General features: G+C 37.3%; 1 protein-coding gene and 1 pseudogene across 2 annotated transcripts; one reads left to right on the top strand and one right to left on the bottom strand.

The window, feature by feature from the left end:
• Positions 1-44,307: 44,307 nt before the first annotated feature.
• LOC149844814 (phytoene synthase 2, chloroplastic-like) lies at positions 44,308-60,081 on the bottom strand. Of its 2 annotated transcripts, XM_089995294.1 has the most exons (6): positions 59,407-60,081; positions 58,484-58,534; positions 56,793-56,965; positions 46,075-46,310; positions 44,704-44,896; positions 44,308-44,580 (listed from the first exon to the last, which is right to left on the bottom strand). In XM_089995294.1, exons 1-6 carry the CDS (start codon positions 59,759-59,761, stop codon positions 44,404-44,406), a joined length of 1,185 nt encoding a protein of 394 aa, XP_089851420.1. In that variant the 5' UTR covers positions 59,762-60,081; the 3' UTR covers positions 44,308-44,403. The 2 variants fall into 2 exon arrangements, with proteins under 2 accessions (XP_089851420.1, XP_089851421.1); XM_089995295.1 differs by lacking the exon at positions 44,704-44,896 and having other exon boundaries at positions 59,407-60,080.
• A 304-nt stretch (positions 60,082-60,385) lies between these two features.
• LOC149844813 (cyclase-like protein 3 pseudogene) lies at positions 60,386-61,109 on the top strand (annotated as a pseudogene).
• The last annotated feature ends 10,980 nt before the right edge of the window (positions 61,110-72,089 follow it).

The raw sequence follows: 72,089 nt of genomic DNA, 5'->3' as shown, positions 1-72,089 counted from the left end.
TTTATCTTTCGATCTTGACATTGACTTTGACCTTGATCTTCACTCTTGACCCTTGACCTTTGACTTTAGATTTGGATTTGAACCTTGGGCTTGGGCTTAATCTTATCTTTTTAGTACTTGGGACAGATCTAATTTCCTAGTCTAAAACCAATTATTGACCGGATCATTATTGACTTTGACCCAACATTAAACCTCTTTGGATCTTCATGGATCTTATTCGAATTCATTTGGACCTTGCCCTAATGTTTAAACGGTCCAGTAGCCGCTCCTTTGTTTGACCATTGACTTATTGACTCGATCAAACTCTATCTAGACACATCTTAACGTAACGGTTGAGCCTTTTAGGGTCATTTTGGCACCCATCTTCACATAACGGTTTGGGTCTTGATTTCTGGCTGTTTGGGCCTCTTAATGTCTCACAAAAATGAAAAGAAAGTTCCACTATGATGAACAAAGAGAAGATAAGAAAGCCAAATACACTCAAATCTTTCATAATCCTCTCCAAGTAGAAAAAGATTTCCAAATTACACGAGGAACTCCCACTTGCTAATTAAGGATAAATTGCAAAATTAGAAAAAGGTCCTGTCTCAGGATCCCTCTACTACACCACAAACCTTTTTTTCTCTCAAGTCATTTCGAAATGGGTCAAGGAGATCCAGTATTCAAGGCACATGTAACAATAGATTTCACTAATAATCGTAAAAGTGCAGAATCCCTAGTATAAAGGTACTTGTCTTTTATTATAGAATTCATGAATAATGAAAAAAAAATAGAATAACACAAAACTAGAAAATCTATTATACAATCACACTTGGTAGCACAAAATTACTAAGCCATTATGCTCTGTCAAATCATTTTCCTTTCTAAATTCTAAGTTAGTGTAGACATACAAAATCAGTGGTACATAATAGATTCGTTGTGTGCCCTGTATTGCTTGTTGGCAGTTCCTGACCATTATGTATCCATGGAATGGCAATCCATAGAAAATAAAATTTAAATGTGTTAATAAAGAAATCAACTTGTCCTAGGTCTATACCTGCAACAAAGACGCCCATAGTAGGAGTGTTCACTTGATGTGACACAAGAGAATTGAATTAGGGCAACTACTTCATATAATTGTATAAATAATGATTAGGGCCATTGGTCTCTTGCCCCACCATCCCTTCTTAATAAACGGTGCCCTTAACTCTCTCACATGTGCCTCTTGAGCTTCTTCAATTTTGGTTAGGTCAAATGTCTCCTTAGCCTGGAAATATTTTGGGTGTTCAACATGTCTCTACTTAATTGAGTTTTTTTTTTTATATTCACAACTAGTTGAATGATACAGTGTCTATGTTGTGGTATGACCTTGTACACATGTCAAGAGGAAAACATGGCCCTCAACTATATTTATTACTATAATTAATCAGCCATTTTTCAAGAAAACTGATGGATGTTAATTATTATTTTGCATAAGAGTCAAACGTGTCACTATAGACCTTTGTTTCATTTAATTAGGAATAAAAAAGTGTATGATATTTTTCTTTGTGCTAATCCACGTGATATCAACTCTAAGGGGGCGTTTGCTTGTAACGGAATGAGGTGCCGCTGCACCCCTTTTGTGGATTCCACTGTCGTGGAAACAGAATCAGACCCCCACGGGAACCGTTTTAGCAAAAAAGGAGAGTTCATAGTGTAAAATGGCACACCAGTTATGCAAATCAGCAATGCCATGTTTGTATTGTCATTTTGGGCTCTGCAGAAACGCATGCCCGTCTATGCATTTCCATGGAAAACCTGGATTTTCTGTGACAGGCAAACAATTGAATGTAATCCACAAATCATGCCTCTTTTTCAATCATGGTAATTATTGGTACATGTGAAAAGTGAAAAAAAATGAGAGAAATGATTGCTGAGGAGGTGCGAATCTGTTTATTCAGTGGTTAAGATTCCCATGCATTAATAAGAAGTTGTTCTAAGAAAATGGAGGTTCAGAACTTATCACTGCATCACTATTACTAGTTTAAAACGATTTACTTTTTTTTTTAACTAGGTGGGACCCACTGGAGGAGTATCAGGTCCTCATGAAAAAATGAGGATTGTTAAAAACAATTATTGGAATTACTTATGGTAATAGTGCAGGTAAATGTTTTGTTGTCTTTTTGTAGAATTTTCCTAGAACATGTGCCAAAGGGTAATTTACTCACCCTTGTACTTTATCTAAATACTCTTATCTCGGTTGCAAGACTTTGGATCAAGATTGATGCAGGCCTGCAGAAAGACCATTCCTGAAACCCACAGATTTGAGACATAAACCAAAACTATGAACTACGATTATCTAGAAACAACTTGAAATAAATGAAATTAAATTATAAAAATAACATAAAGTAGAAATGTCTCTAAACCAACTGTGAACTGTCTCATCTCCTAGACCTCTTACCAATTTATAGGTGAGCTATTCTAATCTGATAATCTTTTTTCTGATAAGCTTTTGAAATTTAATTAATTTTTTAATTGAATCAACTTTTGTATATCCAACATCTGAATGCCAAGAAAAGATTCAACTAAGAGACTAAATATAAAAATGAATTCGAAGAAATCCAATGGACCCAGATTGTGTCCAGCTCTCAATCTCTATCATTGAGCAACTCTGCTTATATTCCAGTGTCTAATGTCATAACAAAAGTCTAAGCAAGTTAAGTCTTCATTTTCCAGTGGGCAATATATGGCTTTAATTTTAAATTATTACAGCAACCAAGAAGAATCCCCTTTGTTTACCAACAGAAAATTAATTCAATCCATTTTGGCTAAGAATATCTTGTTCTTGATGCAGATCATTTTAAAATTTCAAAGAATTGTAGCACACTTTTGAGACCACATTTGGTTTAGAAAATATTTGGTCATTCAAAGATGAGTAAATACGTCATTAGGATGGCAGTCCCATGTCAAAGCTACTGTGTTCTTTTTCTTCTTTTTCCGAGCAGACAGTTGTAGGTTTGACAATTCCTTTAATTCATTCATATAGAAAAAAGAATGTTAACGTGAAATTGATCCGTTCAGGGATAGCAAGTCCACCGGATTGTCCTTGAACACAAGAAATTCTCAGCATGAAACATTTGAAAGTCAGTTAACCTATGAGATATTCTTCTGCTTTATTTAGTTTTTTTAAAGGAAAATATTCATTGATTAATATCAGATCTGAAGAACTACATCCAAGAGTGACGAGGTGTCACTCGCAACAGTCGAGGGGACCGTAGGTCCTGTAAAAAAGAAGCAACCGAATCAAGCCCATTTAAATCTGCACCTTATAAGAAGTTACCCATCGAAGGGCTGCCTTCGCGATAGAAGAGTGGTGATGGTTGCCGTCCATCTGAACTCGATGATTTCGCTGCAGCCACCTTAAGATGAACACGAAGCACCTCCAAGCGAATGTGAATTTTGACCCCAGAAATTGATGATGTGAAGCTATGAGGACGTCTCTTGGGGTGGTTGGCGACTATCATTGTAAACTTGGTCTGGCTATTATTGTAATGAGGCCATTTTTTATACAGCAGTGCTGCATGCACTGCATGATGCATCACCACTGTTGCCGCTGACAACCACCCATCTCAACATTTCTCCAGATAGAGACTACGCCTGTCTCAAGAAATGCCAAGATGGGTGGATGTCAGCTATGCAGCGCCATTGCATATAATGTGAACACTATTGTATTTGTGAGGTGTTGTTCTTTTATTTATTTATTGTAGGAATACGAATACATACCTTTCAGGTTGTTGCGGAAGCGGAAAAACAGCGGATCGATGATGCTTGCTTTTGCTCAACGAGTTCGTGCTCTCACTTGGAAAGAACGATTATCCACAGACCAAATGCTACTCACGTTGATTCACCACAAAACACACTTCCTTCTTCTTACTGTTTCTTTTCTTGTGCACAAATCTCTCTTTTGAGATTTCTCAAATCTCTCTTTTGAGATTTCTCTAACTCACTGTGTATTTTAGTGTGTTTTTTTTTTTCAGGCCTTTCTCCCCACTATACGCCCAAATGAGAGAGCCCCAATAAATGGGGAGTGGGTGGTTTCCAAAACCGTCTGTCCCCTCCTCAAATGGTGGGCCGAGTCCGGATCTCGCCCATCATGGGCGGACCCGGTACCCAACCTAACATTCTCCCACTCGCACATGATGGGAAGAGATCTTAGAAGAAGGAACATCAAATGTGCTCATATGGTGAATAACATCGTGTATTCATACTGGCAAATGGACCGTGCAACCCGTGAGCTTAGGGAGAGGAGGCATATTATGTATCGGTTAGTGTAACATAATAGCCTAAACCTGCAAACAATAAGATAACACAAAGTATACCTGCATAAGCCAAGTAAGAAACTCACTGTGTCCTAGATCAAATACATTTTTCATATTCTAGCATACTGAATCCCTCTGCACATATTATAATGCTAAGCTATGTTAGACAAGGCCTTTCATTATGCCACATGTTTCATCATAAACTCAAAACATCCCCAGGATGCGAAAAAATAAGCTAGCTTTTAACATGTGCATAATCTGAAAATGTCAAATGATCTTCCTTTCCAACTCTTATTCTTTGAATCAAGATAAGTTGCTTTCCCAGACATGTTCTTTTAGACCGGATCATACATGGCCTTAAGCAACATGCTAAAGTAGCAACACTCATCTTTCTCCTTAAAATAAGGTTAAAAGTCAATAAAGACATCAAAATATATATATATATATCTATATATATATATTAAGGACTGACACAATGAAGAAGCATAGACCATTCTTCATTTCCTTTTATGGTCGACTTATAGTCATGGTGTGACATACATGGTATGACTCATGTATTACGGCAAGACTTTCTCACTCCAGTGAGTGTATGCATACACCATAAATTCTTTGCCGTACAGATTTTTATTAGTTCAGTTCCTCCCCGAGAAACTAACTTGAGTTCTTCAGGATGCACATTCCCATGCAATGTATATCCAAGTCCTCAGATCTGGTCAACCAGGTTACCCTTGATATTTAGAAATCAAGGTCGGTCTCTCCATATAGTTAAATATACACAAGACCTCATCCTAACCCGGTTAGGGCGATGCATCCCATATACGTATATATGGCGGATATCATAACTCATTGTACTCCCACTCTTTTGAGTTATAATCACATGATATCCCCAAAATCCGACATGCTTCTTAATTCAGCAATCCTGGATTTTGTTACATCTCATCTCAGCCCGCCCACAAGCAGCGTCTGAGGCGATAAATCCGTGTGAGAAGATTTATCTCAAACCTGGTAGCATACTCATATAGATGTGCAACATGCTATACAATGATCATAGAAAGAAAATATGAATAACATTAGCATATCAAATTTTACAAATACTCATAGATTTTACATGTTTAACATAAGAATCCCTATTGATTGGCTTAGTAAAGGGATCTGCCAACATATCTTGGGTATTAACATATGCCAAGGCAATCTTGCCTTTAGATACAATATCGCGCATATACTTGCATCTCGTATCAATATGTTTGGTTCTATTGTGAAACTTGGGATCCTTAGCAAACGCAATTGCCGCTTGATTATCACAAAATAAAGTCACTGGCAGTTTTGCTTCAGAAGAGAGTCCCAAATGTTTGATGAATCTCCTTAACCAAACACATTCCTGCACTGCGAACGATCTTGCAACAAATTCAGCTTCCATTGTGGACAAGGCTACACACGTCTGCTTCTTGCTACACCAAGATATAGCTCCATTGTTCATCAAGAACACATAGCCAGACGTAGACTTACGCTCATCAGGGTCCCCACCCCAATCTGCGCCAGTATAGCCTACCACACGCATGTTACCACCATGGTAACAAAGAACTGAATCTGATGTGCCTTTAAGATATCTCATAATCCTCTTGACAGCCTTCCAATGGTCTTGTCCTGGATTAACTTGATATCTACTCACCAACCCTACTGCATAACATATGTCAGGTCGGGTGCACATCATAAGGTACATAAGGCTGCCTACTGCACTGGAGTAAGGGACTTTGGACATAGCTTCTATTTCTTTAGATTCCTTTGGACACATCTTAAGACTTAAATCATTCTCTTTTGCAACAGGAGTATCTATGGGTTTACTATCTTGCATATGAAATCGTTCTAAGACCTTCTTTATATATGACTCTTGTGAAAGAGAAAGAAGTCTTTTTGAACGGTCTTTTTTTATCTCTATGCCCAGCATAAAGCATGCTTCACCCATGTCTTTCATTTCAAAATGAATGGACAACCATTCTTTAATGGTTTTTAGAAACTCCAAATGATTACTAGCCAATAAAATATCATCCACATATAGAGTTAGAATCACAAATTTTGGACCTTGACGCTTAAGATAAACACAGTGGTCCTCATCAATCATAGCAAAGTTATTGCTCATGATAGTTTCATGAAACCTTAAATACCACTGTCTAGATGACTGCTTTAATTCATAAATGGATCGTTTGAGCTTGCACACTTTGCGCTCAAAACCAGCAGTAACAAACCCCTCGGGTTGTTCCATATATATTTCTTCATCCAGTTTTCCATTAAGGAATGCAGTTTTAACGTCCATCTGATGTAATTCTAAATCCATATGTGACACTATGGCTAACAAAAGGCGAATAGAGGTCAATTTGACCACAGGTGAGAATGTTTCATCATAGTCTATCCCTGCCATCTGTGTGTATCCTTTAGCAACCAAACAAGCTTTATATCGCTCGATAGATCCATCAGCATTTCTTTTAATATTGAGAACCCATTTGCTCCCAATAGGTTTTCTTCCTTTTGGAAGATTAACAAGATCCCAGACCTCGTTGGATGTCATAGATTTCATTTTCTCTTCCATTGCCTTGTGCCATTCATTTCTTTTAGGACAAGATAGAGCATCTCTAACACTCTTAGGTATATTATCATCTTGGGGCAAAACCACAAAGGCTTCCCCTTCGATTTGGAATCTCCGACGAGGAATTCTCTTCCTCAGACTCTTTCGAGTTGTCAGATCATCATCAAAATCAATATCCACTTGAGTGTTACTCCCACTATCCAATAGTGGTATAAACACATCCTCTTGTGTCTCTAAAACATGATGATCAATCTCTTTAGATTGATCTTCATCATCCAATTCATAGAACTGGAAGTGATGCTCTATCTCTCCCCTTTTAGGAAATTCACTTTCAATAAATGTGGCATCTCTAGAATCTATTTCAGAAATACTCCCATCAGTATTCTCTCCTAAGAATACATATCCTTTTGAATGTTCACAGTATCTTATAAAGATACACTTCTTTCCCCTAGGACCCAATTTTCCATATTGATGGGAAAGATTATGGACATATGCAGCAGACCCCCAGGGTCTGAGATAAGCCAATTCTGGCTTTCTGCCTTTCCACAATTCATAAGAAGTTGAAGAAATAGATTTAGATGGTACACGATTTAATACATGAGCGGCAGTTAATAAGCAATCACCCCAAAAGGAAATAGGTAAATTTGCCTGCGCCATCATGGACCTGACCATCTTTAAGAGGGTCCTATTCCTCCTTTCTGCAACACCATTTTGTTGTGGAGTTCGAGGAGTAGTTAATTGTTTATCTATCCCTTTATCAACACACAATCCCTTGAATTGTTCGGATAGATATTCACGTCCACGACCTGTTCTCAAAGCCTTGATCCTACGATCAAGTTGATTCTCTACCATGTTCATAAAAGATCTAAAGCAATCCAATGCTTCAGATTTATGCGTAATTAAATACACATGGCTGAATCGTGTATAATCATCAATAAAAGTGATGAAATATGAAGCTCCATGCCTCGTTGCCACATTCATTGGCCCACATATATCTGAATGAATTAATTGAAGAGGATAGGTTGCTCTAATTGCCTTTCCAAAAGGTAATCGAGTTGCTTTTCCAGCAAGACAATGCTCACATATAGGCATTTCAATCTTCGCATGGGATCCCAAAAGACCCTCTCGTGCGAGCCTATCCATTATCTTTTGCCCTATATGTCCAAGCCGAGCATGCCATACAGATACATCTATATCCATATTATTAGCAGTTGAAACAAGTGAAAAACATTCATCATTAACATTCAAATTAATAAGTTCTGTGTCCAACACATAGAAACCATTCATCAAGAAACCAGAAGCAACTGAAGTTTGTCCACAAATGATGTCAACATTGACATCCCCAAACACAAGTTTATAGTTTAACATAGACAAAGCAGAAACTGAAATTAAATTTCGTCGAATCTCTGGAACATGCAGAACATCATATAATAATAGAGATTGTCTTCCTCGCAAATCCAATTTGCAAGTCTCGATTCCTTTGACTTCTGCTCTAGTGTTATTCCCCAGGAACAACCACTTCGAACCAGATGGCATCTTCCTATATTCGACGAAGTTTGTGCGGTCTTTGGTCACATGGTCAGTGGCTCCTGAGTCTACAATCCACATAGGATTAGATTCAATAATTAGTGCACAACTACAAACATTTGTACAAAAAACAGGAGTCATAAGAGAATGTACCTTCTCCTGCTCATGACATTCACGAGCATAGTGACCCAAATTGCCACACTTAAAGCATTTTGCATTTGCCTTATTTTTCTTACTTCCACGCTTCCCAGAGCGCTGATAAGGCTTCTTTTCTTGCTCTTTGTCTTGTCCCTTCTTATTACCCTTCTTGAACCTTCTTGGTCCATAGAATTTCTTCTTAAAAGATTTTTGCTTTTTCGAACTTTCTGCCACATATGCCCTCATGCCAGATTGTTGAGTCGCTTCAAGGCGATCATTTTCCAGTTCTACATGACGGGCGATATCATCGAAAGTCTTAATACTTTCGTTATGAGTCATATTAATTTTCATATGTTCCCAACTGTGTGGCAGAGAACGAATCACAGCCTGGACCTGTTGTTCATCTGTAAGGGTATGCCCTGCACTATTGAGCTATCTAATCATGTTTGTCATCTCCCTGAGATGCTGGCTCATGGTGTGCTGAGGAGACTTTCTGTATGAATCGAACCTGATGGTCAGCCTCCTTAGTTTTGTGGTTGATATTCCCCCAAACTTATCTTTAAGGGTCATCCACATCTGTTGAGCAGTCTTATAATGCTCAAATTGGCACATGATGTCATCCTGCATAGAACATAGCATGGTGACACGCGCAACCGTATTCATGCACTTCCATTTCTCATAGGTTTCCATATCCTTACGAGATTGTGCCCCAGTACCAATTTCAGGTCGTTCCACAGTATGGTTGAGAGCCTCCAAGGCCTCAGCCTCCTCTAGTGTAAACTGAATCTTTCTATGCCATATATCATAATTATCACCATTCAGTTTTTCAATACGTGCCAAGTCCATTATTGATTTACTTGGTGCAGCCATGTCCTTTTAGATAAGAATAAAACAATGCGCAAAAAATGTTATTCAAGCATGTTATGATCTAATCATTAGCACATCTATATGCAGTTATAATCACACGATTAGATAACATATAATTTTTTATAGGGTGTGGAATCGAAAGATCACTACGTTCACAATCATCTCCCACTTTCCCTAAGATAATTATATTCATCTAAACTGTATTATGACTGTTTGAATAAGATATTAATTCATAGAATAAGTACTTCCAAAGTACTTAAAAATTCATCGTATAATCAATATGATTATATCATATTCATTCACATACATGAATAAAATATATAATAAATAATAAAAAAATGGATTCATGAATGCCCGACTCATTCGTGGCTCCAACCATTAGCTAAAATGCCTCGACCCACAAGGACCTTGGCCCTACCATGGTTCAGCCAAAAAAAATTTCTCAGCCTGTGCCGCAGTTCTATGAACTCGGCCCACGGCCTGTGTTGCAGGGCCAAGAGCTAAGCCTGCAGCCTATGCCGTAGGGCTGGGTCAGGCTGAGCTAAGCCTGCAGCCTATGCTGCAGGAACGGGTTATGGTCGGGCTTTGCCCGCGGCCTATGCCGTAGGGCTGGGTCTCGGCCTGCGGCCTGTACCGCAGGACCGGTCAGGCCGGGCTAAGTCGGCGGCCTATGCCGCAGGGCCAGAAGCAAACAATCCTGCGGCGGCCTGTGCCACAGGGCCGGGTCAGGCCGGACTGAGCCTGCGGCATATGCCGCAGGCTGGGAGCAAAAAAATTCCGGCCATTGCTGCCACAGGTCCTGGGCAGGCCTGTGGCTTGTGCTGCAGGGCCAAGGCATGAGTTTTAGCAGCCCTTCTGGCTGCAGGTCAGACCCATCATGTTGGGTTGGCTCATGCCCAGCCCATGCCTCTTTTGTTCCGGCCATGAATCAACAAAAAAAATATATTCGCAAGCAAAAACGAGCATCTAAAACCCGTTGCTCTGATACCAATGTAGGAATACGAATACATACCTTTCAGGTTGTTGCGGAAGCAGAAAAACAGCGGATCGATGATGCTTGCTTTTGCTCAACGAGTTCGTGCTCTCACTTGGAGAGAACGATTATCCACAAACCAAATGCTAATCACGTTGATTCACCACAAAACACACTTCCTTCTTCTTCTTACTGTTTCTTTTCTTGTGCACAAATCTCTCTTTTGAGATTTCTCTTTCTTAAAAAAAAATATGCATTGTAACTCACTGTGTATTTTAGTGTGTGTTTTTTTTTTTCAGGCCTTTCTCCCCACTATACGCCCAAATGAGAGAGCCCCAGTAAATGGGGAGTGGGTGGTTTCCAAAACCGTCCGTCCCCTCCTCAAATGGTGGGCCGGGTCCGGATCTCGCCCATCATGGGCGGACCCGGTACCCAACCCAACATTTATTTATTATTTATTGTAGTTTGCAATTTCTTTATACATTGGTAGAAGCCAATTTGGTGTATTCTGCCATCCATTTAAAAAATATTTATGTACCCCATTAGGATGTTTTTTTTCCTTCGCATATGTGTCTTACGTTGTAAGAAGTTTGCAACCTTTCAATAAAAAGAAGATTCTACGAACAATTGCAAATATAGTACGACATTCGCAAATATAATACGACTTTTGTGAATATAACCTACCACTTAAGTAAATACTCCTCAAGGAGCTCGGCAAATGTGTATGGCATTCACAAATACCTGTTGTGAATGTCCCTGACATTCATACTCTGATGAGACCTACACAAATACAATACGATCATCACAAATATAACTTGTGAACCTCCTTTAACTAAATACTTTCAAGGAGGTCTGCAAATGTCCGCTGACATTCGCAAATACCTATTGTAAATGTTTGTAATATCACATGCTTGTTGATTTCTATATAAAGTCATTATAGTGTTTTTTTTCTCGTTAGAACCCTAACCCTTTTTCCTATATAACCCTAACATTTTTCCTTCTCTTCTTTATCGTGATTCCTATAAAATCATCTTCCAGCATTTCGACAAGGTTGCATCATCCTTTTGGGCAACTTTTTCATCTTCCGATTAGTTCTTAAAATAAGTTTCATATTGTAATATTTGTGTTTGGTTGTTGTCGTAGAAGATTTATATATGGTTGCATGTGTTTTATTTAATATTTGGCATCAAAATTTTCATTTAGGGTTTACTATTTTTAAGACCTTTTTATAGATATAAATATTTTGGTCTTATAGATGATTTATGTTTATTTTCTTATCCTTTATTTTAATATTTGATAGTTTTGTTTTGGGGTAATGGGGTTAGGGTTGATTGTGCATAAGCATTCAATTAGTAAGATGGGCTGAAATCCACTATGCATAATCATTCAATAGGAGTTAGGTTTTTGTAGGTAGTTGGTTTCAGTGTGATTTTTGTAGGTTGATTTGTTAATTAATTGTATGAAGGATATATGGATGGCCTTTACGTCACATGCTATTTTCATAGATCAATATTTAATGATGGTCTCTAAAAGTGTTAAAGTACACTATTATAACACTAATCACACTAATTGGAGATCTATAGTGGTCTCTACAAATATTAGCTTTAATAAATTTGTATCTTTGATGTCTGGTAAAACTGAATATGCCAAAGAGTTATTAAGTCGCCAATATAGTTATTCTTCAAATGTGGATAGCCAACAAATACAGATAAATGTTTTGAATGATAATGATGTAAAATTAATGTTATTTAGTGGTGATGTTTACTTGGAGGCTCGCAAAGTTAAACAAAGAGCAATTGCTTTCGTATCTAAACAAGAAGCAGTTGATGATGAGAATGATGGAAATCCTGTGGAGAATATGCATATATCTGAGACACTATCTATTGAGATCAGTCTATTAGAGAACATTCAACTATCACAAATAGTGGGCGATATTGATGTTCTTAACATGCATGCAAAGGGCATGTGGTTACTCAAACCAATTAGTTATATAAATGTTCAACGTGTAGGCAATAAAGAACTTTCATCAATAATTGATATTGTATATAAGCATAGCATCACTGCAGAGGATGTGAAACTACGTCAACAAACCAGTGTTATTGTTCTTCAATGCAGTAATTTTGATAACATCCAGTGTTCCAATGCAGATAACATAACTAAGTATAAGTTATTGAATTTTGTAATTTATGCTTGATATGTAGGTGTGATGATGAATGTGTTATTTTTATCGTTAATCATGAAATTTAAAAATGCATGAATGTTGCATGCATGAAAGTAAATGAAGTAATAAATACAATGACTTTGGATTTAGTTTATGCATCTAAAAAGTTAATTAGTCATAGCAATGATCACGTTAACACCAAAGAATCGGATGATGACGACTATACCATATCAGGTGAGGATAACTCAGAAGTAATAGAAGAGAAATAAGACAATAATGACATGGGACAATTAATAGCAGATGCAAATGATGCACAAATGACAATTGAAAAGTCGAAATCTTTGTATGTTGTACAAGCTATATGAAAATTTATCGGGCAATAGAATTGTTCTCTATTTTTATACTAATGAGACATGATTGAATAGGTTCTCGTTTAATAGATTCTCATATAATAAAGAGCAATTGAGAATCATTGAAGTGAAGGCTTCTCAGTTGATTAACGAATTATGTAACAAAAAACTTAATGATTAAAACTTTTTCTAGTGGCTAACAACAAGCTCAAATGATAGAGACATTGTTGTCGACTGAGGGTTTAATGATCTAAAGCATTGTCATGAATTTTTGAAAGATCATGTAATAAAGAATAACTATAACTCAAAATTTATAAGAAGCGATAGTAATAGAGTGATTGTCGTATGCACGAGAAAGAACCCATAGAATATGGATGAATTCTGAAAAGTTGTATTAGTGTCTACTATGCACTAAAATAAAAGCTAAAATAATGCTTATACAAATATTTGACTCGAGTTTGAGCCGTAATTCTGAAAAGTTGTATTAGTGTCTATTGTGCACTAAGTTGAGAAATGTGCATACACTTGATCACCCTGAGTGTGGGTTTGAGATTTTGGAAATCCCTTGTGGTGCAATGACTTGCCCAAAAGAAATAAACAAGATTTAATATATGCACATAAAACCTAACTGCAGGATTTTGGGTATACCTGAAAGATGGTATATATTATCGGTTTCTTGAGATTCTGGGTATACTTGAAAATGGTATATGTTACTGGTTTTTCCGAATTCTGGGTACACTTGAAAGATGGTGTATGTTATCAGACCCATGTTATACCTTATAGAGGGTAGATGGTACAAGCTCCGTGGGATAAATTTATTTTTGTGAGAGCGAGGTGTCTCACCCAGTCCCTAGTCTTCGGAGTTAAGAGGCGAGGACTACCAATGTGTTCTAGGTGGTAGATCCAAGCCTTCTGCAGAAGTTACCATGGTGCATCCTAATTCTAGTTCTAGCCATTGGGGAGTACTCTTTCGATCGCGAACCATCCTCTTTGGATATTCGTATGACTAGTCATATGGGGCATTAATTTGAAAAGCATAATAGACCCCTGTGTGGTCTCGGTCTGCTACGATGTCAAATGCATATGTGTACCCACAGGATAATTAACAAGAGAAACATAAAGTCAGAATACTTTTGAGAGTCTTCAAGTATACACACAATGCTTGATATTGCATTTGTTATAGTATGACTGTGATTCACTCATGTGATGCATAACTTAGTAATGCTTTCATTTACATTCAAAATTGTTATAACAAAATATGATTCATTCATATGATGTGTCGCTCGTAAATATTTTTTCTTTATGTATTAAACCATGAAATGTTTGTATTGGATGAACTGTATATTCAGAACTTGTTTGAATGTTTAGCATTTCTTATATCAATGTGTAGCACATATACTTATACACATGACACTGAGCACGTTCATATTGATATTATGCTTCTTACTCAGATAGGGTGTAGTCTGACCCCATCTGAATTATTATTTTTCAGGAAACAGATAAAGATATCGGGGCAATTGCAGTCGTCGCTGTAGACGGTGCCATAAGACCATATCTTTTGTGGATGTCCTGAGAAACTCTGACTTTAACAAATTCATTAATTGTATCATTTATGATTGTATTATTCCGAGGCAAGATTTTAATTCGCCTAATGTTATTAAGTTTGTGTCATCTCCTGTAACCTATCCAAATTATTTGACCGAGGGATTAATAGAATATTTTCGTTCTAGTTTTAAAAAAAATATTCCAAAATTTTAGAGTTAAATATTTGGGGTGTTACAGGGTCGGTTGGTCGACGCCGATGGTCGAACCCCTACAACAGAGAATAAGAGATAGGGGGTTGGCTCTGAGGCCAACCCCTGTATGCTTAAGAAGAAAAGAGATGGAAGGGGTTATGTCCCTTCTGTCCTTTTATTTTATAAGGGACCAGACTGATCGGTCTGGGTGCGACCCAAACCGAACCAGGTAAGTTTAAAAAAAAAGGTTGTGGGTTAAACCGGTTCAGACCAAACCAGTTCAGACTAAATCGATTCAGATCGAGTTGGCTTAGACTGAATCGGTCTAGACCAAATCGGTTTGAATCAAACCAGTTCAGACCGACTCAGTCAGACCGCACCAGTCTGGGTGTGAACCAGACCGAGTCGGGTTTGACTGAGTCTCAATTCTCAGTTTGGATCTGGTTTGATCTAGATCAAACCAAATTTGGATCTAGTTCGATCCAGTAAGCCTAAATCAATTCAAATAGATCTAGGTTTGGATCGTGTCTGACTGATCTGAATCCAGAATAGAACTAGATCTGGTTCGGATCAGTACTGGATCCTAATTAAAACTGGATCTGAATCCAGTCTGTCAGTTCTGGATCATGATCAGAGCTCGATCAGGATCTAATCCATAACTGGATGGATCAGTTCTGGATCCAGATCAGAAATGGGATTAGATCCAGTCAGGCAGTTTTGAATCCAGATTAGAAATGGGTTTGGATCTAGCTTGTGATTAATTTTTGAATTTTGAGAATAATTATCAAAATAACCAAAGTACCCTTGTGTGTACTCAAGATCCATTTAGGTAAAATGGGCATAACTTTACACTTTGAACTCAGAATGGAGTGAGGTTTGATGTGTTGGACTCGTATCGTAGAAGAAAATCTCTATGTCCTCTGGTTTTAATCAAATCAGGGGTACAAAAAATTTAACGTCTGATGAGTTAACTCAGAAGAGATATTTTTGTAATTTTATTAAAATACAAGAGGTTATGTTTATTAATACGAATATGCTTGTATAATAATCAGATCCTATTGTCAAAACATCTTGAGACTCGATTTTGATTAGAGCATAACATTTGTATTCGAGGTAAGAGATATTGTAAGTAATTTTAGTTGTGAATAAATTATATTGTGTTACATGTTATTGTAATATTGTAAATTAGCATGATTAAAAAGATAGCACTTGAATGTGAACATGATATGCATAAAATGATCATGCATGAAATTATGAGATATTTGCATTGACATGTTAGTCATGATATGTCATGCATATTAGAAAGAGATTGTTTTGTTATAGCATATATGTGTTATAAATTGCAAATAACATGCGTTATGATGAGATTGTAATTAGACTTTAACTCATTTATTATATTCATGTCATGTAAACTTTTACCTTGAGATTAACATGCATAACCCTTTAAATCTCATAAGTGATGACCTGTGAAAAGAGCTACCTAGTTCGCGACCAAAGTGTAGCCACCATGAAAAGTGGGCTGCTGGTGATTTAACGATATAGAGAATTTACATCATTGTGTACTTAGTATGAGATAAGTGTGAACCCTAATGTCATTACAAGATTAAGAGTAAGATTTGTCGTGATCATTTCACGATATCACTCCACTACAACAAAGCAGTAGATTAGCGACGACCACATTCCGTCGCTAATCCATCGCTAACATGGTTAGCGACGGATTAGCGACAACAAGGCGACAGTATGCTTACGTCGCGAATATTTCGACGCTAACTGGCGACGGAATTATTCTGTCGCCAGGTCCGTCGCTAATTGCGACGGAATAACGAGCGCTATATTCTGTCGCCAATCCGCCGGTACTAAACAGTGACCATGGCTTGGCGACGGATTTACTTCTGTCGCTATGCCGTCGCTAGATTAATATAAATAGCGACGGATGGTTCCGTCGCAAACACGAAAAAAAATTAAAAAAATTTATTTGAAAATTAAATACCGAGCAATTTCTATTTCCTGTACAATTTATATTTCCTGTAAATAAAAAACAAACCACACAAAAAATTTCATATAACAAGAATCTACAACAATTAATCGTTCCACCTTAAAATTAAGAAGTTTAATTATTTACAATTCAACAATTACACTTAAGAAACATAAAAAAAATAGAACTTCTTCAACACAGTCCTCTAATCATCGCCAAGATTTTGTTCGTCTTCTTGTTCATTATCTTTATCTGTCCCTTCAGCTCCACTACGCTGATTATCGCTAGCAGCCTACACAAGAAAAGAACAGTCAGTATTGATAAACAAAATATAATGAAATAAATTACACACTATATGTGATTCTATCATGTGCTCATGTGTGATCTAAGGCAATAAAAAAACTCTATATGTGATTCTATCATGCTCATATGTGCTCTAAGGCAGACAAAAAGTTATATATATATATATATATGTGATTATATCATGCTCATATGTGTGCTAAGGCAGTCAAAAAATTGAATATGTGATTATAGCATGTTCATATGTGTTCTAAGGCATCTAGAAAAAACTCTATATGTGATTCTACCATGCTCAGATGTGCTTTAAGGCAGGCAAAAAACTATATATGTGATTCGATCATGCTCGTATGTGTGCTAAGGCAGTAAAAAAATTGAATATGTGAATATAGCATGCTCATATGTGCTCTAAGGCAGGCAAAGCAAAAAAATTTATATGTGATTCTATCATAAATGATATATAACATGTTCATATGTGTTCTAAGGCAGTAAAAAAACTTTATATGTTATTATAGCATGCTCATATGTGTGCTAAGGCAGTCAAAAAACTGAATATGTGATTATAATATGTTCATATGTGTTCTTAGGCAGTCAAAAAACTGAATATGTGATTATAGCATGCTCATATGTGTTCTAATGCAGTCAAAAAAACTTTATATGTGATTCTATCATGCTCATATGTGTTCTTAGGCAGGCAAAAAAACTTTATATGTGATTATAGCATGCTCATATGTGCTCTAATGCAATAAAAAAACTCTATATGTTATTATAGCATGCTCATATGTGCTCTAAGGCAGTCAAAAAACTGAATATGTGATTATAACATGCTCATATGTGTTTTTAGGCAAGCAAAAAGTTATATATGTGATTCGATTATGCTCATATGTGTTCTAAGGCAGACAAAAAACTGAATATGTGATTATACCTGAGAGGGACATGGAATCGAAGATCCCCTATCCTGAACAGCGACCTTGATCTCATTTCGGATAAAGGGGGCGATGGTGTATTGGAAGTAGTTATTCAGTGATTCATTAATGATCTCGCGTACATCATCACTGGAAAGAATAGTCGGCTGCTTGGAGCTTATGTCGGCGCAAGAAGTCGGTGAGCCGTAACTGGAAGAACCAATAACTGGTGAAGTGTTCATATTACTCCCAAACCCGAACACGCGACCTTTTTTGGGTTCACCTGCTGCAGTCACCCATGCTGTAGGATCAAATGATGGATGTTGAGTAGCGTCATCGCCATATCGCTCTACCATCTGTTGCTCATATGCCTCCTACAAAATAATGTTTAAAGTATTCATTAATAATTAATGATAACATTATGATAACTTGCATATATATTATATCCATCCACGGTTTGCAGTCATTTTGTCGTATGATGTTGCGAATAGTATCCTAACCAGTTAAAAAAGAACCATCAGAATGCTATGATGAAGAAAATATCAAATTTATCATGCAATATATGATGTCATACAATCACAAGAATTATGATGCATGCATTGATAACTTAATATTTTCATGTGCAAACTATTCATGACACGATACATTCATTTGAAGCATGCTTTCAGTATACAATTTCACATGGTAAACATAATCAAATTGAAAGTAACTACATGTAAGCATGGATACAATCACATCAAACATTGCAATACATCAAAATAATTCATATCAAACAAATCTCAAACATGTACCTGCAGCAAACACACTTCAATATCCCACTAACTACTACCATGCCTAGCATGGACTCCGTACTCCAAAAATAAGAACACTTTCATATTCATACATTAAAATCATGCTCAGCATGATCTCCGAACTCCAACAAAGCAGTCCTAGATATCAACAACTAAGTGAGTGTGTGAACAATAAAGTGTTACATTCAATAAATTAAATAACATGTGATGCGCTTGCATCACTTACTCACCACGGGTATTTACCCGATTTGCATTGTTTTTGTCACTTATTTACCACGGGTGGCGAAGCACAAGCGAGTTCTGTTGAGAAATCTGCACAAAAAAAATGATGTTTTAAAATGAAGTCACCATGAAAAAAAACTCACTCTAAACAAATGATTTATAAAGGTAACTATTTAGTTACAGGAGGTGAATCAAATACCATGAAAAAAAATGGTATCTCACTCTAAACAAATGATTTATAAAAGTAACTATTTAGTTACAGGAGGTTCATAGATTTTGAAAACATTCATAAACATGATTTGCGAATGTCGTATTATATTTGCGAACGTACGTTGAAAAAACTAGTTAAAAGAGATTCACATATTTTAGGTGAAATTTGCAAAAATGATTTGCGACAATCATATCATATTTGCATACATACGATGAGAAATATAGTTAAAAGAGGTTTGCTGATTTTTGATGACATTCACAAACATGATTTGCGACAATCGTACCATATTTACAGTCGTACCTCAAGAGTGTTTATTTAAAAAAGGTTCACATTTTGAACGACATTCACAAAAATGATTTGCGACGATCATACCATATTGGTGGACATACGTTTTGGAGTATATGTTAACACATTTTGGGTGATGCAAAAAACTATTTGGGAAGGTCATACCATATTTTCGAGCATACGTCAAGAGTGCTTAATTAAAGAAGGTTTACATATTTTGTGTAATGTTCACAAAAATAATTTACGATAATCATACTATATTTAATTGCAGAACAAAAATATCTTTAAAAAGTCGAGAATAAGAGGATTTTGGCAAATTGTTAAAACATTTTAGAGAGAATGCACCATTTTAAAACACTTTATTGACCCCCGGACAAGGTAGGGGGTTGACCCCCTGCCGGACATCAAAAGGGGTTGACCCCCTGCCGGACACGGCAGGGGGTTGACCCCTGGCCGGACACTGCAGGGGGTCGACCCCGGTCGGACACGGCAGGGGGTTGACCCCCTGCCGTACATCAAAAGGGGTTGACCCCCTGCCGGGGTTGACCCCTGCCGGACACGGCGGGGGGTCGACCCTCAGCCGGACATGGCGGGGGGTCGACCCCCCCCCCCGGTCGGACACGGCAGGGGGTTGACCCCCTACCAGGGTTGACCCTCGGCCTGACACGACAGGGGTTCGACCCCCTACCGGGGTCGACCGCCTGGCGGAGTTGACCCCCTGTCGGAAAACGCAGGGGGACGACCCCCAATCCATTTAACGGTGAAATACCTGCGGTTGCTCCGGGCAGCGGCGGCGGCAGCGGAAGGTTGACGGAGATCGACTTCCGGCGAACGGTGGGGGCCGGCAGAGAGGTCGACGGGATGTATAGGGCGGCCGAAGGAAGAGGGCGGCAGGAGGGAGAGGGCAGCGGGCGGGAGCAGCGAAAGGAGAAATGAAAAAGAGGGCTGGGATTAGGGGTAATCCGACATTTAGCGACGGCTTAGCGACGGATTAATTCTGTCGCTAAGCCATCGTAATTCAAAAAACGAAAGGGCGACAGAAAATATTCCGTCGCCTAGGCCGTCGCTATGTTGCGACGGAATTTTAGCCGTCGCAATTTCGTCGCTAACTGCCGTATTTATTGCGACAAAATATTCTCTCGCACAATCCGTCGCTACTTAGCGACGGATTTTGCGAGGGAATATAATATGTCGCTAGTTTCGTAAAATTCTACAAATATAGCGACGGATTCATTTCTCTCGTTAATCCGTCGCTAAGTAGCGACGATATAACTCCGTCGCTAAATTCCGTCGCTAATCAACTGTTTTTCTGTAGTGCTCGTGAGAGAACGAGTGAAATATAAGCTTGAAAATATGGTTCAATGCAATGAACTTAAAATATAACTTAGGTTTATATTACACAGTGTTTGAGACTCTAGACAACTATGAATGGTTGAAACCCATCATAGTTAGGATACTGCATGAACCATGTCGAGATTAAGATTGAGCTTGACCTCCCAGCTAGCTATCGGTGGGGTTTTTTTTTTTATTTCACTGCAATGCTTGGTTGTCTGAAGATCACTGAGAATGTATGATTCATTGTCTATCCAACATGTAGAATTTGAGTATTCTACGCAGATTATTATGCCCATAGATGGCTATGACTAGTATAACCAATGTAGTGTTTTAGTTTGATTTGAGTGAGTGTTTGAGAAAGTTAAATCAAGGATAATTAAAATATATAAACTTGTATGATGTGTCACAAACTAAACTCAAACTAGAAGCTAGAACCCACCACAATTGTAAATTAAAGTTTTTATTTGCTTATAATATTTTTTACTGGGTTTTAGACTCACCCTCTGTATAATTACAACTATAAGGTCCATGCACACTAGCACAGGCAGAACGTGACCAGCTATTTCTACTTCAGCAGAATACTTTGTAGTTTTTATTTTTTTGTCATTAAACATTTATATAATTATTATTTCTTTATGTTATGAATGATAAACATTGTGAAAAAAAAAGAATATTCTGAAAAAAAAATGGTCATATTTTCTCAATGAATTCTATAGATTTTTTATATAAGAAGTAATATCAATCGGTCTCAAACTCTCGAGGTTCCATATCAGGTTTCTCAAGATGTTTTGGTTGCATTGAGCATGAAAATATTTGTTCTTTTATATCTACCAAGATTTAGAGCTTCTCTTTGAGATTGGGCGCTTTTTCCATAGCCTCCAGGATATCCTTAGCTATGTCACCTTGACAGTCTTTCATCTCAAAGGAGACCTGCCCAATGAAGCCTTAGCTCATCTGGCCAAATTCAGTGAGGAAGAATTGTGCTTTTGTGGGTAACATTGGCCCAACTGCTACCATATGATATCTTCGCATTCCTTCTCAAGGGCCAAGAATTAGAAGTATTTAAAGGAGGATTTGGGACGTTTATGCACCATAGGAGTGATCAAAAGGCCACTATGATCAAACAAATATGGGGATTAGCTTGCCTTCGGTGTCAGGGAATTGTTAGAGCCATACTCCATTAACGAGGCAGAGGTCTAGGCGGCCGGTCCAGAGTGCACTACCCGATTGTTGATTGTGCCAAGTGAGCATTGGGCATGGGAATTTTTGTCAGGCCGCATGTCTCAATGGTATTGTTGAAAAACTCGTTGTCCACATGAGCTTGGGAGGATCCCACCCGTTCCAAAACGGACATCGTAGTATTTCAATTATCAGATATGATCCAAGGAGCATCTCTAGGGTGGCAGACAAGTTTATTCCAAAGATCCCCTCACACAGGGGCTTCATTACCAGCATAGAATCCCGTAGCTATGATCAAATCCTTTTGATTATCGACAATTATAGACATCAGTTGATCGGTGACTAAAGCTACTTCCACTAATACCGTATTGTGTTTCCATAGGCATATCATTCTGCTAGAACCTGAGGCATCAAAGCTTTTGTAGAAATCATGCTCCAGCTGAGGGATACGGTCACTTGAGATGTTAGTAACCAGCAGAAAGACTACGCCCACATCATACTTCTTAATGATATCCATGATTTAACTTATAAGACCAACGACACCCCAAACCTGTAATGTTTCACGAGATTATCTTCATGGAAAACTGAAGGGGAGTTGGGGCTAGTCAGGTCGGGCCGATTTCTACACTCACTTGGAGGTCAGTGGTACCAGCTTCCGGGTGCTGTTGGAGCGGCACCACTTCACACGATCCTGGGGAATCCATCACCAGTAAAGAGAGGTTGCACATGGAGTTATCAACACCCTTAAGTGGAGAGCACCGAGGGAGAGCTCTCTTCCGTTTGAAGGATCCATGGAGAGCATTGGTAACACCCGGATTCTCCTTGCCCTGCTGGTGCTTGGCTGAGGACCTCGGGGTCTTTCTCAAGCAGATGGAACTGTCCATGGGAGGCCTCGGAAGGGTCGGCTACAAACTTCTGCATAGGGCAGGGAGGATAACAGGCATGGACAACCCGGACAGTTGTCGCCGTCTGCTGGCCTGAGGCAGGGCCTTCTGGAAAGACAGTTGGAACTATGGCGCGTGCGACAGACAGATGTGACCCCCCCCCCCCCCCCCCCCGGTCAAGCTTAGGCCAGTCACCGGGGTCTCCGTCTGATTCCACCGTCCGTTGCCCACTGCCTATTGAGTTGATCCAAAGAGATGAATATGTTCCCGTTCATGCTTGCCTGATTCTTGTGGTGAGCTGAGCCAAGTTCGAGGCCATGATGAAATGAGAGCACCTTAAGCTGGTTTGTTTATAAAAAGATACATTGTTTCGGAGCTCAGAGTAACGGGATTACAAAAAAGTAGTGTTTCAGAGTTGGAAGCAATAAGATTTTATTGTAATTTGTTCTACACAAATTATTGAACAATATATCGTGTAGACTTTCCCATTTTACAACACCACCTGAGAAGCCCTGATAAAGTTAAATCGTTCTTTCCCGAATCTAAATCTAGTTTTAGAATTGTTAACACCATTTCAACTGTTGAAAATCAGATCCAGTTTAAAGATTGGTACTGCAGAAGCAAAGATTGGTTAGGACCTAGAAGTACATTTGTCTTGGTGTACTAAACTACTAATGATAATTATAGTTCATACCTAGATGATGGAGCTTCCAAATCAATAATGAGGTAATTAATTGAAGTACAGACGATCAGTTTATTATATCTCAAAAATAGTCTCCCATAAATGATGACAAAGTGACAATAAAACAACCTGGATTACAATCCAAACAATCAATTAATTAGAGAGATTGAGTTAAGGTTAGAAGATAAACAATGAATAATACCAAATACAACAGAGGAACTTTGTGACAGCTCAGAAGCATGAAATATTCTCCGCTGACATGGCAAAGTTGCAAGTGGAATATATTGAAGCTGCAGCAGCTCTAACAGCAAACTCCCCATCCATGGTATTATCTTGCTCGGATCTGTATATATAATAAAGAGTTGATTTACTCAAAATCAAGGGAGCTAGCAAAGTTCAGAAAAAATGAGTAGAGCAAGCCAAAAAAATTTGCTTCCAAGTCATACATGAGAAAAGTGTTGAACAAAGGCATTCTTATTCTCTCTTTTTGTTTTTGTTTTTTTAATGAAGAATTCTTATTCTCTATTATTTTGCACATAATAAAGTGAACAAAAAAATAAAAAATGCGAACAAATTTTGATATAATAATTAAGGAATATATTCGCTAGAATAGTTTGCATGTACAAAATAGCTTTTTGTTTTGTTTTTTCTTGCATTTTTAATCCTACAGGTTTGATCTACATGGTCAATCTAGTGTGGGTTGCTGTTTGTATTGCCAGAGCATGATTTCCCAACAGTGCAAAAATTAAAGGTCATATTGCACCAAAACATGTTCGATCCAAAAACATGTATTGTTTTGTTAAAGAGAACACAATCCAAGGATCGATCCTTAACAAATTGACCATGCTGAACAGTCAACCGACCTGAAGCCGAACTGAGAAATACATGTGACGGGTTTGGGTCATGATTTTTGCTGGGTACCCTACTCGACCCGGCTTTTTTTTCCGGGTCCCAACCCAAGTATTTTATATATAGTTTTAATAAAAATAAATTTCTAAACTTATGCAGGTCCAGGTTTGAGATTCTATTTTCGTGACCCGACAAAACCCAAACTTGAACAGGAACCCAGTTATTATTTATATGGGCGGGTCCAGGTCAACCCTCACCCAGCCCATTGACAGCCCTAGCTTAACTCATCTACGGGGTCTGATTGAGTCAAAACAACTTGAACAATGAGATTGTAGGTCATTTGTACATATAAATGATTGTAGCAAAACATATTCCCATTGTTCGTTATAAAAGTTGCATATAGCAACTGCTCATGACAGCTCTACCCAGTTACAACTACTCTTCCCCACTGTTTGAGCGCTTCAGAATAAATAAATGAAAATCTAGTCTGATAAAATTACCTGGAGGCATTCTCTGGCACACCTTCCATGTTTTCCGCGTTGATTCCATGCAAGCCACGCTCACAGTGTGCTTGCATTTCTTTCACCTGTCTCAACCAGCTCTCCTGAATCAAAGGCCACAAAGTTCTATTTTAGCTTTTCATTTTTTAGTTTATTATACTTTTGATTTTTTCATTGTTCAATAAGGACATGGGGAACATTGAATTGTTAGAAGAAACGGAGAAAATGGCAGTATGTGCAGAAAATTCTAGTCAAAAAAATATATGTTTACAAGTTTGAACTGATTCATTTCATCTATGACTCACAAGCTGTTTTCCCTCTTGTTGTAGGGCCATATCCATCTGAAGAAAAAGAGACCTCCACCTCGCCAGATGATGATCAGGTAACCCACTGTTTGTAAAGTTAGCACTAAAGGATTGTTCATTGCCCATCTTGTTCTCTTGGTTAGTTGAGAATTCTCTTGACATAATAGAGGACAATTCATTTCGTATCGCGGTTTGGATTCGCCTCTTGCTACGCCGCAGTGCTGAAACAAGTCACATGGTAGCCATAAGAAAATCAGTTAGAATAGTTCCACGTAACAGTGAGTGCCTGTAAAATTTAATCTTAAAGACAAGAAGTGGTCAGCCTGACTACTTAAAGTGTCTAGGTTTGGTTGGATTGATTGGTCAATTTGTGTAGATAAGAACAAGTTGTGCCAGATCACTTATTGGCATTCTGGAATGATGTGACTTCAAGCCACTAAACATCTGATAGAACAACAAAAAAAAAAATTGTAAAAATTTACCTGCAAGTCGTCCCTTGATATCCTGACTAAGAAGTTCCAACCATCGATGGGCCACAAGAGCAGCTATCAAAATAGGTAAACACCTATTAGCTCTTAAGATCATCATGATTAAACTTCAATGATTTCAAAGAAATCTAACAGAAGATTGCTTTCCCAAACGTTGATATTTTCAAGTCAGTCTGTTGACTTAGTAAACCATACAAGCATAAAAGATGAAAATTCTCAGTAAGTCATGCACATTGAAAGTATTGAATTCATGATGGCATGGATAGAGCCTGAATACATGTATTTGGGCAACCATAAGGCCCCCAATTCAGGCACTTACAGAAAGGTCATCTCAAGCACTGAGCCTCCAAAACATAATTAAGCCTAACTTGAGATCCAAGCAACAGAGTAAACTATGTATTGTCAGTTTATAATGCAAAAGAGTTTCAAAATGATTCAATAAAAGCATAATAGTTTTCTTGCAAGAACAGAAACCTTTTACTGAAAGACCAATAAGGCTGTCTTGATTTGTCGAGATCTCCTCAGCGGACAAGCAATTTGTGTTCTCCATTTGCCTCTTTGGCAGCATCAATGAGAGTGCACCATTCTCAAATTCTAAGTTGAATTGTGAATTAACAAAAGCTTCAATACGGGCTACCTTATCTATTTTCTCTTCTTCAATGGTTTTGTCGTACTCTAACCTCAAACGGGTAGAGACATCTCCATTACCTTTTGACTGAACCTTTGAGAGAAAGTTCACAAGAGCATGTTCATCAGAACCAAGCAAAACAGCTGAACCTCCAGACACACTGGCACAATCAGCATCAGAATCGAGCTTTACTTCTGGGTCCTTATTCTTTTCATTGGTTTCTTTCTTTCCTGCTGTCAATTGACTGAACACTCTCTTTTGAGTTTGAGAATTATCAAGCTTTTCAGATTTGACCAGAGCCGCGATAATGGACCGAACCTGTTTACTGTTTCTGACGTGGTTAATTATTCCAGGATTCAGTTCTGTGAGTAATCCACTTGGAGCTGCAATCTTTGTGAATCTATTAACCTGTTCCCTCTTTGCAAGTTCAATGTTTTTTTTTAGCAAGTCAGTTTTGATCTTCTTATACTGGGGAGGTTTTGATATGTGCAGCCTTTTATGCAAAGGTGCGTGAAGTTGGGATGAAAGAAAACCATTTTGTTTCATTGCCTTCCACACTCTCAAGGAATCAGTGTCATCTAACGAACCTGTAGTGCTCCCACATTCAGAAGCTTTGCCATCTGTATCAAGGCCCTTCTTTGTTTTGACATAGTGCCACGTTCTGCCAGAGCCCAGCTGATTCTCATTTCTGTTGGAAACCACTTCTTGCTGACAACTCCCACTGATCTTGTTAATGTTATTAGTCATATCATCTTGAAAAACAGCAGGTGGACTCAAAGTCAGATCTACACTAATGAGATTTGGAGATTTAAAGCACTTTTCACTATTTCCCACTAATTCTTGTGTCAAGACTGGTTCATTACTGACTTCTTCAGGTACTGACTCCGCAGAAATAGAAGCCATACAATCTTTACTTTCTTGATCCAGTGATCTCTCAACATGAGTTAAACTTAGACAAGCTGCAGCTCCCAAAAGGGAGAGAGCATTTCGACCTGGTGTTATTGCTTGCAGTTTTACCTCCTCCCCAAAAGAGTTGGATAGTACATCCATATTTGGGTCTATAGTTACCAGCTCAACTGGATCTCCATTATCATGGCTGCCGCTACTATGACTTTGTATATCTGGAGACAATAGCTTTGTTTTTTGGCCTTCCCTATTAGAGCAACAACCAGCAGCTTTTCGTTTAGTTCCCAGGGACTCAAGATCTTGGTGTGTGGTTGCTGCAGTGCCGTAGAAAAATTCAAGCAAGAGTAAGTTTTTCCAACTCAACCATTTCCAAAACAATATACAGTATTATTCACATAACTGGTAAAAATCAAACGAGGCAGATTTTATAATTAAGATGTGTTTCCTCAGTAATTCATGTCCTGGATTGCTAACATATAAATGCAGGTCTAGCCTTAAAATTCCTTGTTTTTGTCCATGTCCTTCCTCACGATCTGTGTGTGTTTATGTCACAATGATTCGTGGTTTCGAGGACACTGGATTCAGATTTGACTCAAAAGTTTGAAAGTTTTTAAAAAAAAATGTGACATTAGGACATGGAATTTTTTTTATTTTTTAATCAATAAAAAACTATTTTTTGAATATTTTAACATTAAAAATAGTTTTAGTGAAATAAATTTGAAATGTAATAAAATATTATTAAAAATATTAAAATAATGCCATACATGTCAGTGTCCATTTTGGCGTGTCCGCTCGTGTCACCAAGGACACAGCTAAAATGGTGTGTCCATGTGCACATGGAAACATATAAAGCACTTTTATGTAATTTGTATACGAAAATTTTCACATACACTAAACATCCAATCATTAAAGATTTACCACAAGTGGTCTGCTGCATAATCAACAGGCTTCAGACAAAACAATTTTGAATGTTCAGATATGTTCTCTAGCTAATGGTTAAATAGAGATGAGTGGAACATAAAGTTCTCTACATATCCTAAAATGCTAGCTTGACATCCAAGTCACTCCTGAACAGGTAAATTAGATATTATGGACTTCAACAAATTGTATCCTTTGACCCAATCTAGTTTCCAACTGCAGGTTGATGTCTTTTAGAATAACGGTGCACATTTATGCTCCAAAATTAGTAGCCTAACTCTAATGGAAAAAGAAAATTTTGACTGAAACAATGTTTACCTGAAGATCAAAGAATCCCAAAATATGAATATATGAAAAAGAGAAAGAAACGAACAATTACATATTCAACAAAATCCCAAAAAGTAGAACAATAAATATTTAAAATTAATCAAAATACCACATAATCATGATTAACCATTGAAACAAAAACCATGAAATGTGCAACATGGAAAAAAGAAAGCCCATAAAACAGAGGGTAGATGAACATGAAAACACAATAACAAACTCATACTTTTCAAATCGCATATAGAATCCAAATCTCTCAATTTAATTCTTTTTCTTCCAAAGCCGAATCCACCGGCCAGTAACTCGGCATTTTGTTTCTCTGGCATCTCCTGATGAGAACCCATGAAAAACGAAGGCATGATTAGAAACAAACAGAGAAGAGAAACAAATAAAATTTGAAAAATGAAAAGAATGGCGGAGGGGGAAGCAAAAATAAAACAAATGGAACCTTGAGCGAAGATCAGATTTTTTACTCTGTCAGAACCGATGAATTAAACGACATGATCAACACATTTATAAAATGGAAATAATAGTGCAAAACTCAAAATATTATACGTTATGAAACTAAACAGAAAAAAAGGGAAGAGAAACAACAAAAATCACTAGTTCAATCATAGTTACATGAAGCAGCAGGCAATTAATTGTGGATGACCTAAATGCACCATAACAAATCCAGAAATCTAAATTTATAAGGGTGGTTCACTGTATCATCAGCAATAAACAAGAAAAATCAATCAAACAGCTTCTGATCCAAGAAAATACTATAAATACGGTATTCCATTCAGGTCATCACTAGCTCTTCGCTTAATACCCAGCATAGTCCCTTATTCCGCGGGCTATGGAGCGCATATTGGGGTCAGTCCTAACCTTCTGATTTCTGCTAGTGTCTGCCCTCAGGACTCAAACACACGTCTCCTCACTGACGGCCCTAGCACTTACCATTTCACCAAGTGAAGGCCTTTAATCCCGAAAACAAGAAAAAAAAACATACAAGAAAATTAAGCTAATTGGGTGCATCTAGAACTAGAAATCTTTGGAAACAAGATATCCAATATTCTTAGTTTACATCAAATCTACAGAACAGGACAGCATCTAAATGTCATATTCCAGACAGCAAATTCAGGGATGCAACGCAACAAAATGACTCCTCTTTTGAGTTTGGACAAAAACAAAAACATAAAGATAAAGAAAGAAAGAGAAATCCAACACGTATTTCAAACAGTTTCATACTTCAACCAGAATGCTTCTTATCAAGACAAAATCGACGCCCACCTAACCTTAGAAAGGGAGGAAAGGGAAAAAAATGGACACCCAAAAGGCCCAAGGTTATTCCTAGTCTGTAGATCGCGAATCTTTACCACCATTTCCCCTCAAACATTTGCACCAACAAAGAATTCCATAGAAAAAGAAGTCCCGCAAACCCAACTACAGAGAGAGAGTACCGGTTCTTCTCTGGCCGCAGGCCTATCTTTGAGATCGATCAGAGAGAGAGAGAGAGAGAGAGCAATGCGAGGGAGCAAAGGGATCAGAAAGGGTCTGTCAAGGTTGCGATATTTCAAATTTCAAAAGAAGACAGCCAGCGAACAACGTATATGAACATGGAATCATCGTAGGCCCCATATTACCGCCAAAGGAACATCTGAAACGTTTTTTTAACGAGAGATGGGTTTTTGGACTTTGAATCGGTTTTGGTGCCAAAATGCAATAATTCTTGAGATACGACACGAGATACGATCCAATATGGTACATGGGTGTATTACTCTATTTAAAGCAAAATGCCATAAATGTTGAGATACGATAAGAGATACGACACCATGTAAGGGTGTATTTGAATGTTGGGATCTTTGAGATTTGAGTGTTCCAGATACATAAATCTCTAATCCTACCAGTTGTGCCTAGGGATGCAAACAGTTTGGATCTGGAACAGCTAAATCCATAGGGATGCTGATCGAAATCAGATCTGGAACAATAAAAAAAATGCAAAATCTCAATCCTGGATCCGACCCATTTGCATCTCTTGACTTACCCCCAAAATCCCCTTGCCTTAATGCCAAACCAGCATGCTTCTCACCTGATGAGCGGATGAGCAGCTAAGAGGTTTTAACAGAGACAGGTATCGGTACGAGTTTGTAAGGCACTCATAAGTTTAGGGTACATTTTAATTGAAACGTGTCTCTCAAAATTTTGGTACAAATTTCCTAATAGACATAAGTACGGTGTCCTAGGATGTGATTTTCTCAACAATGGTACAAGTTTCTATCAAAATTGAAAAGAGATTCTAAATATTATAACTGATCATTTACTCATGAGAAATAAATATAATGGCATCACATATATGAGAAAAAAAATGTTAAAACACACATATTTAGAAAGTCCGCGTATTTATAAGGAAATACACATATTTAGGAGAAAGTATGCATGGTAAAATATGTAAACTTCCTCAAAATATTAGGACTTCTTTATATGTATGTGGATTTCATTATATAAGTGCAAAAATAACATTTAGCCGTGTTTAGTTTCGATGGGACCTTTAGCGACCCTCAAAATGCTACTAAAAAATAAAATAAAAAATATTGGATGCATCCCGTGAGGCCTTTAGCGGCATTTTGAAGCACCGCTAAAGGTCAGAGCAAAACTAGGACCTTTAGTGGCGCTTGAAAGCACGGCTAAATGTCATTTTTGGCGTTTTTCATGTTTTTGCATAACAAGGATCTTTTAAGGCTTGAAAATCAATGGCTCAAATTTTTTATAAATATTCCAGCATCCAGAAATCATATTTTTTTATCAAAAATACATGATCTAACATTTGATTCCTAGCAAATAGACTACGCCAAATGCAACTACAGGGTTTGATTTGCAAAAAAAGTGTAGAAAATGCTTTGGTTCACATATCTTCAGTTAACATATTCTAGTGACCTTTATATATATATATATATTGAATGAAAAACCACCAAGTTCATTAGTGTACAACTCCAAATCCCTCTTGTCTGCCAAGTACGGCTGCATATGAGTCAAGTTCGAGCTGACCTTGGGCTGCCTTTGCTTAGCTTGTTAAAAAAACAAGTTGTTCATGTTTGTCTCGAGCTCAAGTTGAGCTTGAATAACTTTGTCCAAGATCATCTCGAGTCTACAACAACAACAACAACAACTACGCCTTCATCCCAAAACAATTGGGGTCAGCGATATGAACCAAAAAAAGAAATTCATTTTGGGTCTTCCACATGAATCATTTTCCTCCAATCATTTTTATCCAATGCCATGTCCTCGGTGAGGTTCAAAGCATTCATATCCTTTCCTATCATCTCCATCCAAGTCTTCCTAGGCCTACCCCGACCTCTTTTAACTAATATATTTTCCCATTTCTCCAACCTTCTAACTGGAGCATCATTAGGCCTTCGCCGAATATGCCCAAACCACCGTAAACGATTCTCTCGCATCTTATTTTCAATGGGTGCAACACCTACCTTCTTACATATCTCTTCGTTCCGAATCTTATCTTTTATTGTATTTCCACACATCCATCTAAGCATCTGCATCTCAGCTACACTCATTTTTTGAATATGATGTCTCTTAGCAGCCCAACATTCTGTACCATATAGTAAAGCGGGCCTAATAGTCGTCCTATAAAACTTTCCCTTCAACCGCAATGGCATTCAAAGATCGCACAGCACTCCAGTTGCACTTTTCCATTTCATCCACCCAACCTTTATCCTATGATTTACATCTCCATCAATTTCTCCATACTTTTGAATGATGGATCCCAAATATTTGAAATAATCATTCACCGGTATTTCTTGCTCACCAAGCTTCACTACACTCCCATCACTACTTCGTTGCTTACTAAACCGACATTCCATATATTCAGTTTTACTCTTACTCAACTTCAAACCTCTAGCTTTCAATGTCTGTCTCCATAATTCTAACTTAGCATTAACCTCAGCTCTAGACTCATCAATCAAAACAATATCATCAGCAAACAACATACACCACGGTACATTTTCTTGAATTGATCTCGTAAGCTCATCCATCACTATCGCAAATAGAAAAGGGCTTAAAGCAGATCCTTGATGTAACCCAACCGTTATCGGGAAATTGGTTGTCACCCCTCCACAAGTGCGGACATTGGTTACTACTCCTTCATACATATCTTTAATTATACTAATGTACTTGAGAGAAACACCTTTCTTCATCATTGTCCACCAGAGAACGTCCCTAGGTACTCTATCGTATGCCTTCTCTAAATCAATAAAAACCATATGCAAATCTAACATCTTTATTTAAAAAAAAATAAATCAATAGAGAGGAGATGGACTAATGTCTTAAGCATTAGGGAACGACTTTTTTCTTATATGTTGAGTCAACATAATTTATCTAAATACTATAATTGCATGCCTTATATAACTACGAGTCATGCTTAATAGGGCTAATTTAGCTTAAATGAGCTCAATTGCTTTGATCAAGCTTGGTCAATTACCTATACCGATTTTGAGCCCCTGCTCAAGCTTAGCTTATTTATTTACTTGGATGAGTCCAAATCCAGCTTAAATAGGCTGAGCTCAAGCTAGCTTAGCCACCAGGTTTCAAACTCATGATGTCTCATCAACTTGATGACTTTCACAAGTTTCCCTGCCAAATGAGTTGAGCCCTTTTGTGCAGTTAAGTCTATAGTTAGCAATATGTGAAATGAAAAAAAAACTCATTAAATGAATACATCATTTAAAAGGTTTTGCATTAAAAAAAATAGCATGAAAATATGAGTTTCAAAAAATCGGCAAACAGTATAGGCAAGTTTAAGTTTGGATTTAGTTTTATAAAATAAAAAGGTGTGTATATATAGGTAAAACCCATAACATCGAACAGGTTTTCCTCGAACAAACATCAAATCATGCTCATTCATCAATTTTACGCGAAATAAGGGAATTAGCGGTGGTCCGCTAATTCGCTGGGCAGAAAACCAGGCTTAGCGGCGGTCAGTGACCACCACCAAAGCCTACTTTTTTTGCATAAACTGTCTGCCGCTGATCTCATGCACAATCAGTGGCAGGCACGCATCCGACATACTCTTTGTGAATTCGACGTTACACCCTACTCTCTCTCTATATATATATATACATACATATATACATATAAAGAAGGGCATAACAACAGATGTCCTTCCATCAAACAGACATCGGGCGCGCCCACATCGGGCACGCCCACATCGGGCCCCCAGCAATCTATCGGCTGGTCTATGGAATTTTTCAACGGACTAACAAAATGCCTCAAAGGGAATTTATGCAGCATAACAAGACTTTCTGGCAAGAGTGTCTAAGTGGGTAAGGTGTGCTTTTGCAGCATCAACTAATCATTCATGTGTCATGTGCCCAAAGAAACTCAATCCTGAATCCCTTGTGAAAACCCCAAAAGTGGATAAATGGACCCTCATCAAGGTTGCTTGGAGGAATGTTAAATCCAAGGCTAAACCTCAATCTTCTTTGTATCTCAATCGCTTTAGTGCTCTACAATCTAGAGAGCTCCCAACCCCTCGAGAGGGGCCACAACCTCCTCCTCTCCATCTCCCCTTCACCAAGTCTCCCACCAACTGCAAGGACCCCCACAATCTTTTCATCATTTGCAGCGTGGGGCCAGCCTTATGGTTCATTTCTGGAAGTAGTAGTACCAAAACTCCCTCTCAAGTAGGAGCTATCTCTACTCTCTCATCGAGAGTCAGAAGTTCAAGCACTACAAAATTTTATACTATTAATTGCCGTCGTTAACTGTAGTTAATGCTACAAAAGCCGTAATAAGTAAGCTTTAACTACAGCCAATGGGTGTAGTGGTTAGTACTGTACCTAATAACATTAGCTACAATCTCAGCCATACTAACTGATCACTATTAAGTACAGCCAGCAGATGTAGTAAATGAGCATAGCATTAACAATGATCGAGAGATGTAGCAAATGCTATTTGATTATTAAGTATGGCTAATGATTATAAACTAAGGCTCATGGTCATAGTTAATGATATTTTTTTTTAGTTATTCATATGCTTCTTGAAAAAATTTTGTGAAATCTTAATGCATGAAAAATCTACTTTCATGGGCTTGAAATTAATTCAAACTTACACAATAAAAAAAAAACACTTAACAAATAAAAGATAGAGAAATTTTAGCACTTTAGCAGCGGATTAACTGTGCATTCAACTGGATGTTCAGGCTAACTAACAGATAACAGGATATACATATTTCAACAAGACCTTCAATGAAAAAAAAAATGGTTCACGAATTTTCAAAGTTCATGTAAAATTTTTTTTGCCAAAAATAATAGAGCCCTAATTGCCACCTTAGTGCTAAGTACAATACCAGCCTATAGGAAAGCAATGGAGTTTACCAAATTCACATCAGTAAGGATGAGAAAGAAGATGTAGCTTGCATTAAAAAAATTCACGAACTTGTTCAGCTATAGCTCGCCATCTCCAACCCCTTAGCTTGAGCTTTTGCCATTAACAGCAACAAGGTCTGTATCAAGGTAGCCCCACCTGCCAATACCAATGACAAACATGGACCATGAAAGATTTCACATGTAGATGAATGCACACAAATATGATGAACAAATATAACAAATTAACAATAATATATGCATGGAACGTGCAAATGCCAGACCCAAAGCAAGTGCATGTGCATGGAATATGCACAACAAATGAATCAATAGGGACCTGGATCAGAAGCAAAACACTGACCACTATAGTGACCATAGGAATAAATGGGTAAATTCAACTGATATGCACCCCGAAAGTTGCAAAACAAAACCAAAGTGGAAAACAAAAGGCATACAACGATTCAAAATTGCTAGTTTTGTGAGCATAGAGAATGACATATACCAGGAATCTTTGGTGGGGATCCCTGAGCTGTGAGCTCCATAACCAAGTTTGAAGGTATTTTCAGCTTTCTTCTCTCCCACACACATTCCAAGTAAACCTTGGTCCCATCCTGCAGCCAGGCACAAGCAGAGATTATTCATACAATTACAATGTAGTTGTTGGATAGTTGATGGAAACAGATAGACTTTGACTGCATACATGAAAACTAGAACTCTATGGTTAACGCTCCTAATCACATTTGCAAATTCCCAGGTCATCTTGAGTGACTCTAATCTCATTTTGGAGAAATCCTATGGACTCCAGACCTCTGAGCATGGCAAAAAAGAAAAACTGATACGAGGACCATGTCTGGCTTCTAACCGGGCAATCAGGCAGCAAAACTGATAACCAAAAACCATGGACATTTTCATCTATGTTTGCTTGGGTGAGATGCTGTGGAACTATATATATCAGTGTTAAGAGGACATTCCCATCATTTGGAAAGTATCAAATGATATGCAAATATTTTCCGTAAAGCAGTTTTGTGCTGAAGTTTCATTTATAGGCTTTAGATTGTAAAACCAAAAAATCTTTCTAAGACACTGTAATCCATGTTACTGTTCAATTTCCAGTAAAACTTATTTTGTATTCTTTTTTCATTTCCTCAAAGATAACTCGATTGTTAGGTTGTACCATCATAACTGATAGGTTGCAGGTTGGGATCCCTTTAGGGTTAACCCCCAACATGACTAAAAATTAAAACTACAACATCTAGATGATGTTTTGGATTAGAACCCTACCAAAAAATACCCCATGACAACAATTAATAAATGAAGACTATTCACTGGCCATTGTTCTTTCTCTTCAGCTACAATTAAATAAAGCAAAGCTGTAGTCAATTCGAAATTGCACAATACTTTCAAATAATAAAGTAAAGTTTAGTTATATATATATAGTCAATGAGTTTTATATGCATTAGTAAAATTGCTCAAATGCTAGGTAAAACTAATATAATCAAAATTGAGGATCAAATGAAATTGTTGGATGAATATGTCTCACCCTCATATAAGGAGGGGTCTCAAATTCAAATCCAATGGAGGTATTCCCTATCTTGCATATCAAAAAAGAAAAGAATTTCAATTATAAAAGTTGTGAAAGTTGGTGGACAGAAGATACTGACAAAACATCTGTTCATGAATCAATTTTGAAAGTTGGTGGACACAATGACCCTGAACCGTCTGCATAGAGATAAGTTTTAATACTCGCACTCAAATTTCAATATGATTGCCAATGTATATAACTTTATATTGAAAAGGAAAGAAAAGAAATAAGAAATAATGACAATAATGTATATAGTGTTAATATTGAGAAATAAAGCCAACAAGCCTTGCATCTGTGCCAAACTGACAAAAGGAGAGATGGTGGATCCCACCTGTCCTGGAAGAAGTTTTTTCCTTCTGCCAAAACTTTTACATGCAATTGAATAGGGCTTAAGTAGGACGTGTCCAGCAGAGCAAGACCCCCGGATCACACAAAAAATTGACCCCGCTTACATTACACAGGAAAACTGCATTAGACAACTTGCACTCTACTATTCTCGAGTATCGCAAGCATTCACTCACAAATCTAATAAATAAAAGAACACAAAATACACAAATCCAACGATTGATCACTTGGTGTTTTGGTGATCTACAAAATACACAAATCCAACGATTGATCACTTGGTTTGTTGGTGACCTCAAGAGCCCTTCACTTTTTGCGGGAATGGGATCCACAAAATACACAAATCCCACACTTCTGTAGATAGAGTCGGCTTTAAATCAAGTGCAGAGCTAGTCCAATTTGATATGACCGATATCTCGGGGATGGTAGGAGCCAACAAAATTCAAGGAACCCACCTTCGGATGCCATCTATAAGGGAGATCTCCAACCTCATGAAAGCTCCTGAGTGAGATAAATTGTTGTCATCATGGAGAGGTCAGAAAATGAGAAGAAACAAAGGTAGCAACCCAGATGAATCAGAGGAAACTACCTCGATGGAGCAGTGCCCCTTAGGCGTTGTTGGTTTTGCTCCCCCCCATAGTGATTGATGCAAATTGCGGCATGGAACATCTGAGGCCTGGGGTGTAGCTAGGTTTGTCACCAGATAGTATCAGATTTGAAAAATTGTCACCTTGAAGTTGTGTTTTTTGTTAGAAACAAAATTTTTTATTGATTTCCTCCCCCAGAATCCAAAAGGATTTTCCCTCTTACTCAATCAGAGAGAATTTTAAAGTGACTCCCGCTAGCCGCATCTTATGCAACTGGGACTCGTTTAGGATTAAGCTTCAAATCCTACATGTAACTCCCCAATCCATGACAGTGGCAATGGATGTAGGTGAAGAAATTGTTATGTTAACTGGAATTTATGGTGCCAATTGCCATCTTCAACATAGAGATATATGGCGTACCTTAGTCAATCACCCTGATGATTATCCTTGGACAGGTTTTGGTGATTAGCACTCCACATGTGTGGCTTGGCCTCTCAGAGATGGGGTTCTCACAACAGTAACCCTAGCAAGGACGAATTCAATAAGATGATTTCCTCCTATAACCTCCTAAAGATATTTAATGGATCCTTGCAATACACAGGCCACAATAACCAAGTTGGAAGTAACTTCCGCACTAGCAAGATTGGCAGAGTGTTTGTGAATTCAAAATGGCTCACCCGTTTCCCTCACTCTCATCTAGATTACATCCCTAAGCCCATCCTCGACCACAACAGATTAAGGCTCAACACGATTTCAGGAGGTCATCATAAGTCTCCCTTTAAATTCTTCCAATTTTGGTCCCGAGTGGATGGATGCTTTGATTTAATCAAGGAAGCATGGGATACCCACGTAACCGGGTGCCCATATTGAGACTTCTCTGTAAACTTGTAGAAACCAAACAATGTTTGAAGAGATAGAGCAAGATTGCCATCAAGGACCTCCCTAAGTGCATAGCCGAGGTTTCCAAAACTATTGAAGAGATTTCAAGTGGAGATTGAGGCAGGGAATATTAAGGCAGCCGAATCAGAAATTCACTTCAGTGAGAAATTCCAATTGCTACAATCTCTAGAGGAGTCTTATTGGCATCGAAAATCCTGCTACAAATGGCACACAGAGGGAGATAGCAATACTTCTTTTTTCCAAGCTCTTGTGTCTCAATGCAATCGATCAAGGAAGATGGCTTGTATGTTACTCCAAGATCCACCAGGAACCATGTACTCATTTCTAGTTGCTCTTCAGCTGAGTAACCTCCTCCCCAGTCTTTTCTAGGACATCTTGACCCCAACATCAACAGAGAAGAAAAGTCTTGTCTACTTTCGGAAGTATCAGAAGAGGTGAAATCTGTTGTTTTTGAGTTAGATAGAGCCAGAGCTCCAAGACTTGACAGGTTTCCCAGATCCTTCTCAGTTATATTAAAGCATAGTTGGGGGAGACAGGTGCAGAGCAATCAGATTATCTTTCAGGAGCCACCGCATTGTGTGAAGTGTCAGTTTCATGAACATCGTATTGATTCTCAAGACAGAAAAGGCTTGTAGACTTTCATAGTTTAGACCCATCAGACTACGCAACTTCATCAACAAAATCATTTTGAAGATATTGGTGAATAGAATGAGTGCTTTCCTATAACACATCATTTCCCATAACCAAAGAGCATTTGTCAAAGGGCGCAATACCCAAGAGACTGTGCTGAGCACCCATGAGATAGTGGACATTATGCACCACAGTAGCAAGCCTAGTGTCTTCTTTAAAATGGATTTGTCAAAAGCTTATGATTATGTTGATTGAGAATTTCTAGATGAATCTCTCTGCTTCTTTGGATTCTGATATGAGTGGATCCACCTCTTGATGCTCTGTGTTATATCTCCTATATTTGCTGTAATCATCAATGGGGAACCTAGTCGACAGTTTGGATGCAGTCGGGGACTTTTCCAAGGGGACCCTATTTCTCCTACCTCTTCCTAATCGCGATGGAGTGCCTAGCCCATAGATTCGTCTTAGATAAGCACCTCAGAACTTTCTCCCCTTGCTAGATTAGTCGGATGGCTTGGAGTCGCTTGTTCTTTGAGGACAATGCACTCTTTTTTGTGCAGAATAACGGCTATTCTATCTCGAATTTCATCTGATATGCAGGCCAGTATGAAAAAATCAATATTTGTTCCTTTTAACCTCCCTCCTTCATGCATTCATCATGTTGGTCGAATTTGTGGATGGAGAGAAGGCAGGCTCCCCATCAAATATTTGTGACTCCCTTTATTCATGGGGCCCCTCAAACTCAGTCACTGTGAGCTCCTCCTAGCCAAATTCTAAAATTGGATTGACTACTAGGTAAATTGGCTCATTTTGATGGCAGGTCAAGCTGGTTTCACCCAATCAGTATTTTCTGCTTTCTCGTCTCATTGGATGGCGTGTTTTCGGCTCCCTAACAGGGTGATAAATTGAATGGAGAAGGTGATTCGATAGTTTTTTTGGTACGATTCAGACCAAAGTGTCACACCCACCTTCAAAGTGGGGAAGGATGTGTAAACCTAAAAGTGATGAAGGCCTGTGTTTTCAGAATCTCCTTGAGGTGAATCTTGCAAAATTGGCCAAGCTTGTGTGGGATGTGATTCAAGGCTGAGAAAATTCATGGGTTAAACTTCTCCAACACAAGTATTCTCACCGTGACTCATCGTGGTTTAGCTAGCCTTTTAACCAAGGATCATATGGGTGGAAGGGAGTGAAAATTGGAGTAAAAAAATTATACATGGATGAAAATGGTATGTGGGGGATGGAAGGCGTCTAAAATTTTAGGTTGACCCCTGGCTGAACTCTCCCTTCATACTCCAAATGCCCATAGAGAGTCGTCGAGCCCTCAAATTGAAAATGTTCAGTTGCTCCCTCTCTCGCATGTTTGATCATTCCAGCAAAGATTGTTGTAAGTTGATAGGCTCGGTTCCCTTTCTTGAGTTAGACATGGTTTAGTGGATATCCACCCCCCCCCCCCCCCAAGAACTTCTCTTTGAAGGCAGTATGGTAGGAGTCCTGATCCAAAAGTCGCTCATTCCCTCTCCATAAATTGATCTGGTGTAGATTCCACTACCCCAGAGCTGCCACTACTCGCTATTTTTCATTTTTTGATTTTTTTTTTCTCACTTAGTCCTGCCTTCAAGATCTTGAGACAGCTCTGTTCATTTTGCTTCAAGGGGTTGACTTGTTCTTTTAGTTAGATCAAGGTTGTCAAACTAAGAAGCGACAACAAGAAACCATACAAGAAGTGAAAACGAGAAGTGATGCTTTTTAAAATGTACAGAAAGTAGTGTAATATTAAGTATTTTTTAAAATACAAAAAAATTAATTAATAAGATTTTTATGTGAATGTTTTTATTATGAAAGATTTGAAGGTGTAAGCTTATTATAATTAATTATTATTTATAGTATAATACATTGGATTCTAGGAGTGGACCTTATGTTGGATATTGGACCCTAATGGAGAGGATTCATAGTTCAAACATGAGACTACTTGAGAAGTACAAATTTTAGAAAAAGAAAACTAATTGAGAACTTGAAAGTTGAAATAAGGAGAGCATCACCTAGAAGTTGAAATCCAAGTATGAAACCCAAGCTCTTCTATTTAAATGGGCTGAGTCTCTTTTTTTCTATACACCACGTTGAGAGACAGAAAGAGAATAGGGGGAAGAGATGACCAGCCTTCAAACCAGCCATTGTAGAGGTCATTGTTGCCTAAGTAAGCCTTCTACTTTATAATTTTTCCGGTGATCGACCATATTAATCGCCCGTGTTAGTGTTTTGGTTTGTTTTTGTATATTGTGTTTAATGTGAGGTTTGTATCTTGGCCATGGATAGCAACCACGGGATCTACGATCTCTTTTGCGTTCTGAAGGTGTGACACGATCACTACAGTACGATTTGAGCTTTGTTTTTGTATGTGGTGTTTTAACGAAACAAAAATTGCATTAAGGTACGAGATTTTATGTTTTTTTAGCATGTATAGGGTTCAACATAGGTCATTCAAGCATTGAAACTTATTTTTACAGGTGAGTACAAAAGATCTAGGTTGGATTAATTTTTAAAATCAAGTTTTTTTTTTGTAAAAAGCATTTTTATTTGTAGAAGAAATCAAACTAGTTTTTCTTTGAAAAACGATTGGATTTAGGTTTTATATCTATGTAGGTGATAGATTTTTGTTTTTTACATTATGTTTAATGCATGTATAAATTGTTTTGATGTTGTTCTTGATGTGCATATATACTTTTATTTCGTTGGATGAATTTCTTGAAGTTATATTGAATTTCTTGAAAAACTAGAATTTGTATTCTATTATTTTAATCTGATCAATAAAAAAGATAAATATGGTTCTCTCAAACCACATACATACCCATAAATCCTGAAATTTGGTAGAGATATTAAATACATGTAAAAGTAGTTTCAGATCAAATTCTAACTCGAATGAATTATGGATTGAGAGATATGTCATCTGCGAGATGGAATAGATATTTAGTCCTGACTGTAAGCTTGCAGAGATAGGGTATTTTGTAAAAATCATATCTATCAAAATACTTAGGATCTATGATTGAGATTTTAAAATGTATTAGTCTAGATATGGAAAAACACATGGTTAAAATCTTAGATGTCGACTCCTTACGGTTTGAAGACGAGAATTCACAAAAGTTGATCCAAATTTTATAGTTCTTAAGGATACGTTCTGTCGAGTCATAGAAACAATACGTGTTTCAAGATTTTTATCTCTCAACTAAAATTGAATTAAATTCTGAAATTTAGTGGGTTTGAATATAACATATCAAGTCACCTACAATAAAACTTTCAGCATCTAATTCCTTCTAGACAATTTATAATAGATTTGTTTTTTAAAAAACAAAATTGGACAAGGTTCTAAAAATCAAGAAAATAGTCTGTGTTCTAGAAATTGTATTGTCTGTTTTATAACGAGTTAATGTCTGATATTTTGAGAATATAAATTTAACATACGTAAGTACTTTCAATTAAAATATCAGAGCCTAAATTGTTTTATATGATTTATGACAGAATTTCTAACATTAGGTAAGTTTTTGCGTTATCAGCCTTGAGTTAGTAGATTGTTTTGCTTGTATGCATGAGATGGTTCAAGAGGTAAACCAAATGAGTTTGTGGCATACTGTCGAGCAATATGTAGGCTTATTGAGGCAGTGTGCTAATGCAATCTCTTGTAAAAATTATTTCAATATAAAGTTTAAATGTTATAATGATATATATGATAAATGTCATAACTCACACACGATGGGTACACTGTTGTGTTCAAGCGGAAAGATAACTCAATCAGATGATGCATGAGATGATATGCATGTTTAAGCTTGATGGAGCTTATGTAGCATGAGTGCATGCTATGAATGTTGTGGATCCAAAACCATTCTTTATGGCAAAACGTATGAAAGTTAAAAATGTAAATGATATCCAAACAATGTACTAATTTTTACTCATTGGTTTCTCTCTAAGAAGGTGAGAACCTTAGATGGTTGTCATTGGAGACAAGGTAGTACTGAGCTGCATGAATTTTTTTTTTCAAGAGCATGATAGGTTGCTCATTGTCTTCGGCCATGATAGTAGGAGATATTTGTCACCATTAAGACCCAAGAATGGTGTGGTTTTAGGCTTCAGTTGCTGAACATTATTGGTATACCAAGCAGTGCCCGTCTAGGGTGTCGTATCCCAATGTTGCCCTGAGGAACAGGTGCATATAGCAAACTAATAAAATATAATTGTGTGTGTGAAAAAAAATACTCCTAGGGATTGTCCTATACTTTAGTTTTTGCCAAACAGTACCCACAGTGTGGTCAAGAGGAAACTTAAATTCATTGCAAGTAACATGCTTAAACATTCAAATGTAAATGTCAATAAGAAAGATAAAAGTTATCTCGTGCATTAGTTTATGTATCTTATGTGATTTCAAGCGTATTTGAATTGTTTTCGTACTTTAACATTTTTTAAAGTTGATGTTTGTTAAATTTATGCTTTATGCTTTATTGTTAGATTATATAAAAATTTCGTACGAGAACCGTGATTATCACCTGTTGTTTCAGGTTCCCAAGTAGTGAGACTCAAACATAGTTGAGAAACGATGACATGACTAGTACTGCAGAAGATGGATCCGTGGATTATTGAGTATTTTTTTTTAACAAAATGGGTTGAATGAAAATTGTAAACTTAGGTTGAAGTTTATTAAATTTACCGTATTAGTTTGAACTATTTTGTTTCATCAATGATATGAAATGAATGGTTGGTTTGATGGTGAAACATAAATTTTTAATATGTAATGTGCTCCATATCTGTGGGAGGTATTTTTGTTTTTTATATAAAGTTTTCTTTTAATTTTTATATAAAAAAAAGCATGATATTTAAGATGAGTTTTAAGGCCATTACAAGCGAGAAGCAAGGAATAAAAAAACAATATAAAAATTGAATGAAAATCGAAATGAAACACAAATAAAAACTAAAATAAAAGTGATTATTCTTAAATTTCATGATTTTTTACTGTAAGAAATAAATTTTTAACAAAATCTAAAAATGATGACTTCTAATTTAGAGAAAGCACATAGAAGTGAGTGAAAAGCGTGAAAGAAAATATATAAAAAAACATGAAAAGTAGAGTGAAAAAATATATACGAAGAATATATAAAGCATGTGAAAAGCATAGAAGAAACATGAGAGAATCGAGATTCTCATCAAGTTTCAAGAGCGAAAAGTATCACGCTTTCAAAGCCAGTTACATAGGAACAAACTTTTTACCTATCTAAAAAGCTTTTGGTAACTCTGGATTAGACCCATCTTGAGAAAAATAACCAAGATGTTTGAAAGAAGGAAATTCCTATCTCAGTCGGTAACATCAGAACTGCTTAAGTCGGAGTCTCGTCATTTCAGAGTCACCTTAAATCAGCTGGGTCTTAGCTTTTCAGATCGTCATATGAAGAATTTGGATGCCTCCCAATTGGCATATGGCCTCTCCAACTGACTGGTTTTGGCAAAATCAGCCTCTCGATTGGCACCCTATTTTATAGGGACTGCATTTTGTACATTTTACCTCATTCAATATACTGGTAGGGGTCTGCCCAAACCCATCTTGCTTATCAAAAAAAAAGATGAAAGATTATCAACTTACAGGTGATGAGCTATTTTCTTTAAGGGAAAAGAATTAGAAGCTTACAAATATATCATCCTGACTTAAGCCCTGAAATTAATAAATAAGAGCAGTCATGTTCTTAAGGTGCCCGGCGATTTCGAAGGCCCGACAAAAGAACTAGCATAAGCAATGGGCAATGACAACAATTTCTTAGCTTTTCCCACGTATGCTCTCTTTGAGAAGTTGTTATAGTCATTGGCCTCAATAGCATCTAGGATCTGTCTATACAATAGCAGTGATGCCCAGACCTGTAAGAAAACCAAGAAGAAAGTCAAAACAAAGAATCAAAGCATAGCTTACAGGTGCAAGATCATTGTAGTATAAACTGAATTCCTGGTCAAGGATTGTGAGCAAGAGCCCTCAGAACAAACCGGCCAACGACTAGCAGGGTTTAGCTCTATGACCCCCTTCTCTGCTTCATCAAAGAACATCCTTGCTCTTTTGATTTGACCCTTCATAAAATTCCTCCATTTTTCTGTCACTTTTCCTGCAAAGATGTCATCATCTGACAGAGCAGCACGCTTAAGCTCATCTTGGGGAAGATATATTCTTCCTCTTCTAGCACTACAAGGAAACAAATGCACTCTCAAGTCAAAAATCATGTGAGTGTTTTCGGGCGTGAGAGAGAGAGTCTAGTCTTTCCTGGCTATGATACAAAAATATTTTGGTAATTCTTGGTGCACTTGTCAGCCATCATGATATGATTAATTAAAATAGGGTTTTTTTTCCAAAATCATCCGTCTTATCAGGTATCCCTAAATCAATCCTTATAGCAATTCCCACCTTTTTGTTAACCCTTCCACATCTGTCCTTAGGTTTAAGAACCGTCAGAGCAAATGACGGAAACCGTTGAGGCCTTACAAAATGACAATTTTTCTCATTCATGATTGGTTTTTTTCTTTTAAAACGATGGTTTGGCCTCGAACAGAAAACCATCTAAAAGAAAGACATGACACTGAAAAATTGGTTTCAGCCACCGAAGATTTTGAAAGCCCCAGCATATACCAGCTATAGAAAAGTTGTCGAAAAGAATACGCCTGTGAATAGCACAGAGTCTCACGTCTTATCTCTAAACATGCGATCATTTTGCTCTTTTCGTATTGCCCACTGATATTAAACCGAACGAAAGCAGACCCCTATCAGTTATACAATCATACTATTGAGATTCGAACTTACAAAGTCCCACTGCTCCTGCCAAACAAGGGGAGCCCAGTTGATAATGCCACCAACTACAATTGGAGAGGCACAGTGGCCCAAATAGCCCCCCCCCCCCCCCCCCTTCGAAAATGGATTCCACCGTGATGCACCTGGTTCTTATATATGTGCAAAATCTCTCTCTCTCTCTCTCTCTCTCTCTCTCTCTCTCTCTCTCTCTCTCTCTCGGAACACAAATACACAACTCAAAAGAGGGAGAAAAAAGGCATAGCACTTATGGCTCTCTACAATAAGATCAACGAGGAAAAGCTTTTGATGATTGCAAGGGGCGCAACACAATCTCGTGAAGGTGGTTGAAGAGAAAAGGTTCAAGGTGAAGAGTGTTTTGGTAATTTTTTCTCTTAAACAACTGTAGTAAATTTTAAACCAAGGTTAACTGTACAGAAGGATGAAAGTGTCCCAACGTTTTGAAACATAAAGGTGTTCTTGGCAATAGCTATAAGGCAGGGATGGATTTGGGAATGCCTTATAAGCCAGGGATGGTTTTGGAGAAAACCCATTAGAATAATTAGACTGTAAAGACTTACTCTTCTCCAACATCTCTGAGTATGTTCGTGAGCTGATTGGCAATTCCAAGTGCTAACGCAGCATTGTAAACAGACTCAGTTGTGGCCTTGGAATCTGGTGCAATCCCCATTACAGGGACACTCATGAGACCAACGGTTCCGGCTACGTAGTAACAGTAGAGATGCAACTCATCAAAATTCATGTATCTTGATTTCTTCAAATCCATTCGCATCCCTTCAATCATATCTTTAAATGGCTGCACAAGAATGGAACTTTCATGTTTCCAGAGGTACCAAGCCACAGGAATATATGCCCACAATCAACTAAAACATTGAGAATAAAAAATAAGAGCAAGCAAAATGATTACTTGGATACAATTCTAAAACAATAAAATTACTATGTAAAGATAGAACATGTCTAAGGCTCTATCTCAAATTTTGGAAGGGAGAAATCTTCAACTTGGACTTCAATTGGAAATTTAATTATCGCACTGTAGAGCTGCTAGAGGGATTTATTATATATTTTTTCTTTCTGAGTGCATTTTCATTCATTTTATTTCAAATTAAACGCATCTCACATTGCTCCTCACAAGAGGCTCCTCTAAGATCCTCTTGGACCTATTAGATACCCCTACATTTCAAATTAAACCCATGATTTTGAAATGGATGAGTCTTCAGTGCTTTCCTTTGTCCTAGGAAAAAAGAACCTTTTTTGGTCCATCAATAATAGCAAAACCATCTATTCATCTTAAGATTATTTTCCTAATTCACAACATGATAAGACTAACATTTGCCAGGGAACTGCTTTTCTTCTTCTATCTCAATTTTCTGATAAAGTATGAATCTTATGCGAGAGCATGTTTCAAAATGTCAGCTTTCCATGGTCTACTTGCATTTCATTCTCTATTACATTATTCTTTGTGGTCTGATGTTGATGCCTTCATCAGGCATATGACTAATGAGGAATTTAAGGCAGTCACTTCAACTACTGGATTTACATCTCACTTACTTCCACTGCCAGAACATAACTAATATCCCTCCCCATGTTTGTGCTTTATATCTTCTTAGTTCTCTTGTCATTGTATATTGTGCCGTTTACCTACTGATTCATCTTCTCATTTTCTTCAACATTATTTAGCCATTTGAACTGTTTACAAGTTCAAGGTGCTGTACAAACTGATATTCCATCTCTGATAAATTTTTTTCTTGTAATATAACAGAGAAAACTCCGCTTGTGTAGTTATACACTGCCGGTCCCAAGCCCGGATAAAGGAGGAGGGTTGCGGTAGGCCTGTGACAGCCAGCATAAAAACTGTCATATCCTATGAAAATGAACCAATATGAGAATTTCGTTGGGGCGTTCCCTACTGAGCGACGCGTTGTACTCTCTAGGCCCGGAGGCAGTGATAAATGTGCAAGGGTTGCTAGGTCGTCGCCCAGAAGCGACGCGTCACACCGGCGCCCGGGTGTGGTGTCAAATAGGCAAGGGTTCTCTCACTTTGTTGGACGGGTGGGGGTAAAGAAGTTAGTCCAAGACCATAAAATTAGGTTAGCCACTTGGAACATAGGGTCTTTAACTGGTAAGTTGGTAGAGTTAGTAGATGTTATGTGTAGGAGAAAGATTGATATTTTATGTCTTCAAGAGACCAAATGGGTAGGTGAGAAAGCTAAAGTGATAGAACCTTGGGGATATAAGATTTGGTATACAGGAATAAATAGGAATAGGAATGGAGTAGGGATTGTTATGAGTCGTCAGTTTATAGATAATGTAGTTGAGGTCCGTAGGAAGGGTGATAGAATTTTACTTATTAAATTAGTATTAGGTACGGATATTATTAATATTATTAGTGTTTATGCACCTCAAGTAGGTTTAGATGATTCCATTAAGCATCAATTTTGGGAAGATTTAGATGGAGTAGTACAAGAGACATCTTATGGAGAAAAGCTTTTCATCGGCGGTGACCTTAATGGACATGTAGGCATTAGTAGGGATGGATTTGAGAATATCCATGGAGGCTATGGTATAGGAGAAAGAAATGAAAGTGGAGAAAGGATTTTAGATTTTTGTTTGTCCTATGATATGATCTTAGCAAACACTTGGTTTAGGAAGAGGGAGTCTCACCTAGTAACATTTAAAAGTGGGGTTAATACGAGTCAGATAGATTTTTTCCTACTTAGAAAGAGAGATAGGGGTTGTTGCATCGATTGTAAGGTTATACCAGGAGAAAGTGATAATGAGAATTTGGAGAAGTATATGATAGCAAAGAAGGAAGCTAAAAAAGTTGTTCGAAACGCGAGGGCTAAGGTATATAAGGAGGTTTATGACAAGTTGGATACCAAAGAAGGCGAGAAGGATATTTATAGGCTTGCAAAGATGAGAGATAGGAAATCGAAGGATTTGGGTATGGTTAGATGTATCAAAGATGAAACGCAAAGGGTTTTAGTCAAAGATGAGGAGATTAAGGAGAGATGGAAAGATTATTTTGATAAGCTATTTAATGATAGTCATGCTCAAGATCTTGGAGACTTCTCCATTCCTTTTCATGAGATAAATCGTGACTTCATGCGCAAGATTCAAAAGAAAGAAATTGCAGAGGCTTTGAAGAAAATGAAATCAAGAAGGGCAGTTGGCCCAGATGGTATACCTATCGAGGCTTGGAAATGCTTGGGAGAGAAAGGTTTAGAATGGTTGACAAATCTTTTTAACTTGATTTGGCGAACAAATAAGATGCCTAATGAGTGGAGGAAGAGTACTTTGGTGCCTTTATATAAGAATAAGGGTGATATACAAGATTGCACAAACTATCGTGGTATAAAACTCATGAGTCATACTATGAAACTTTGGGAGAGGGTGATTGAGTCTAGGTTGAGGAAGGTTGTCATGATATCAGAGAATCAATTTGGTTTTATGCCTGGAAGATCAACTATGGAAGCTATACATCTTCTTAGACAACTTATTGAAAGATATAGAGAGAGGAACAAAGATTTGCATATGGTTTTTATTGATTTAGAGAAGGCATACGATAGAGTACCTAGGGACGTTCTCTGGTGGACAATGATGAAGAAAGGTGTTTCTCTCAAGTACATTAGTATAATTAAAGATATGTATGAAGGAGTAGTAACCAATGTCCGCACTTGTGGAGGGGTGACAACCAATTTTCCGATAACGGTTGGGTTACATCAAGGATCTGCTTTAAGCCCTTTCCTATTTGCGATAGTGATGGATGAGCTTACGAGATCAATTCAAGAAAATGTACCGTGGTGTATGTTGTTTGCTGATGATATTGTTTTGATTGATGAGTCTAGAGCTGGGGTTAATGCTAAGTTAGAATTATGGAGACAGACATTGGAAGCTAGAGGTTTTAAGTTGAGTAAGAGTAAGACTGAATATATGGAATGTCGGTTTAGTAAGCAACGAAGTAGTGATGGGAGTGTAGTGAAGCTTGGTGAGCAAGATATACCGGTGAATGATTATTTCAAATATTTGGGATCCATCATTCAAAAGTATGGAGAAATTGATGGAGATGTAAATCATAGGATAAAGGTTGGGTGGATGAAATGGAAAAGTGCTACTGGAGTGTTGTGCGATCGTAGAATGCCATTGCGGTTGAAGGGAAAGTTTTATAGGACGACTATTAGACCCGCTTTACTATATGGTACGGAATGTTGGGCTGCCAAGAGACATCATATTCAAAAAATGAGTGTAGCTGAGATGCGGATGCTTAGATGGATGTGTGGAAATACAATAAAAGATAAGATTCGGAACGAAGAGATACGTAAGAAGGTAGGTGTTGCACCCATTGAAAATAAGATGCGAGAGAATCGTTTACGGTGGTTTGGACATATTCGGCGAAGGCCTAATGATGCTCCAGTTAGAAGGTTGGAGAAATGGGAAAATATATTAGTTAAAAGAGGTCGGGGTAGGCCTAGGAAGACTTGGATGGAGATGATAGGAAAGGATATGAATGCTTTGAACCTCACCGAGGACATGGCGTTGGATAGAAATGATTGGAGGAAAAGGATTCATGTGGAAGACCCAAAATGAATTTCTTTTTTGGTTCATATCGCTGACCCCAATTGTTTTGGGATGAAGGCGTAGTTGTTGTTGTTTTGTTGTTGTTGTTGTTGTAATATAACAGAGAACTTGTGCATGGGAGGTTGACCAAGGACAGCTTTTTTTAAAATCTAATTTTGATGCTTCTACTAGTAGCTCAACATTTTTTACTAAAGGTGATTTTCTTTTCTGTTTCTGTTTCTGTTTCTGTTTGCTATTTGTTATCAGCAGGCCTCCTGTGTGTTAATTTCTAAATCCTATCATGAAATGGAAAAAATAAAAATAAAATACCCAGCAAGGATACAACTTTATTCCTTTTCTTTAGGCAGAGTATATTTATCTTAAGCATATCTTCTTGCTTCTCAAGGCATTATACTTTAGCACATCTAACTTCACTATCAAGCAGGATGCAAAGGCACAAAGTATCTTTACACTATGGATATCACTGACTGTTTATGCCCATCAACTAATGAAGAGGGAAGCCCAAAAATCTGACATTACTAGCTATATTGAATTCGGTTTTACATCTTCTGCCCATATTTAAAGAATTATTACACAGGATGCTCATTGAATTCGGTTTTACATCTTCAGCCCATAGTTTACCAGACACTTCCCTAATAGATCCAAACCTTCTTGCTTCAAAAACTCAGTTGTGCAAGGAGAGCCTTCCTTGGAGCATTGCTTCTGAAGGTTCCAATATATAAGTAGGCTTTTGCATGCCTTTCGGTTTCTTACAGTGTATTATTCTTTAAATATTAACTCTCCATGCTTCCCACTACCAATTCTACTATTGATTCCTGAAATCACATTCCACCCTGGCAACCAACCCAACCTAAAAGATCAAGTCATCCTGTAAACCACCAAGTTTGTTAACTTCAAGCACTGTAAGGCTGAAATCTTGCAACTAAGATTTTGTAACCCAGCACCTCTAATCTTATTTTGATGTTTTATTGTTTATAGTTATACCAACTCAACTGTGCTTTCTAATTGGGGCCGAATGATATAATGGGATGGTAAAGTCACACTACTATAACTGAGGATCCTTGGGTTAAAATACCACAGCAGCTTCCCCCAGCTTGCCAATCAAAAAAATGTATTTTCTAATTATATTTCATCCTTCCTACATTCCAGCAACTTCACCATGTTAGGCTCATATTAATCTTCTCCTCTATAGGAAATACGAGGATCTTCTTTTTCCCAGGAACCCTGTGTTAAAATATATGTAATCATCATACCCGATAAAGGGTATTTTTGTAATTCTGCCCATTAGGGGCATTTTAGTCTTTTTACAGTATTTTATTTTTCATTTTCTTTTTATTATTCATTTTTCTTTTTTATTAAATGTAAAATGCATTTAATGCATTGCATTGCATTGCATTGCATTGGGGGCCCAACCAAAGGAGTCGTTGGACCCCTAACGGTCACAAATGTGACCGTTGGGGGCCCAACAAGCTCCTTTTGGGCCTCCGAAGGTCCTCTCTCTCTCACACTCCCTCTCACTCATTTGTATATAAATAGAGGGGTTATCCCTCATGTATTTTATGGCCTTTTAGGCCCTCATTCAATAAAGCATATGCAACTTATGTCTCTTCGTAGGCTTCTTGTGGTGTCCTTTAATGGACCATTTTGTTATTCCCCATTATGGGGTTGTGTTTGTCCAATGTTGGACCTTATGAATGCATTATGCATTCTTGTAATTCATTTTCGCATACTTTCTAACATGGTATCAGAGCAAGGTTAAGATCAAGTTGTTCTTTGGTGCATCGGGAAGCGTGTTATTCAAGAAATTTTAAAAGAAAAATGGTGAAGTATTCATTTCTCTCTCTTTTCTTTCTTAAAGTTATTCGGTATGCATTCTATTTCTTTAAGTGTCGTATGAAAATTTTGATATATTTTTCATGTGTTCTCTTTGTCATTATGTCTTTTTATAAGAATTTGAGTTACTTGATACTCCATTGAATCTTTTTTGTATACATACTTTTTCGTATGTTTTTCTTTAAAAATTTTAAATGATAATTTCTAAAAACCGGTGAACCTGTTTTTCGAAAAATTAGATATATGATTGCTCAAAACTTGCTTTAATGGGTCGGTAAAAATTTATGACCATTGGAGCTTTGAATTTATATTTTATACCTAACTTTGTTTGTAAGAATACCTTTTATATGAATAGTAAATCTTTAAAGAAAGGTACGTTAAGATTAAAATGTTTGTGAGATATGTAGTTTGATCACATACTCTTCTACTCTCTCATCTTATTTGTTATTTCGTATTGAAGGTACGTGTTTATCCACTAAAAGGTCTTATATGTGGCTTCTTATAATATCGTGTGTTTTTTGGAAAAATGCTTGACATATATGAAAAATTTATTATTAAGTTTTGATTCACTTACCTAATGTGTCCTTTTCATATGAGCAATATTTGATTAAGAAGGCTTTTTATAATACCGGTTGAATTAAGTTTTAAAATGGTCTTATGAAATATGGTGATTTTCTTTACATCTTTATACTCTTAAAGATTCTTCAATTTGATTTAAAGAGTTTGTCTCATTGTAAAATTTATGGTCTTCATTAATGTTCGTTGCGTACTTATTGCATTAGGAGTTGGTAATAACCTATTAAGTCATATGTTTTTTATAAACTTTTGAGTTTTGAATTTTTTTTCCTCAATAAATGTTTAATTTTATAGATTTATGCCATAGTACAATCTTATTTTGTCATAAAGTTTTTTAATAAATCTATTATTCTTCATTGTTGGGATTTCTCCCACTTTAATGAAGTTTTTCCCCTCCTTTGGGAATTTTGTGTGTTTTTGTGTTTGAGCTCTCTTAAAGAAGCCTTTCGGTCCTTATAATCTTCTTGTGAGTATATAATCTTTTGTGAAGATTTCATGGTTGTTGTGAGAAGATTGCTTGTGAGTATCTTTCTCTTGCATAATATCCTTCAAAGATTCATTAATACTTGTAAACCTTTGTGGATCTTTTGAGATTGGTTGTGAGCATCATTTTTTACAATAGTGGATTTCATAAGATTTTCAAACTTCATAATATTACCATCTTTATGAATGCCTATATTGGCCTAAATTTATTATTTGCTCATTCAAGATTATTGTCATTCAACATCTTGTATTGCATAAAAGTGTATCTATTATCATTTGGTGTGCATATAATTGCACTTTATATCTATCATAGTTGAGGCTTGTTTTGACTCTTTGATTATTCCAAATCGGTTCTTACACATGATGTTGCTTAATATTTCATGTTGTGTTTGTTGCATGATAAGCCTTTTTAGTATAAATGACTTCTTTTGAAGAATTGATCATGATTAAGCATAATTCGTGTTTATGCAAAATTGTTGTTATAAGGCATATTGTTGTGATTGATTATATTGGATTTGATTTGATTTTTTTCAAATCGGCCCTCTTTGTAAAATCACCTATTTGGAAAATGATTTCCTTATGTGTTCATTGCCTTTTTATGACATTCATATTTATCCATCACAAGTTGTTATATGATACATCAATCATTTTTTGCTTTGTTATTGTTATATTAGAGATGTTTGTTGAGGTGAGTTATGGGTACCTCGTGTTATGTCATTTTAGGTTGTCAACTTGTAGTTTGACTCTAAAATGACTTGTTATGTGATCTCTAATTATGAGTGTGTCACTCATTTGTTTGTGGTCGTTGTTTTTATGAATGCTTTTAATTATGTATAGTTGTGATGGATGTCTAAAGTTTGAAACCTTAGTATTTTAAGGTATATTGAGAAATTGATGTTCTTTAATTGTATTTCCGTTACAAGATTTCTTGCCTCAAAAGTCTTTTCCTTTTATACCTCTTATCTAAGTGTCATCATATGTAGAAAAGATTTTTTATTACACCTTTGTGTGTTGGTAGCCCTTTGTTGGCTTTGTTCTCTTGGTCTAGTAGCTGAACACACTTGTCTTGAGTGTCATTATATGTAGACAAGGCACGTTGATTCACACCATTGTGTGTGATTTTAGTCCATGTTGGCATTTGTGTCCTTGTTCTAGTCGCTGAGATGTGTGCCCATGGTTGGCTTATTTCACTCATCTCAAGTATCAGTTTATGTAGACAAGAGATGTATTGTTACACCTTCGTGTGTGTTTTAGCCCATGGTTGGCTTGGTACTCTTGTTCTAGTAGCTGAACATACTTGATTTTGAGTGTCTTTTTACGTAGACAAGAGATGCTTTTAGTCCATGTTGGCGTGTATTCTCTTATTCTTGTCGTTGATACACTCATTTCAAGTATTATTACATGTAGACAAGAGGTGTTTTTACACATCTTTGTGTGTATCTTTGGCCTTTGATGGCATAATGTTTATGTTCTTGTTCTAGTTGCTTATACACTTGATTTATGAGTTTTTTGATGAGTAATGAGGTAGTTGTTTGTAGTGAGTGAACTATTGTTGACATTTGTAAAATTCCATTCATATTTTGTTTTTAAGAGATACAAGTGAATCATATCATTGATATGCATATTTGGAAATCAATTTGACCTATACATTAAGTATTTATAGTTTTTCGGCCACCTAATGATTTTTTGTACTTGCAAACATGTGAGTGAGATTTACCTAAATGTGTAAGGCTCTCTACTCATATAACATTTATTCTTGACTCTTGGGTGGATATTTTTAATGTAATCTTGTTCTTGCAAATTCTCATATGACATTTGTTTGGCATAGAATTTCTTCTCTCTAAAGATGTGAGAAGAATCATTAACTCATCTTTTATTGATAAAAAATCTCCTTAGTGTTGATTTATGTGCTTTTGTAAAGCCCCTTTTGGGATCTCATATATTGAAGTTCATATTTTGCATGCTTTTGTGCACGTGCATCCGTGCCTTTGTGCAGTTGTGAGTGTTCTCCTTTGTGCCTTTGTGCACTTTTTGTTTTTCTTGTATTGTGGTATTATACAAAATCTCTTTTTTATAGAGATTTTCACATATACTTTTGTGTACTTTTATTCAAGTATTTTTTATGTGTCTTTATACACATTTTCCTTTGGGGTGTTGGAACTTGTAGTGCACATCTTTGAAAACATTTTCACATTTATTAGTGTTCTCTACTTAGTGTAGCCCTTGTGCACATATCTTTTTTCAAGAACATATTGTATTTTATCAATAGAATATTTAAGTTTAAATCGTTTTTGCATAATACTCAATTGAAATGCATGAAATATCTTATTAATTGTTGTTTTTTATGAAATTATATATCCTTCTTAATCAATGTTATGGTCTATTTTGTTTGATATCTTTTATTTGATTAAAATACAAAGATACCTTTTACTTGGAGTTCTTTTGGCTTGTTCTAGAGGATCGCCAAGATGAGAGGAAAGAAATATCTATGATACATCATGGATGAAGCTTGGGGATGATCATTGAAGACATTTAAGACTGAACTTTGCAAAGTTCTTTCATGCACAATAAAGATGATGACTTTCATTGAAGATTTTTTGAAGACTTGGAACCCTCCTTTTGTATCTTCAAACTTTTCGTTATCCCCACGTAAAGTTTGAGGGGGGGTGTTAAAATATATGTAATCATCATACCCGATAAAGGGTATTTTTTGTAATTCTGACCATTAGGGGCATTTTAGTCTTTTTATAGTATTTTATTTTTCATTTTCATTTTCTTTTTATTATTCATTTTTCTATTTTATTAAATGTAAAATGCATTTAATGCATTGCATTGGGGGCCCAACCAAAGGAGTCGTTGGACCCCCAATGGTCACAAATGTGACCGTTGGGGGCCCAACGAGTTCCTTTAGGGCCTTCCAAGGTCCTCTCTCTCTCTCTCACTCCCTCTCACTCCTTTGTGTATAAATAGAGGGGTTATCTCTCATGTATTTTATGGCCTTTTAGGCCCTCATTCAATAAAGCATATGCAACTTATGCCTCTTCGTAGGCTTCTTGTGGTGTCCCTTAGTGAACCATTTTGTTATTCTCCATTGTGGGGTTGTGTTTGTCCAATGTTGGACCTTATGAATGCATTATGCATTCTTGTAATTCATTTCCGCATACTTTCTAACACCCTGTCCCTTTCTTTCCCTAGGCCAACTTTTAATTCTATACATCAGTTTAGATTTGAATCTCCAAAAATATCAATGATTTCTGTCTATAAAAAAATTCTTAAGCTGATGCTGACCAATCCAATAACCATAAGCAAGATCATAATGTGCTTTGGCAATGGAGAGTATGAAGAAACACAAGTGAGCATTGAAAACAACTTTATACTCCATATTTTGTAGCTTTCATTAGATGAAATATTAAGTTGAAGGAATAGTTACTTGGCTCCCTTCAATATAATTAGAATCTATACTGATGCACAAATTCCACCAACTGTCATCTGCAGCTCAGATAGGTAAATCTAAATAGGTAGATGATGCCTTCCATTATATTATTTATCTCTTTGTGATTTTTTATGGTAGGTCAAAGGATATCTCAGCCTCTTGTCCACTTTAATTATATCCAAAAGATAAGTGTCATTAAAAATCTATCCTCTGCTACATGTGGGAATATGTGAATAATAATAAGTGAAAATTAAGACCGACCATGTGAACATGGAGCATACCCAAGCAGGATTTAATGTGCTACCATGTACATCTACATAAAAGGTACTAGCAGAGGCACAGGAAGCAGTGTGCATTAAGTTTGTTAGTTTATAATACCTGGATATCTACTGGAAATTTGGAAACTGTATCTGCTAAAGCAGCATCATACATATCATATGGACGGCCCATAAATAGATCATTTAACCTTTTCTCCCATCTATCAAGAGCAGTAGGTGTTATATGTGAAGCATTCGGTCCATCCACCAGTTCATCAGTTCTCCTGCACCACACTGTACACATAATAACAAGAAGTGAAATCAACAGCTTTACGGAGAAAAAAAACAAACGCTAGGTGACTAGGATAAAATTAATTGGTAACAAGTCTGCAAATCTCGTGGTTCTAGCATACACCAGGATCATATATACAAATTATGATTATTTACTTCACATCATGCTTAAGTTAATATTAAAAAAAAAATTGCCATCCATCTGCTTTTCCTTATATTTTTCTCTTTTTTTTTTACTGAGGAGCGCAGCAATTGAAGCAACAAAGTTCAGGAATCTGACATAAAAATTGCAATATTGGCTATAACATATCAATGATTACAAAGCAGAGACATATATCTAATGTACAGCATGGGAGGGAAAACTATGCATGTTGAGGGAATTTTAAGGACATATTACTCATTTTTTTTGTTATTTTCCAACTTTGTACCACTTCTCTAGAGTACATTCATAAGCATACCCTTATTCATGGTTCCATGGATATGTGTTGAACTTACATACTAATCTAATAAATGAAATAAAGTATCCACTATAGTGGAATAAAAAGCAAACAGTTTGAATTTTCCGTCAAATATTAAGACTGAAGATTCCATACAGTTTAAGCTAAGGCAACGATATTGATGCAGGACTTCTCTGCATGTCTGTCTTTCAGAAGATCAGACATAAACTTATCTGATAGAAAAGATGATATGAAAACTAGGATTTAACTGCTAGAATATTGAACCACAGACATTGATTTTCCACAAATTAAAACTCTAGAGGTACTGTTTCTAGTTGTAAGATCGAACCAAATATGATTCATCCATCTATATGTTGCATTCCCTCACATTCATGTCTTTTCTTCAATGAATGAACATTTGAGGGAATGATTATATCTACATGTGATTGTTCACTAATACATATGCAGAATGCCTCACGGAAAGGTAATGGTTAAATAAAACTTACAACCCAAATGCGATAGGTTCTTTAGAATCACATTCATGCAAGACATTTAACGCCACAACAGAACATAAAATGAATCTAACTAATGTTTTGAAACTGTCACAAAAAATAGCTAAAGAAAGACTGGTTATCTGTTCTAAAATCAGTCATAATACATTTGTCAATTTTGTAAATATTTCAATTGTAATTCTGCCCAAAAGATCAATAAAATACTCTCAAACTTTTCATATCCAGGTATTAGTCCTATGTAAATAAGACATCATCAATATTGCAGTCCAGGTAAGGTGATCAGCATGTGTTTGGCATCAGCTAGAAACAGATATAGACTATTTATTAAGTTGACAATTTTGCATAGTACATGAAAGATATTACATCTAAGTCTTCACATTGTGACATTCAAAGGGTTTGCAAAGATCTCACAAACAACAGGATATGGGACATCCCTAGTTGTTGCATCACTTTCATGCAAAAGTACTTACCATAGATTCAAGCACATGCTGTATAAATTCAAGCACAAAAAATACCAAAAAGAAGAGAAAAATGCATGAACCTCAGAAAAATTAAACCAGCAAAGAGCTTACCATAGATTGCCCACACAGCTCTTTGCCTTTCTGGTGTCATGAGTAGTGTTCCTGGCAAAAAAGAAGAAAAAAATGCAAGAGAATATAAGACACTGAAGTGAAAGATACTAACAACCTTATTCCACAGTAAATGAAGGAAAAAAAACGCTATAAACAAATAATCAATAAAAAAAGTTGCCATCCCGGAAAAAAAAAGTTGAGCTCTGCTATCGACTATAGACACCATGAATTGATTACTTCGGTTTGGAAAAAATTTTCACAGTTAAAGCTAAATATAATCAATTATCTAAGTGACTATTCTCCATGATTGCTTCATTAATAATGGCATAACAACTTGGCAACACAATATAGACATAGAGAGGGAGAAATTTGAAATATTTTCACCACAGTAGCATGAGTATCACATGTTTTTGTCCTCATCATGCTCATAGTAATTATAAGTGAAATCACCTAATAGCCCCAATATACCAATGGAACAACTGACAGTACTCGAGCAAATGATCCGATCGTCAGTTGACAAAAAGGAAAGGAAAATGGGAAAGAAAAAAGGAAAGAGAAAAATTTGCTAAAACCCCAGAAGACATAATTCAAAGACTGGAAAACTTCATGAAAATAAGGCACCATCGTTAATTTTTTTTTTAAGGAAAAAATTCCTAGACGAACCAGTCATGTTTATACAATCAAATTTTCTTAACCAATTCGGTGTCTGGCTCATACCAATGGAGAAGATGACAAAGCAAATGAAAGGCTGCCACTCACTCCATCTCATTAGAAGCAGAAAGGTGGATAGAGATCCAACCGTCCAAATACCAAATTCAATTCCCCTTTTAAGTTCAATTTTACACACCGTCAAAACCAACAAAAGGCAGAAAGAAAAACCACAATTAACCAAATCCAAATTCACAGAGAGAGAGAGAGAGTACCCAAGTAAAAGGTCTTTGCATACTCTGCACAGACCTCACCGCACCTACTGTAAGCTTCGTTCAACACGCTTGGACTAGAAGGCGCCCCCACCTCAGTCTTGACGCCAACAAGCCCCTCTGCCCTCCTCAGCTCCTTGACCAGAGCAGCCTGTTTCAGCACCACATCATACACCTTCTGCTCCGAACTCGTGAAGACAGCACCACCAGACGGATTTGCAACCATGCTGGACACAACAGAAAACCCACTCGAGAATCTCAAGCATCTCTTCCTCCCCTTCAATCCCCCACCCAGAAACTGCACCAAAGGCCTCTCCTTCTCAACTGGAGGGTTGACCCATGACACCCTAGCTGACATCTTCCAACAAACCACTCAGAAATGCTTAATAGTGGCCAAAACACTGGATTTTCTTCCGGAAATCTTCAGTTTAAAGAAGACCCATCTCAGGAAAGCAATCAAAATTGAATCTTTTGGGTCAAGATCAGAGAGAGGCAGTGTTTTCTTGAGAGTTTTAATGGTGGGTCTCTCTCTCTTGCTTGCTTTCTCTTCTGTTTTGCCTTTTTGAAGTGGGGGATTGAGATCTCTGATGCTGTGAATCACTCGATTGTGTGCGATTTGGTCTTACGTGGCAAGATTGACTCCCTTCAAATCCCACTATGGGGGCTATTTCCCATCCGAATGGACTAGCTTCGTAGAGGTGTTATTTGTAGGGAGTGAGGGAATTACACCACAAGTTGGACCATTGGAGGATAAGACCATTTTCTACTGTGGCTTAAAGCTATAGTGTTGGGATGCAGTCAATTTCCGGGCCGCACACCGTTGGCACGAGTTCGGTACGAAGGGAGCGGGTATATGCTATGGCATATAGCAGCTCCCCCCGTGTCCAAGCATTGGGGGTAGGGATTGTAGTGGACTTGAAAAAAATGGGGCCCTTCCCGGCCTCGCCTCATTTGGACTTGGGATGAAGGGCATGAAACGGGGATGGAGGTGGGGATGAAGGCTAAAATCCATCTCCGTGCAGCGATTAAGGCAGGGATGGACTTAGGCTTTTCCTCACCCCGCCTCGCCCCGATCCCCAATCCTTCTAAAGGATGACAATAGATCAAGAGAAAACGGGGCTTCGCTCCGCCTCGCCCCCTTTGAACCGGGGATGGAGGCAGGGTTGGAGACCTTGTCCCCCACCCCGCCCCGGTACATTGCCATCCCTAATTGAGGGTAGAAAACGAGAGAATGCCTCTTCATTTTGCCCTTCTCCTTTTGAATTTTTTGTCCTACCCTTTTCTTATCCTCCCTCCTCCTCTTAGACTGACTTCTAATCATTTTGGTATCTTTTAATGCTCACCCAGGCTACAACTACGACGTGTGCTTAGTTGGAGTGGCCATCGTCCCGCCCAAGAAGGCAGGGCTCGATGGCCAAATCATCGACATCACCCACACCCTCAGGGAAGACATGCCCTCGTCGGAGTCTTTCGAGGGCTTGGGCCAGTTCCTCTTGATCACCAAGAGCATGAAGAACGGTTCCCTCACCAACAACTCCGAGATGAAGCTGCCCTGCACTCACACCGGAACCCACATCGACGGCCCCGGCCACGTCTACCAGGAGTACTTCGACATCGGGTTCGACGTTGATACCTTCAACCTCACCATCCTCAACCATAATGCTGTCGTCCTCAACAGTAATGCTGTTGAAAAAAAAAACATTTAGGGGATTCCGGCAGCAATCGGCGGGATTGGTTCCCTTGTGTACTACACTTCACAGGCGTTGCACAGGGAGAGAACGTTTTTTATAAAAAAAAAATCAACAGAAAAAGTGCAAAATAGGAAGGCATTTTCTTCATTTTCTCCACCCTCAATGCTTGGACGCTGGTTATATACCATAGCATATAGCTAGCCGGACTCGGGTTGGGAGAGAGAGAAGGAAGACCGTCCAATTGAAAAGGTACAAACCGAGAAGTCATTTTTAAAAGTGTTTTACATGTGATCTCCATGATTAAAAGCTTAAGAACAAGCCCTCCTGACAAATTTTGTTATATAAATAATATTTTATATCTAAAAAATTTCAAACCACTGATTTTTAATGCATTATAAAATCATATGTACAAAAAAAATAATGTTACAAGAGTCATTTCTTAGTTTTTTAACAAATTTACTAAAAAATACACTTGAAAAAACCACTCCAAGATCAAAGACCTAGCTGCACCGGCTCTCTCTGTGGTTGTCCCGACATAAAAACTCTAAGGCTTACCTTTCGTCTCCAATTTTAAAAAACATTTAAAAATGATTTTTAAAAAGGATTGAATGGTTTGTGTATATATATATATATATATATATATATATATATATATATATATATATATATATATATATATATATGAAAACTTGTATCATAGAGCTGGTCCATAAGTCAAAAAGTTACTAAAAGTTTAAATAAAACCTAGAAGTAAAATATCAAAAAAAAAATCTAACAGCATTAAATAACTAAATAGGTACAGGATTTCTTTTTTAAAATGAAAATTTAGCAACTGAAAAAATATTTAGGGAAAAGAAAAGTTAAAATATTTTCTTATTTGGCTTGAACTCTCTCTCTCTCTCTCTCTCTCTCTCTCTCTCTTCTTCTTCTTCTTCTTCTCCCTAAGAGAGAATCGACCTTCATTGAAGGTGAAAGCAAGGCTGCAAGGGGAGGAACCCCTGTGGTATCCGATCAGCTCTTGTGAATTGTGTGTGCATGCAACTTCAATATCAATTTTTGGTTTTTTCAAGGTAAAGATTTCTAATACAATACACGGACACTAGAATCCCTATGCATGAGCATACTTCATATGAAATACTCTTATTGAGCTCGTATAAGTCACTTATATAGGTTCAAATCTAAATATCAACAAGAATCGACGTTGAAGTAGTCCATAGAACTGATCCACTTATGGACCAGTTCAAATTCACCTTAGGACTCGAACCAAAGAAAAAGTATTTCTGACTAAGGCTTTTTCTGTTTGCTTGGTTTACCACTCGTGCCTCTACCTAAACTCTCATGCTACTTGTACTAGATACAATGATCCGGCTCATTCATGAATTTTTCGTCCATATTATATAATGTTATTTTCTCTATGCAAACAAAAAGAATCTAATATGAGTGACAATTGAGCCACAACATAAGATTCAGGCTTTCAGTTTGGGCTCATGGATGCAAAATTCAATGCCAAGGATGCTATCATGCCATTGTATAAATTGAAACACATCAACTTATTTATGCATTTAGTTATAGTCATTGATCATGATTTACTATATGCATTCATACATAATCAGACAAAACAATATAATGCACAACATAAGAATTTCGATAACAGTGTTCATTCAATCATAATCATGTTGGAATAAGCCTTTTCAGTGTCATGCCTCTTTAGGCACTCAGAACTTGCATGTACACAACATTATATGTTATATCTGCATGCTCATTTAATATTTAAAAACGTAGATTCATACCAGACGTTCATTCTATGCATTGATTAACCGGTCAATATTCGGTTAGGGATTTGCTTAAGCTCATAACTACTTTATGTATAGACGAAGAACATAACTCAAACTTTTATAGAATGTACAAAATTTTGTCAGCTTTTCAACACCACAAACCGTCCGTAAAAACTTTTTCGAACGAAAAAGATACGAACAATTTACTGGACTAAGATCTGATCTTATATCCATAGACGAGAATAACATAACTTGTATGAAACTGCTAACACATGTCACTTTTTTTTTTTTGCAGACATCTGAACCACTCATGACCTAAATCAATAGTGTTGTGTCGGTCATGACCCATGTGGTCGGTGAGGCATAAGAGCAGCCAGTTGGGCATCGGAAAAACACCAGCTGGTTTGCTCTATACCGTATACATATATATATTTTTATATACACATTGTATAATTTATTTGGTAGCAAATAAAAATGCAAAGGAACTAATGAAACTATAAGAGGCATCCCATAAGACTCATCACTCAGAAATAAAGAAATAGCTTGCATTTTGATTTTTATTTACATCACCCCTCAAGTATGCACGCACACACTCGTACCTACACATAGGCATACATGCATGCCTAAACGGCACTGTATTTTTTTCTTTTCTTTTTTTAGGTAAGCTGGGGTTAGGCAAACCCCACCGATTACACAACACAACATTTGGGTTTTGATCTTGCAACGTCCCAACACATGTGACATGCACTAACAGATCCTGCCAGCATTAGCGTGAGGACAGACCAGTCCGGGACTGGTGTGATCTATTTTAGGATCTAAACCCAGTTCCAATGAGGACTGGACTGTTTCTTAGTGGATTGGACCTATAGGTCTAATCCATTTTTTAATCCATCGAGGAATCTGCCCAAAAAAACACATTTATTATTGCCTATATATTTTTTTGTTGAAATGTTGGTCATAAGTCTGGACAGAACCAGTCTCAATAGGGACTGATCTGATCTGACCGGGCTTAGGTTCAGCTCTGATTCGTAACCAGATCAGACCCTAAAGCTCCACACCCTTTTTTTTTAACTCAACAGGCCCAGCCTGTGATAAGGCTGGTCTGTCATAAAAAAATATTATTTTATTTTGTACAACTGTCACTAGAGTGTGGGACATACCCGGTCCCATATGGGGACTGGTCTGATCCAACTTTTATGGTCTGGGCTTAAGTTTGATCCGTAACCGGATCAGATCCCAAAGGTCCAAAGGCCACTCACATCTTTTTATTTTGAAAACTTCTATTTCTCATTTATTGATTCAAATGTTCAATGTCATGGAATAATACCCAAAATATGATTCTCAACAATGTTATCCACAAGGATCATGGCAGGTAGGTAATACATGCACATGTTAGTCTTTTTGAGGAAATGGCCACCACATTCCCAAAGAGTGTCAGGATTGTCCTATGACACAAAGTTAAATTATCATAATTTTAACACTAACCCATTTTGGTAACGTCCTCTTATTTTATGTACCATTGAGAAACATCATAGAAGAACTATCAGTAAGCCACAACACACCCAGTAAGTACACAGCTACTAGTCTTGCAAGTTTCATGAAGAAATATTTTTGGTCATCAATGACCTTTACATAACTTGCATTATGTTCTTCCAACCTTTGGCTAAAATGTAAATCAAAGGCCATGTTCATGCAAGTGAGAAAGCCTGTGAATGAACAGATAAAATATCCATACAAATAATGGCATCCATGTGGATATATGGCGACTTCGTCCTGATCAAAAGCAAATAATACAAGATATGATAGAAATTTTACAAGATCAACTCTGCCTTTGGCTGATAATTTTAACTTTTACTGAGACATATGCAGGTGCCTCCCACTTCATTCTGACTCAATTTTCCTATGATCTTTCATGGGATTAATTTAAGTTTGCAACCTGCATCAACACTGTGAAGTGCTAGTGTGTACAATGGTACATGCTGTCTAGGTTTTTAATTGGGAAGGGCTCAGTGGTTGGTCATATTAGATTCTTTTTGTTTGCATAGAGAAAATGACATTAGATAATGTGGACGAGAAATTCAATAATGAGTTGCACCATTGTATCTAGTATGAGTAGCTTGAGAGTGTAAGTAGAGGCACGATTGGTAAACCAAGAAAACAGAAGAAGCCATGGTCAGAGATACTTTCTTGTTGGTTCTAGTCCTAAGGTGGTTCTAAACTGGTCCATAAGTGGATTAGTTATGTGGACTACTTCAACACCCAATCTTGGGGATATTTAGATTGGAACCAATATCAGTCCTAACTTTGTTAAGACTGTTATACGAGTTCAATAAGGGTATTTCACATAAAGTATGCTTGTGCATATGAATTGTAGTCTACGTGTATTGGATTAAAAAACCCTGCCTCAAAAAAGCCAAAAAAAAAAATATTAAAGTCATACGTGATTCGCAAGAGCTGGCCAGATACCACGGTAGGTTTCTCTTCTTGCAGCCTTTCTTTAACCTTCAATGAAAGTTGATCCTCACTTAAGGAGAAGAAGAACAAGGGAGAAAGAGAGTGAGTTCAAGCCAAATAGGAAGGGAGGCATGTGACCCCTTTTTATAGGTTTTAACTTTCTTTTTTCCTATATCTTCTCCAGCCCTTAGTTGCCAAATTTTCATTTCCAATTTTTTTTCATACCTGTTTGATTATTTAATGCTATTAAATTTTTTTAAAGATATTTAATCTTAGGTTTTATGTAAACTTTTAGTAACTTGTTGAATTTATTTATCTTGTTTTCTTATAGGGGCTCCAGCCACGTAAAGAGGCCCCACTAGGGTGGACTTCCCACACTAGGAAATGCCTTTTCTAATTACACAAGACTTGAAAATCTACATTCCTATCTATGGCCTAGTAGCCTAATTTATCTTAAAGCTTAATTTAGGAAACTTAAGATTTTATTTTGAAAGTAGCTATTTTCTAAATATTTTCAGAAATTTATAGCATAGGCATTATCAGGTGGGATGAGACCATATAGGTGAGAACATCCAACCCATTGGACCCCTACAATTTATTAATTGTGCTTAATGATTTATTTATATTCCACAACATTTTTAATTTTTTTTAAATTTTAAATGGACTTCTAATCTAATAAAGTCCAAATCCATTTGGCTAGATCCATATCCATACTCCATTATTGAGACTCAAATCCAAATTAAAAATCTAAATTCTCATTAAATTGTACCTGAATTAAATTAAATTTTAAATATAATTTAAATCCAATTTAACTTTGAATTTAAATTCAATTTCAGCCCTAATTCAATTATGATTCTATTTATTGCACTGACGTACAGGTTGAGGACCCCACAACAAGTCGTTTGTGAACGATTTCTGGCGTATGCTGACCACAGGCTTATTTCAGGTGACCTTAAAGATGTTTTGAAATAAAGTGCACTCCCAAAATAGGTGAACTGCATATTCTTCGATCACCTCTCACAACACACATTTACTTGAAAGATGGAATCCGATGGATTTGAGAAAGCTGTCAGTATGCACCCGATCGTGTAGGATAATCCATGCCAAGAAACGAGATCGAGGAGTCGGTCCCTTGCCCCAGATAAGGCTTGCCGGGAATCGATCCACCCCTGAAGGAAGGAGTGAGAGGTATCATTCTTTAGCACGAAAAGAGCCGTTTGGAGCAAAGGCACGTCCTAAGAACTGAAACAGCGAGTCAACAAGGTCATTAATAGAAAGAACCGCAGACCAAGCTTGGATCCATGATCGACGAAGCTTTGACATTGCTTGCTGACTCACGTGAGTGGCCCCAACCAACGATTTCACACCCCCGTATTTAGCAAGAAGAACGCTGGCACACAGAAACCCGTGTTGATGCGCAATCCAGCTCTGCTTCACGACGAGAATCACACTCCTCAATTGGGACGTGGCTCGAGAGAAAGAGAGAACCTCAAGAAGGGCTAAAGGGGCGGGTGGCTCGAGAATGGGTAAAGGGACGGGTGGCTTGAGAATCCTCGAGAAAGGGTAAAGGAGAGCAGGGACGGAGAGATGGGGCAGGCCAGGTCTGAAATACCCATTTCCAATAGAGCTGAGCCTTATTGAGCTCGACAGGTTGATCAAGCTCGCCTTGTTTACTTGTTCGAGCTTCAAACCAAGGTTCAAGCTCAACTCATTTACAGCACGAACAAGCCAAGCCTTAACCGAGACAAGCCCGAGTCCGGCTCCAGCCATCTCGGTTCGTTGTGCATCCCTGGTAGCAACTTTCTTTTTTTCGCAGAGCATATCAGGTGCAATGTGATTGCAAACTTTTGGTGTGCTGCTGCACCTAATCACCCTTCCGGATGGACTGCACAGCGGATAAGCTGCAGATCATCAAACATGTGCAATTATATTGCATTTTCATCTTTGACATTTGATTCTGTTTATAGGGAGCACTCATCTACACAAGGCAAAATAAGTTTTTTGCTGCATTTAATGCAGTTTAAGATCATTTGACACGATGCTCCTTTTCTGCAACAGTGGCATGGTATACGTTACTACTACCTTTACTACTTTTTGGAAGGAAAAAGAAACCTTTTCCAAGTTTACCACTTTCTCATGTATATTTTCTAAGACCTACCAATGAGAAAAGGACTATCATGAGAAAGGCATCCCAGGTGAAAGAATTTTCATATGAAGGTTTTCCTTTTCAGTTTTATAAGCAATTTGTTTCATGTTGGAAAGGTTGGTGGAAATTGTGTGTTGATGTGGGAAAGAGAGGGAAAAAATATAGAAGTGGGTATAAAGTAAGGCACATGCTTCATTTCAATTGCCCATACAAAAATTACATGTGCATCTATTCAATGTTGGTGAGAAGGTTTATGTATCAACTGCATGGTCAATGGTAACAAGAGCTGCTTTTGACCATGGGCCCAACAGGAAAGTGATATGGGCATGTTTGTTTCACTTTGGTAGGAAAATGAGGGGTTTAATATGTAAACCATCCATTTTTTCATATGAAAGAAGGGTGAAACAAACATGCCCTAAAATATCGTTCCTATTGGATGTATGTATAGAACGGAATCAAGATTTGGTTATGTCATACTGCATGCCTTATTTTCTATTAAACTCAACTAGACCATTCGGTTGGTCAAATGTCCGACCCAAACCCAAACCCATACCATTGGTAACTTTATTTTTCAGAGGCAAGCTGGGGTTAGGCAACCATACTATTGGGATTTGAACTTGCAACATCCCAACAAAAGGTGATGTGCACTAACTGCTCCTACCAGACAAGCAGAGCCCCCATTTGTCCGTACTGTTGACACTTGACATACTTACTCTAATGTAAAAGTTAATTATGTAAATATGACATTACAAATTAATTTTATTTTACCAACTTTACCTTGCCTCAAAGGTATCAGGGACCCGGGGAAAAGGGAGTCCAGCCCCGCCTTGCCCGTTTGGACAAGGGATGGAGGTTATGAAACAGAGATGGAGGTTATGGACTTACACTTTCCCTCGTCCCACCCCATTTCCATCCCTGATCTCCGCCTTGCCCTGTCCCCTATTCTTTAGGGATGGCAGTGGACCCAAAGGAAACGGGGGCCCGCCCCACCTCACCCCGTTTAGACAGGGGATAGAGGACATGAAATGGAGATGGAGGTTAAAATCAAAACTATTGCAAGGATGAAGGCGGGGATGGAGGGCAGGATTTTAAGACTGGGCATGGGTGGAGACCTTGTCCCCCGCCCCGGTCCATTGCCATTCCTACTCAACTGTAAAGGCATTATAAAAAATATTGTCTGTTAATGATTGGTCCAAGGTTCAATGATTGGCATTTTTTAACAAAAGAATTTATTTTATTTTTTATTTCTAAAAAATAAATTTTATAATAAATTTTTCCATTTTTGCAAAAATTTTACTGATAAAACTTGAGAAAAAATATAAAATTTAAAAATCTCACAAGAAATTCTTGACCGAAAAATTGCCGTTTCAAACTTTTGTTGCTATGTCAGTGGCCAGTCAATGTCAACAAGGAACATAATCATAAGAAAGCCATGTTGAAAGCCTGTGGTGATGAATTTCAAAAGTTTGTTCCCACTGATGCCAATAGCTCATTGATTGCATGGTTGGTACTTTCTAGTGAAAAAAATGGATAACATTAGGTGACGGTCGACACCAGAAGGCAAGAAGACAAGGAGGAGGCAACTCACATAGTCGGCATATTTCAAAAATAGATTCTCCCTTTGTTATTTTCCTGAAGTAACCTAATTCACTTTAGGAGGAAAACAAAGACCACGATGCTTATTATTAATTTTTTTTATGTTCAGGCAAGTTGGCTTGTGTTTGTTATTATTATTATTTTTAATGTTCAACTTAACCTCAAATTTAACCTAGCTGACTTTTCTCTTTCTCTTTGTTCCTTCTTTTGCAGGGATCTTAGGCTTGGCCATGGCCGCCCGTGATTTCACTGGGCCATGACGAGCGGAGATAGGTACTCCATTAGCAAGTTTATCATTTCTTGTTGCTATTCAGGATGGACTAAGGGACCCGTTTCAAGGGCAAAAGCTTTGGCGTGGCTAGTGGTTCTTGAACGTGTTCAAACCCAGATTAATGTCAGGAAACGTGGGCTTCAATTTTTCAGCATGTATGTTCTTTGCGAGAAGGCAGTAGAGGACACGACTCACCTATTTTGGTTTTGCCCGATAATTCTAGACATATTTTTTCAAACTTGGGGTGCATCGTCTATTCAAACTCGTTCGAGTTTTGTTATTCGGGACCTCTTGCTTGGTCCCATGATTTTACGAAACAAAAAAAATGAAGATTATTATGGCAAGTATGGTTGTTTTCAGCATGGTGGGTGATCTGGACTGAAAGAAACTGATATCTTTTTCAGGAGCATCAAATTCGATTTTGGAAGGCTACGTCAACGGGTTATGTTTAATGTGTATCTGGCTCTTAAGTTAGGTAGTAGAGAGGGGGGGGGTTGGATCTACTTGTAGTCTGAATTGTGCACTCTTACTCTTATGTTCCTCTCTCATCCAATATTTTGTTTAATGATGAATGTTCTCTCTCTTACATGCTTATTATTATTTTTTTTAATGTTCAGGCAAGTTGGCTTATGTTTATTATTATTATTTTTTTTAATGTTCAGGCAAGTTGGCTTTGAACCCCAAATTTAACCTAGCTGACCCCTCCCTCTCTCTGTCTCTCTCTTTTATTATTAAGTTTTTTAATGTTCAGGCAAGTTGTCTATCTTGACGATTAGACAGGTGGAGGAGGCCTTTCATTTTTTGTAGGGGTTTGGACATCGATCAGCTTGATGACGAACGGCATCCAAAGTGCATTGGACAGTTTTCCATAGATTTAAGCTTCGTGGAAGTGGAACCTGATCCACTCTCAAAAGGTTACTTATAAAAAAAAAATTTAATAATTATTTTTCATTATGCGACCTCTTGGAACTTTCAAACTTACAAAATACACCATGGCTGTGTAAAAAATTAACGTTATTTACAAAAAATACCTAATTATTTTTTATAATTGAGGCTTATACCTAAAAACTTATAATTTAAAAGCATACCCTCTTTATTTTCAATTATCTAATTACACGCTCTTTAGCAATAGTGAAATGATGAAAATTTGTTTAACAATGTTTTTTATTCAAAAAGATGGATAAAATGACACAAAATTGAGTTGCATAAAATCATCAATTAATAAATAAATACTGGTTTAATTTGTTTATAATTTTATACAATGAGGTAAAAAAATGTGTATATGAGTTTTTCCTTGGAAATCAAGGGTACAAAACTTTGGGTTCAAATCCAAGATTCCGAACCTAATAATTGGATTTATATTAGAATTTTTTTAACAAGCACTTTTTTCTAAATATAAGTATCACATGCTAATTTTTTCATTAATAAAGCAAGTTTTTCTGCTGATGTTTTAAAAAAGATGGTGGATCATCTTTTTTTTTTCTTTTTATGCATTCAAAGCTTTATTGAAAAGTTGTATGTTTTAAACTAAGGGTACGTTTGGTTGCTCTTTACAAATGTGAAAGTACATCTCATAAGATTTCACTTCTCATGTTTGGTTGGTTTGAGGAAGGAAATCCATTCCGACCAGCTCCTCCAAAAAAGAAGAAGACTGAAACAGGGCCTCGCGAGCGAGAGCCCTTGTTCAATTGTAGCTGGGAAGGCGATGGAGCTCACCAGAATCGATTTCGGCGAGCTTCTCCCTTCAATGTGCTTCGCAAGGAACCAAAGCAAAAAAAAAAAAAACTGAACTAGAAACTCATGAGCAAGAGCCGATGTTCAGTCATAGGAAGGGCTAATGGAGCGCGCCGGAATCCATTCCAGCTAGAGCCTCTCCCTCTAGCGAGCTCCCCCCACCCCACTTCAACAGCCATGAGAAAAAAAAAACAAATTATCTGATTTTTTGGTGAGCTTTTACCAAGGAGAAGACAGGGAAACAAACGTTGGGGGCAACCCCAATGTTCACAGGTGAAATACAGGTGTGATTCTAAATTACAACCCTACTGGTGAGATTCGAGATCTCATGGGTTGATGTGATTTTGAATCACATGTGATTCGCGTGAGCTGAAATCCCATGTTCTGTTGAGCATGAGATTTGTGCTCCTGTGAGAATAACTTTCTCATTTAGTGAATCTCGTGTGATCCAACCAAACATGCCCTAAGTTTTAATGGCATAACCTTCTTGGCCACATGTGACTGATTTGTCAGTTGACATGGGACAACCACGGTTCGAAATCCCTCAGTGGCCTTCCTATGCTGCAAGGTTGGAAGCTAAGTGCACTCTCGAAAAATAGGGAGGACCTCAAGAGTTTTACCAACCAAAGGCATGCCAATATACATACTATAGTGAGGGTTTTCCCTTAAACTAACACCAAAGATTGAAAGTAAAATAATCTGAACCCCAAACATATAGAAATATAATAATTGACAGAAGTTAATAAGGCATCTGATTTTTGTCACTGTTACCCTTACTTGTGCTTTTATAATATTTAGGATAAATACTTTAAATAGAGGATAATATTTAGGATAAACTCTATACTTTGTATAGAGTTTGATGAATGAATTATTGAGAATTTTAATTATTTTTCTTCAATTTTTCTGTCTTTCTCTAATTCCATAGCTTCTAGAGTACTGATTTTGAGGGGCTGATCAGGAGCGATCTTCTTGTTCACTAATCCTTTTTTTACCAAGATTAATAATTAATAAATTCTCAA

Source organism: Nuphar pumila, chromosome 2 (assembly GCF_984573655.1).
Source record: "Nuphar pumila chromosome 2, dmNupPumi1.hap1.1, whole genome shotgun sequence".
In the NCBI taxonomy this organism is placed as follows: Eukaryota; Viridiplantae; Streptophyta; class Magnoliopsida; order Nymphaeales; family Nymphaeaceae; genus Nuphar; species Nuphar pumila.
Note: the sequence above shows the minus strand (reverse complement) of the source record. Positions and strands in the feature narration are given on the sequence as shown.

Excerpts from the sequence above, each read along its gene's own strand:
- LOC149844814 (XM_089995294.1), bottom strand. The coding sequence starts at position 59,761 with ATGTCAGCTAGGGTGTCATGGGTCAACCCTCCAGTTGAGAAGGAGAGG. Across the intron at positions 58,535-59,406 it reads TGCAAAGACCTTTTACTTGG|GAACACTACTCATGACACCA; the intron begins GTACTCTCTCTC and ends CTTTTTTGCCAG. Across the intron at positions 44,897-46,074 it reads CTCAGAGATGTTGGAGAAGA|TGCTAGAAGAGGAAGAATAT; the intron begins GTAAGTCTTTAC and ends GTTTCCTTGTAG.